The sequence below is a fragment of the Neomonachus schauinslandi genome, chromosome 13, assembly GCF_002201575.2.
Source record: "Neomonachus schauinslandi chromosome 13, ASM220157v2, whole genome shotgun sequence".
Taxonomy (NCBI): domain Eukaryota; kingdom Metazoa; phylum Chordata; class Mammalia; order Carnivora; family Phocidae; genus Neomonachus; species Neomonachus schauinslandi.
The window spans coordinates 39,744,032-39,816,120 of NC_058415.1; positions in this window are offsets into that span (position 1 = coordinate 39,744,032).

The following is a 72,089-nucleotide window of genomic DNA, read 5'->3' on the forward strand; positions in this document are numbered from 1 at the left end:
TGACAACTATTTGTGAGGCGACTTCTAAGTAAACTAGAAATACAGGGAAATTCCCTGGATTTGATAATGAATAGCCACTACAAAAAAACCCTACAGCTAACATTACACTTAATGATGGGAAACTCAAAGCTTTCCTAGTAAGATCGGGAGCAAGGCAAGGATGTTTCCTTTCATGAATGTTTTTCAACATTGTACTGGAAGTCCTAGATAATGCAATAAGACAAGAAAATATAATAAAACATATGTAGATTGGGAAGGAAGAAATAAAACTATCTTTATTCACAGATGTCATGATCATCTTTGTAGAAAATCTGAAAGAATCAACAACAAAAAAATTCCTGGAACTGATAAATAATTACAGCAATGTTATAAGATACAAGGTGGAAAATTCAGCTTTCCTACATACCAATAATGAGCAAGTAGAATTTGAACTTTGAAAACAAATTGTTATTTACATTCACACCAAAAATAAATATATACTTAGATAAAAATCTAATAAAATATTTATGATAGCTATAGGAAGAAAACTGTAAAACATTAATCAAAACTTTGATAAAAATTCTTAACTAAATCAAAGAACTAAATAAATAGATATTCCATGTTTATAGATAGGAAGACTCAATATTGTCAACATGTCAGTTCTTCCCAACTTGATCTATAGATTCAGTGAAGTCCATTTAAAAATCCCAACAAGTATTTTGTGTATATTAACAGGCTGAGTCCAAAGGTAATATGAAGAGACAAAAGACCCAAAATAACCAACACAATATTAAAAAAGAACAAAGTTGGAAGCCTGATCTTACCCAACTTTAAGATTTACTATAAAGCTACAGTAACCAAGACAGTGTAGTATTGGTGAAAGAACAACAAATTGATCAATAAAACAGAACAGAAAGCCCAGAAATAAATATAAATAAGTCATAAGCATACTCACTGATCTTTGGCAAAGGATGAAAGGAAATACAATAGAGAAAAGATAGTCTTTTCAACAGCTGGTGCTGAAACAACTGGACATCCACATGCAAAAAAAATGAATCAAAACACCGATCTTAAGCCCTTCACAAAACTCAAAATGGATAACAGATCTAAATATAAAATACTAAATTATGAAAGCCTCAGAAGATAACACAGGAGAAAATCTAGATGACCCTGAGTTTGGTAATGATTTTTTAAAAAGGCATGGTCCATCACAATCCCAGATTTCAAGATATACTACAAAGCTGTAATAATCAAAACAGTATGAAATTAGGACAAAAATAGACACATAGGTCAATGAAGCAGAATAGAGACCTCAGAAATAAACCCATGCTTTTATGGCCAATTAATCTATGACAAAGGACACAAGAACATACAATGGGGAAAAGACAGTCTCTTCAATAAATGGTCCTGGGGAAACTGTATAGCTACTACAAAGAATAATACTGGACCACTTTCTTACACTATACACAAAAATAAACTCAAGTGGATTAAAGACCAAAATATAGGACCTGAAACCATAAAACTTCTAGAAGAAAATATAAGCAGTAATGCCTTTGTAACGTTTTTCTAGATATCTCTCCTCAAGCAAGGGAAATAAAATCAAAAATAAACTATTGGGATTACACTAAAATAAAAAGACTTTGGATAGCAAATGAAACTATCAACAAAATGAAGAGGCAACCTACTGAATGGGAGAAGACATTTGCAAATGATATATTCAATAAGGGGTTAATATCCAAAACGTATAAAGAACTTACATGACTCAACATCAAAAAAAACCAAAAACAAATAATCCTATTTAAAAATGGACAGAGGAGTTGAATAGACATTTTTCCAAAAAAGACATACAGATGGCCAAGAGACATGTGAAACGATGCTCAAGATTACTAATCATCAGGGAAATGCAAATCAAAACCACAATATCACCTCACACCTGACAGAATGGTAAAATCAAAAACATAAGAAATAACAGGTATTAGCAAGTATGTGGAGAAAACCCTTATGCACTGTTGGAGGGAATGCAAGCTGGTGCAGCCACAGTAGAAAACAGTACAGAGGTTCCACAAAAGCTTAAAAATAGAATTGCCATATGATCCAGTAATTCCACTACTGGGTATTTACCCAAAGAAAACAAAAACACTAATTTGAAAAAAGATATGCACTCCTATGTTTATCGCAGCATCATTTACAATAGCCAAGATATGGGATCAACCCAAGTGTCCATCAGCAGATGAATGGATAAAGATGTAGAGGTGTGTGTGTGTGTGTGTGTGTGTGCAACAGAATATTATTCAGCCATGAAAAAAGGATGAGATCTTGCCATTCGCAACAACATAGATGGACCTAGAAGGTATTATGCTAAGTGAAATAAGTCAGAGAAGAGTAAATACCATATGACCTCACTTATATGTGGAATCTGAACAACAACAACAAAAAAGTGAATAAACAAATGACAAAAAGCAGAAAGAGACTCATAAATACAGAGAACAAACTGATGGTTGCCCAGAGGAGAGGGGATGGGAGGAGAATAGGCAGAATGGGTGAAGGGGAGTGGGAGATATAGGCTTCCAGTTACAGAATGAATAAGTCACGGAGAATATAGTCAATGGTACAGTAATAGCATTGTATGGTGACAGATCAGAGCTATGCTTGTGAATAGAGCATAGTGTATAGACTTGTTGAATCACTATGTTATACACCTGAAACTAATGTAACATGGTACATCAATTATACTTCAATTAAAAAAATAAAATAAAATGGCACAATCCATGAAACAAACAATTGATAAGCTGGACTTCATTTAAAATTAAAAATTTCTCCTCTGGGAAAGACACTGTCAAGAGAATGAGAATTCAAGTCACAGACTGGGAAAAAATGTTTGCAAAAGACACACTGGATAAAGGATTGTTATACAAAATAAAAAGAACTCTTAAAATTCAACAACCAGATTAAAAAATGCTACAAAGGCCTTAACAGACACTACAGCAAAGAAAAAATATAGATGACAAAAATAAGCACATGAAAAGATGTTCCAAGGGCAGTCGGTTAAGCGTCTGCCTTCAGCTCAGGTCATGATCCCAGGGTCCTGGGATCGAGCCCCAAATCGGGCTCCTTGTTCACGGGGAGCATGCTTCTCCCTCTCCTGCTCCCCCTGCTTGTGCGTGCTCCCTCTCTCTATCAAATAAATAAATAAAATCTTAACAAAAATGATGCTCCACATCATATTCATCAGGAAAATGCAAATTAAAACAATGATGAGATATCATTATATACCTATAGAATGGCCAAAATCCAGAACACTGACAATTCCAACTGCTGATGAAGGGAAGGAGCTACAAGAACTCTAATTCATGGCTGGTGAAAATGCAAAATAGCTCAGTCACTTTGGAAGACAGTTTGGCGGTTTCTTACAAAACTAAGTATATGCAATTATATTCCTTGGTATTTACCCAAAGGGGTTGAAACTTATATCCACACAAAAACCGGCACACAAATACTTGTAGCAGCTTTATTCACAATTGCCAAGACTTGGAAGCAACCAAGATGTCACTCGGTGGGTGAGTGGATATAAACTGTGATACATGCAGATAATGGAATATTATTCAGCACTAAAAAGACATGATCTACCAAGTCCTGAAAAAAAACATGGAGTAACCTTAAATGCATGTGAAAGAAGCCAGTCTGAAAAGACTACATACTATACATACAATTCCAACAATATGACATTCTATAAAAGGCAGAACTATGGATACAGTAAAAAGATCAGTGATTCCCAGGGATGAATTGGCAGAGCACAGAGGATTTTTAGGGCAATAAAACTACTCTGAATGATTCTATACTGGTGGCTACATGTCATGAGAAATTTATCAAAACCCACAGAGTGTACAACATTCTACAGACTCTAATGGAAACTATGAATTCCAGGGGCGCCTGGGTGGCTCAGTTGGTTAAGCGACTGCCTTCGGCTCAGGTCATGATCCTGGAGTCCCGGGATCGAGTCCCGCGTCGGGCTCCCTGCTCGGCGGGAGGTCTGCTTCTCCCTCTGACCCTCCCCCCTCTCATGCACTCTCTATCTCATTCTCTTTCTCAAATAAATAAATAAAATCTAAAAAAAAAAGAAACTATGAATTCTGGTTGATAATGATGTATCAGTGTAGATTCATCAGTTGTAACAAATGTACCACTCTTGGGGAAGGATGTTAATAACCGGGAGACGGGGTATATGGGAAATGTCTGTACCTTCTAAATTTTTCTGTGAACCTAAAACTGTTCTAAAACATAAAGTTTATTTTCAAAAACGAGAGACAAAGAAAAACTAAAGATAACACCTAGATTTTTTTACCTGAACAATTGGCAGAATGTTCATAGAATGTTGTACACAATTCTGTTGGGACCAATGGAGGAGAGGCAAGTATTTTGGGGCTGGGGCAAGAACGCAGGTCATAAACATGTGATGGCCAATTTAACTTTATTTATGGTCTAGACTGAGATAACATTTCTCCTTCTATCTTTGTGCGTATACTTGAATTGCTCTAGATTCTTCTGCATATCTACACATACAAAGAAGGACACTCTATTAGAGATTGCTTAACTGTCCAAGGTGGCTTGCTCACAGTAAGAAAGAAACTCAGTCTAGGGAAGGAAGAGGAATGTCAGAGGTGAGGTTGCAATTTCCATGCTGGTATGGGTACCTACAATCCCTGTGGCAAACCCCAAACTAAATCTTGGAAGAGGATAGGTACATAGAAGTCCCCAGAGAGGTTTAAGGGCCTGAGAGCAGAGACATTTGTCCTCCTGTTTGAGACCCAGATTGCCGAAACCCCCAGGTGTCCACAGCACCAAGGGCAGGTGGAACCAGGAAGGTAAGCTACAAATAATCTAGCAGAAGAGCCTTGGAATGTCCCCACACATCCATCATTATGGTGAAGTAGTTAGTTCAACAAAATGCTTCCCATGTGTCAGAGAAAGACACAACCACAGGACAGAAGAGGGAGGGGGGAAGGGAAAGGGAGGAGGCAGAGAAGACTCAGGAGCTGAGCCTCGAGTGGCCATATGGCTGGAACTGAACTGGAAGTGAATGACCTGGGTGAGCAAGCAACCACCGGTTGGGAAAACCAGCGGGAATCGTTGATGATAGGGAACCAGATGTTCTTCTCCCCACCCTGCCTGGGCACTTTTTAAGCCTTCAAGAGATACAGACACAATTCCATGGAAGGAGAGAAGACCTTGCGTTACCTGAAATTTGCATCGAGCCACCTGGAGTAATAGGAGGTTTGAAATACAAAAATAAGCCCCATTAGAGAAAAACAAAATTACATATTTTGCACCCCTGATTATATGGAAACCTCATATATGTTCTGTATAAATGGTGTTAGTGTTTCCCAAAAAGTCAGGGGTCTGTTTGGATTGACAAGGAATGTGAGCGGGTCCCCTGCTCCAATAATTCACTATTCACCTTCAAAACAAAACTTTCCTATTGCTCTTCTTTCAGGCTTGTAACTCAGAATATTTGAAACATATCTTGAGAATTGCAAGGTAAGGTGTTTGTTTGGTTTTTTTTAAGTTATAATCTGCAACCACTTACAGGTGTGAATCAAGATTTCCTTCATACATTACAACCAAAATAAAATGTAGGTGTAAGCAGGATATCAAAACAAGTATGGGACAGACACTGTTATTTAACTTCTGGTTAATTTATGTCCATCAAAACAAGTGCATGCTGTTCGTCAATTGACTTTTTAATAATTGATGTGTATTTAAACTTACCAAATGCTTCTAACTTTAAAGGCATTTTGAATATTATCTATTTATTTTATAAATACAGGGTTTTGGCAAACATCACCTTTATTATATAAACTGTTTATATATGTCATTTTGTGCATATTAGCTTAATACTACAGACAGTAATTATTTTCTTTTTGTCTTGTGGTAAGAACACTAAACATGAGATCTACCCTCTTAACAAAAATTAAGTGTACAGGACAGTGTTGTTGACTCTCACACTGTACAGCAGAACTCTAGACTTTACTTATCTTCCTTAAATGAAACTTTGTGCCTATTGATTCCTAACTCCCTAATTCTCCTTCTCCTTAGCCCTTGGTGACCACCATTCCACTCTTTACTTCTATGAATTTGACTATTTTGGTACCTCATATACGTGGAATTATGTCATCCTTGTCTTCTAAGTCTTGCTAATTTCACTTAGCAACCTGTCCTCAAGGTCCATTCATGTTGCCACACATTAAGGAATTTCCTTCTTTTTTTAAAGCTGAATTGTATTTCATTGTACATATATACCACACCAACCTTATCCATTTATTCATCACGGACATTTGGTTTGTTTCCACATCTTAGCTATTGTCAAGGGTGCTGCAAGGAACATGGGTGTGCCAGTATCTCTTCGAGATCCTGATTTTAATTCTTTGAATAAATACCCAGAAGTGGCACTGCTGGCTCATATGGTATTTCTATTTTTAATTTTTTGAGGGGCTTCCACAGTGAATAACTCTTTCTTGGTTGGTGTTCTGTGCAAGGAGAAGTGCTAAGAATTTGCTTCTATTCTCTCTGAATCTTCCTCTCAACTCTTTGAGGCCGATCCTCCTGTGACCTCCATTTTAACATTTGAGAAAACAGACTTAACTAACTTGTCCCAAGTCAGAGAGGTGAGAATATGGGAGCTATGTGACTTGAAAGCCTGAACCTTTACCCACTACAGAGGTTTTTTTTCCTCCAAAATCTGTTAAAGCCTAATTTAAGAAAGATAAATGAAAAAGCCAGTAAGAGAGCTCTAAACACCAAATTAAGGGATGCATGGGTGGCTCAGTCATTAAGCATCTGCCTTTGGCTCAGGTCATGATCCAGGGTCCTGGGATCGAGTCCCATGTCGGGCTCCTTGCCCAGCAGGGAGCCTGCATCTCCCTTTCCCTCTGCCTGCCGCTCCCCCTGCTTGTGCTTGCTCTCTCTCTCTCTATCTGATTAATAAATAAAATCTTAAAAATAAATAAATAAACACCAAATTAAGTCGACAAGGTATGATCTTGAGTCACTTTAGAAAACAATGGAACTTTATCCATAACCATGTGTCATTTTTTAGGCCACGGTTCCTTTCTCACGCAGGTCTCCTGGGTTGCAATGGTCTGACAGAAGTGGTTCTAAAACAAAATCTCCCACACCTGGAGGTCAGGGGGATCTTAGTTTCTCAATGGAATAACCAATAATGTAACCACTGACTTGAGAAATGATTTTCGGATACCAAAATAAACTGAGAATTGCCCCATTCTGACATGAGTGAGGCTCAAAGTTGGAGAAGAAAAACTAGATATTACCCAAAATAGGCTAGCGCCAGGGAAACTGGTCCTGCCTCAAAATTTGCCTTCTACACGTGGGACCATCTCAGTGGGACCCACAAACCTTGGGGCCTGGTCTCCACAGCGCACGCTCTGTCAGTGTTCTCACCAGCAGCTATGTGCCTCAAAGTAGAACCAAGTTATACCAAGGTAGAACCAAGCAAGTTCAGATAATCAGGGTAAGTTCCTGGGAGTTTTTTCTCCCCATCTGTAAACTGAATAGCTCATTGTCTGTCACCCTATCGATGGATGGAAACTCCTGTAGAAAATCTACAAGAATATTTCATGTAGAAATTCCAAGATTTTAGTTCTTACTTCTTCTTTTACTCTGACAGCTGGTGTCCCAACCTCTCATAAAGCCCCTGTCTGCTTTATGAGCCCACCACAACAGCCTCCTCTTCCTCGGTCTATTTCAACACACGATTCAGAGTCACGCTTTTGAAAACAGAGACCACATCACATGCTCAAAACCTTGCCATGCTATCCCCATTTCACTCAGAGGGAATGACTGACAAGGCTCCGTATCGCCTGCATGGCCCTCCCGCATCACCTGCCGAGATCCAGCCACACTGGAAGTCCCCAGTCACACTCGCACCTTAGGCCCTGGCTCTACTCATAGACTGTGGTCAGAAAGGTCTTCCCTCAATAATACTGGGCTAACTTCCTAACACTTGTAAGTCTTCGTCAAGCATCACCTTATCTATTAGGCCCTCCCTGACGGCCCTATCTATTCTATCAAACTTCTCTGCCCCCGGCACTTTTAATCTGCATTACCTTGTTCTACCCCCTTTTCACTTAGGCATTTATCAAATTTTTCTTATGCTCCTATTCCCCTGCCAAAAAGTAAGCTCTCAGAGGTCAAGAGTCTAGGTCTGCATTGTTTCTAATGAATCTCAAGCACACCAAGGACAGAGCACAGAGTAGGTATTCAATAAATATTAGCTGAATGAATAAAACAAATTGGATGACACAGTTTAACACACGATAAATGTTAACTTCCTCTCCTTTTATTGTCTCATGAACGTTGGGCCATTTGCCATAGAGAGCACTGAGAAATTCTTAAATATCTCTGAGTAGCTAAAAGAGCAGAATCTAGAAGCCTCCTAATTCCTGAGGAAGACCCTGGGACAAATCAGATAACGTCCATATCTTTAAAAAACATCTGACATTTTAATAAAATAAAAAGTTTGATAATATGGTTGGGGGAAACAAGCATCCTCATGCACTTCTTTTTTTCTTTTTTTTTTTTTTTAAGATTTTATTTATTTGACAGAGAGAGACACAGCAAGAGAGGGAACAGAAGCAGGGGGAGTGGGAGAGAGAGAAGCAAGCATCCCACAGAGCAGGGAGCCCAATGCAGGGCTCAATCCCAGGACCCTGGGATCATGACCTGAGCCAAAGGCAGACGCTTAACGACTGAGCCACCCAGGGGCCCCTCTCATGCATTTCTTGAGAGAGTAATAATTAGTTCATCTTTATAAGGCTACTTCTAATACCCCTCAAAATTATAAATACATAAATACTCTTTGACTCACCAATTACACATCTAGGAATTTCTCGTACACATACACTCACCTATGTATCAAGCAGAATATACGAGAATATATGTTCCTTTTGACACTGTTTTAACAGCCAAAGACTGGAAACAATCTAAATATCCATTGGTAGGAGACTGGTTCAGTAACTTTGGGGACACTTACAGTGGAATATTCTGCAGCCGTTAAAGAGAACAAGGCAGGGAGGAGCAAGATGGCAGAGGTGTAGGAGACCTGGACTTCATCTGGTCCCAGGAATTCAGCTGGATAGGGAGCAAACCATTCTGGACACCTACGAACTCAACAGGAGATCGAAGAAAAGAATAGCAACAACTCCCTGAACAGAAAAACAACCACTTTCTGGAAGGTAGGACGTGTGGAGAAGTGAATCCGAGGCGATATTCAGGAGGATAGACGGCGGGGGACGGGCCTCCATCGGCCACTTCTGGCAAGTGATAGAGCCGCGGAGCACAAAATCGGAACTTTTTTAGAAGTCGGCTCCGCTGAGGGACGTTGCTCCAGTGGCTAAGCGGGGGGTAGAACCCTCGCTGGGACAGTGTGATCTCAGGACCCTCAGGGTCACAGAAAGACCGGGCGTGCCTGAGTGCAGCAGAGCTCCCAGGGATCGGAGTGGGGAAGCCGGCTGCAGAGGCGGAGCCCAGGCACGGGCTCTCAGCTCGGGGTTGCCATAAACCATGATCCGTGCACAGTCGGGCCACTGCTCCTCCAGCAGGGACCCAACAAGCGGCAGATCCGGGGAGACTCTCCCTCCTCCCCCCGGAGGAGCGGCGCGAGAGTGCACCACAGGGATCTGCTGGGTTTGGAGACTCCACCCGGGGTCGGATGCCAGAGATAGAAACGCTCGGTCACAGGCCAGGTGAGCACAGAGTGCGGCCGGAGACCGGGGAGACGGGAGTGACTGACGGCTTTTCTCTGGGGGTGCACTGAGGAGCAGGGCCCTGAGTTCTCGGCTCCTCCAGGGCGGAGATTGGGAGGCCGCCATTTTCACTCTCATCCTCCAAAGCTGTACGGAAAGCTTGCAGGGAACAAAAGCTCCTGAGAGCAAACCGGAGCAGATTACTTAGCCGGGAGGGGGCAAGGGCAGAGCAACTCCGCCTCCGGCAAAGACATTTGGGAACCACGGCAACAGGCCCCTCCCGCAGAAGATCAGCGAGAACAGCCAGCCAAGACCAAGTTTACCGATCAATGAGAACGGCAGAACTCCAGCGCTAGGGGAATAATGCACATAGAATTCATGGCTTTTTTCCCATGATTCTTTAGTCTTTCAAAGTTAATTTTTTTTAACTGTCTTTTTTTTTAAATTTTTTCCCTTTTTCAATCAACATCTTATCAATCCCTTTTTAAAAAAATCTTATTTATTTTTCATTTTTAGAGTCATATTCTATCCCTTCATAGTAGTTACCCTTATTTTTGGTATATATATATATATATAAGTTATTTTCTCTTTAAAATTTTGGGATACAGTTTCTTCTAACAGATCAAAATATACCCTAAATCTCTAGTGTATGGCTTTGTTCTAGTCTGCTGCCTGGTCACATTCTGCCCCCCCCCCCTTTTTTTTAATCCTCTTCTTTCTTTTTTCAACCAACTTCTTATCAATTCCTTTTATAAAATCTTCTATAATTTTCATCTTTACAGTCATATTCCATCCCTTCATCCTATTAACCCTTATTTTTGTACATATATAAGTTTTTCTTTCTTTAAAATTTTGGGAGTCACTTTCTTCTAACAGACCAAAATATGCCCAAAATCTAGTGTATGGCACTGATCTATGCACCAGCCTGATCATATTTGACCATATGCTGTTTTTTTCTTTTGTTTTGTTCTGTTTTTGTTTGTTTTTATCTTTTTCTTTTTTTTTTTTTCTTTTTTCTTTCTTTCCCTTTCTTTCTCCCCGGTTTCAGGTCTTTTCTGATTTGTTTAGTGCATATTATCTGGGGACATTGTTACCCTGTTAGCATTTTGTTCTCTCATTCATCTCTTCTCCTCTAGACAAAATAACAAGATGGAAAAAGTCACCTCAACAAAATGAACAAGAGGCAATACCGACTGCTAGGGACCTAATAAATACGGACATTAGTAAGATGTCAGAACTAGAGTTCAGAATGATTATTTTAAAGATACTAGCTGAGCTTGAAAAAAGCATGGAAGTTATTAGGGAAACCCTTTCTGGAGAAATAACTAAAATCTAACCAAGTTGAAATCAAAAAGGCTATTAATGAGGTGCTATCAAAAATGGAGGCTCTAACTGCTAGGATAAATGAGGCAGAAGAGAGAATTAGTGATATAGAAGACCAAATGATGGAAAATAAAGAAGCTGAGAAAAAGAGAGATAAACAACTACTGGATCACGAGGGCAGAATTCGAGAGATAAGCAATACCATAAGATGAAACAACATTAGAATAATTGGGATCCCAGAAGAAGAAGAAAGAGAGAGAGGGGCAGAAGGTATATTGGAGCAAATTATAGCAGAGAACTTCCCTAATTTGGGGAAGGAAACAAGTATCAAAATCCAGGAGGCACGGAGAACCCCTCTAAAAATCAATAAATATAGGTCAACACCCCAAAATTTATGGTAAAACTTACAAGTCTCAGAGACAAAGAGAAAATCCTGAAAGCAGCTCGGGAGAAGAGATCTGTAACCTACAGTGGTAGAAACATTAGGTTGGCAACAGACTTATCCACAGAGACCTGGCAGGCCAGAAAGGACTGGCATGATATATTCAGAGCACTAAATGAGAAAAATAGGCAGCCAAGAATACTATAGCCAGCTAGGCTGTCATTGAAAATAGAAGGAGAGATAAAAAGCTTCCAGGACAAACAAAAACTAAAGGAATTTGCAAACACAAAACCAGCCCTACAAGAAATATTGAAAGGGGTCCTCTAAGCAAAGAGAGAGCCTAAAAGCAACATAGACCAGGAAGGAACATAGACAATATACAGTAACAGTCATCTTACAGGAAATACAATGGCACTAAATTCATATCTTTCAATAGTTACCCTGAATGTAAATGGGCTAAATGCCCAAATTAAAAGACACAGACTATCAGATTGGATAAAAAAAACAAGACCCATCAATATGCTGTCTGCAAGAGACTCATTTTAGACCCAAAGACACCCCCAGATTGAAAGTGCGGGGGTGGACAACCATTTACCATGCTAATGGACACCAAAAGAAAGCTGGGGTGGCAATCCTTATATCAGACAAATTAGATTTTAAACCAAAGACTGTAATAAGAGATGAGGAAGGACACTATATCCTACTTAAAGGGTCTATCCAACAAGAAGATCTAACAATTGTAAATATCTATGCCCCTAACATGGGAGCAGCCAACTATATAAGGCAATTAATAGCAAAAGCAAAGAAACACATCGACAACAATACAATAATAGTGGGGGACTTTAACACCCCCCTCACTGAAATGGACAGATCATCTAAGCAAAAGATCAACAAGGAAATAAAGATTTTAAATGACACACTGGACCAAATGGACCTCACAGATGTATTCAGAATATTCCATCCCAAAGCAACAGAATACACATTCTTCTCTAGTGCCCATGGAACATTCTCCAGAATAGATCACATCCTAGGTCACAAATCAGGTCTCAATCAGTACCAAAAGATTGGGATCATTCCCTGCCTATTTTCAGACCACAATGCTTTGAAACTAGAACGCAATCACAAGAGGAAACTTGGAAAGAACTCAAGTACATGGAGGCTAAAGAGCATCCTACTGAAGAATGAATGGGTCAACCAGGAAATTAAAGAAGAATTTAAAAAATTCATGGAAACTGATGAAAATGAAAACACAACTGTGTGAAAGAACATCAAATAAGGCCTAAACCCAGCAGGAGAAGAGAAATAATAAAGATCAGAGCAGAAATCAATGAAGTAGAAACCAAAAGAACAGTAGAACAGATCAATGAAACTAGGAGCTGGTTCTTTGAAAGAATTAACAAGACTGATAAACCCCTGGCCAGACTTATCAAAAAGAAAAGAGAAATGACCCAAATAAATAAAATCATGAAGGAAAGAGGTGAGATCACAACCATCACCAAAGAAATAGAAACAATTTTAAGAACATATTATGAGAACTATATGTCAGCAAATTAGATAATCTGGAAGAAATGGATGCATTCCTAGAGATGTATCAACTACCAAAACTGAACCAGGAAGAAATAGAAAACCTGAACAGACCTATAACCACTAAGGAAATTGAAGCAGTCATCAAAAATCTCCCAAAAAACAAGAGCCCAGGGCCAGATGGCTTCCCAGGGGAATTCTACCAAACATTTCAAGAAGAATTAATACCTATTCTTCCGAAACTCTTCCAAAAAATAGAAATGGAAGGAAAACTTCCAAACTTGTTTTATGAGGCCACCATTACCTTGATCCCCAAACCAGACAAAGACCCCATCAAAAAGGAGAATTACAGACCAATATCCCTGATGAACATGGATGCCAAAATTATCACCAAAATACTAGCCAATAGGATCCAACAGTACATTAAAAGGATTATTCACCACGACCAAGTGGGATTTATCCCTGGGCTGCAAGTTTGGTTCAACATCCACAAATCAATCAATGTGATACAATACATTAATAAAAGAAAGAACAAGAACCATATGATCCTCTCAATAGATGCAGAAAAAGCATTTGACAAAGTACAGCATCCTTTTTTGATCAAAACTCTTCAGAGTATAGGCATAGAGGGTACATACCTCAATATCAGAAAAGCCATCTATGAAAAACCCACAGCAAATATCATTCTCAATGGGGAAAAACTGAGAGCTTTCCCCCTAAGGTCAGGAACACAACATCAGACAACAAAAAGAAATAAAAGGCATCCAGATTGGCAAAGAAGTCAAACTCTCACTCTTTGCAGATGATATGATACATTATGTGGAAAACCCAAAAGACTCCACCACAAAACTGCTAGAACTCATACAGAAATTCAGTAAAGTGGCAGGATATAAAATCAATGCACAGAAATCAGTGGCATAAGATGTCCATCGACAGATGAATGGATAAAGAAGATGTGGTATACATATACAATGGAATATTATGCAGCCATCAAAAGGAATGAGATCTTGCCATTTGCAATGACGTGGTTGGAACTGGAGGGTGGTATGCTGAGCAAAATAAGTCAATCAGAGAAAGACATGTATCATATGACCTCACTGATATGAGGAATTCTTAATCTCAGGAAACAAACTGAGGGTTGCTGGAGTATGGGGTGGGGTGGGAGGGATGTGGTGGCTGGGTGATAGACACTGGGAGGGTATGTGCTATGGTGAGCACTGTGAATTTTGCAAGACTGTTGAATCACAGACCTGTACCTCTGAAACAAATAATGCAATATATGTTAAAAAAAAAAAAAAAAAGAAAAGAAGAAGATAGCAGGAGGGGAAGAATGAAGGGGGGGAAATCAGAGGGGGAGATGAACCATGAGAGACAATGGACTCTGAGAAACAAACTGAGGGTTCTAGAGAGGAGGGGGGTGGGAGGATGGGTTAGCCTGGTGATGGGTATTAAAGAGGGCACATTCTGCATGGAGCACTGGGTGTTATGCACAAACAATGAATCATGGAACACTACATCAAAAGCTAATGATGTAATGTATGGTGAATAACATAACAATAAAAAATTTTTAAAAAAAAGAAATCAGTGGCATTCTTATACACCAACAACAAGACAGAAGAAAGAGAAATTAAGGAGTCAATCCCATTTACAAATGCACCCAAAACCATAAGATACCTAGGAATAAATATAACCAAGGAAGCAATGAATCTGTACCCAGAAAACTATAAAATACTCATGAAAGAAATTGAGGAAGACACAAAGAAATGGGAGAATGTTCCATGCCCATGGATTGGAAGAACAAATATTGTGAAGATGTCAATGCTACCTAGAGTCATCTACACATTTAATGCAATCCCTATCAAAATACCATCCACTTTTTTCAAAGAAATGGAACAAATAATCCTAAAATGTGTATGGAACAAGAAAAGACCCCGCATAGCCAGAAGAATGTTGAAAAAGAAAAGCAAAGCTGGCGGCATCACAATTCCGGACTTCCAGCTCTATTACAAAGCTGTCATCATCAAGACAGTATGGTCCTGGCACAAAAACAGACACATAGATCCATGGAACAGAATAGAGAGCCCAGAAATGGACCCTCAACTCTATGGTCAACTCATCTTTGACAAAGCAAGAAAGAACGTAATAATGGAAAAAGGACAGTCTCTTCAACAAATGGTGTTGGGAAAATTGGACAGCCACATGCAGAAGAATGAAACTGGACCATTTCCTTACACCACACACAAAAATAGACTCCAAATGGTTGAAAGACCTCAATGTGAGACACGAGTCTCACATCAAAATCCTAAAGGAGAACACAGGCAGCAACCTCTTCCACCTCAGCTGCAGCAACTTCTTCCTAGAAACATCGCCAAAGGCAAGGGAAGCAAGGGCAAAAATGAACTATTGGGACTTCATCAAGATAAAAAGCTTTTGCACAGTGAAAGAAACAGTCAACAAAACCAAAAGACAACTGACAGAATGGGAGAAGATACTTGCAAATGACATATCAGATAAAGGGCTAGTATCCAAAATCTATAAAGAACTTATCAAACTCAACACCCAAAGAACAAATGATCCAATCAAGAAATGGGCAGAAGACATGAACAGACATTTTTCCAAAGAAGACATCCAAATGGCCAACAGACACATGAAAAAGTGCTCAACATCGCTCGGCATCAGGGAAATCCAACTCAAAACTTCAATGAGATACCACCTCACACCAGTCAGAATGGCTAAAATTAACAAGTCAGGAAAGAACAGATGTTGGCGGGGATGTGGAGAAAGGGGAACCGTCCTACACTGTTGGTGGGAATGCAAGCTGGGGCAACCACTCTGGAAAACGGTATGGAGGTTCCTCAAAAAGTTGAAAATAGAGCTACCCTATAACCCAGCAATTGCACTACTGGGTATTTACCCCAAAGATACAAATGTAGGGATCCGAAGGGGTACGTGCACCCCGATGTTTATAGCAGCAATGTCCACAATAGCCAAACTGTGGAAAAAGCCAAGATGTCCATCGACAGATGAATGGATAAAGAAGAGGTGGTATATATATACAATGGAATATTATGCAGCCAGCAAAAGGAATGAGATCTTGCCATTTGCAACAACATGGATGGAACTGGAGGGTATTATGCTGAGCGAAATAAGTCAACAGAAAAAGATATGTATCATATGACCTTACTGATATGAGGAATTCTTAATCTCAGGAAACAAACTGAGGGTTGCTGGAGTGGTGGGGGGTGGGAGGGATGGGGTGCCTGGGTGATGGACACTGGGGAGGGTATGTGCTATGGTGAGCGCTGTGAATTGTGCAAGACTGTTGAATCACAGACCTGTACCTCTGAAACAAATAATACATTGTATGTTAAAAAAAAAAAAAGAAGAAGAAGATTACAGTAGGGGAGGAATGGAATGGGGGAAATCGGAGGGGGAGACGAACCATGAGAGACGATGGACTCTGAGAAACAAACTGAGGGTTCTAGAGGGGAGGGGGTGGGGGGATGGGTTAGCCTGGTAATGGGTATTAAGGAGGGCACGTTCTGCATGGAGCACTGGGTGTTATACGCAAACAATGAATCATGGAACACTACATCAAAAACTAATGATGTAATGTATGGTGATTAACATAACATAATAATAAACAAAACAGAGAACTAGGCAGATAGTGAAAAAAACACAATCACAAAGCACTAGGTGTCACAAGCTTCGATTTGTATAAAAAAGGTAGATACACATAGAATATCTCTGGAGAAGTAAATAAAAATCCTGGTAATGATTGTTGCATTGGAGGAGGGGAATTGGGCTCTGGGGAGCAGTGCTGTAATGGAGGCTTTGCACCATGTACCCTCTGCACTGTTTGGAATCTTTTGCCAAATGGGAATGCCATTTAAAGTTAATCACTTTTGGGCGCCTGGGTGGCTCAGTCAGTTAAGCGACTGCCTTCGGCTCAGGTCATGATCCTGGAGTCCCGGGATCAAGTCCCGCATCGGGCTCCCTACTCCACGGGGGGTCTGCTTCCCCTTCTGCCCTCTTCCCTCTCGTGCTCTCTGTCTCTCATTCTCTCTCTCAAATAAATAAATAAAATCTTTAAAAAAAAAAAATAAAGTTAATCACTTTTAAAACTTCTCCCTTGCATACAATGATTTTGGAGAATCACTATTCCTCAAAGTTTCTTTAAGTCATATTCACTTTTTTAAATTTATCTTTTCAATTGCTCTAAAACTAGTCCTATTGTGGTTTATTGCTATTACCACGAACTACATGTTATTGGAACGGAAGAAGTTTATTATTTTCTCCTTCACTCTTTTTAGTGCACAAATGTGATGATTGACACTGATGATTCAGGGACTAATAATAACCTTGACAATCGGGTTCTCGTCTTGAGCACACAGGACAGGTCAAGAGTCCTTTTGGGACAGCAACACCAGCCCCTTTTCTAGTCACTCTTCCTGGTCTTGTGAAGTATACATATATATACATATATATATAAAAACACAGCATGTCAAGACAGCATACTTCAGAGGCATGGAAATTGCTTTGGGAGTTGAGATGTGGTGGATTCTAATCTTTATTTCTGGGCCTCTGGTGATCTCACTCAAAACTCTCCTTACCCTGCCTGGGCCTCTGTTTTCCTGTTTGCAAAGTAAAAAGTTTATACCTCCTAAGTTCACACAAACACTGTAAGGTAATGAGCATAATTGCCAAATATAATACACACTACTGTTTCTCAATCCAACAACAAATGTGCCAAAACAGTGGCAGGAAACCACGTCTTAGAAAACAAAGCTGAAAAAAAAAACCCTTAAAGGTCAAGGATTACAGCATTGACTCCCACTCACTCTAGCCTTTGCTTTCTCAAAGGATGATGTCACTGAAAAACTGTGGACTTGGAATCTAGCAAATCAAAGTATAGACCCCTCAACTGAGAGTCCCTTTAAACCAGGGGCTGGGTATCATTGTTGTGGGGCCTTCAGGGCCCCCAACAGAAGCTGAAATCTGGGATCACTCAGAAGGCTCCCTGGACCACCTTCTCCATTCTCATGGCTTTCATAACTACCCCTTTGTAGATTCTCATGGTTTTCTATCTCAGACCTCTCATTTATTTAAACCCCAGATAGGGGCTCCTGGGTGGCTCAGTCTGTTGAGCGTCTGACTCTTGGTTTCGGCTCAGGTCATGATCTCAGGGTCCTGAGATTGAGCCCCGACTCCAACTCTGTGCTCAGCATGGAGTCTGCTTGTCCCTCTCCCTCTGCCCCCCCCCTCCCAGCTCTCTCTCTCTCTCTAATAAATAAATAAAATCTTTGAATAAATAAATAAACAAACCCCAGGCATTTTTATGCAAATTAACATCTCATCTTAGATATCTAAATGATATCTTACAATATATACAAATCCATTGCTATAAATGTCCACCTCAAACCTGATCATCTTCATAGTTCCCTGAAGAAAGAATGGCCCTATCATCCAGCAAGCTTTGTAGGCAGAAATTTTAGAACTGTCTGTGTCACCTTCCTCTTCCTCATCCCCATGTCTCATCCATCAGCAAGTCCTCTCTGTTAGAGCACCTAACTAGCTCTCTAACCTGTCTCTGTTTTCCATTGACCTCCTGGCACCAACCCTGCATTTGACCAACTGTTTTCTCCACCACCAGACCTATTACAGTAGTTTCCTGCCTGGTTTATGTTCAACCACTCTTGTCCTTCTGCCTGCTCTCTGCGTTGCAACCAGAGTAATCATGTCATGCCCATGCCCGAAAGTCCTGAATGCCTTCACTGTTTACAGGAGCAAGACAAAGACAAGCAGAAAGACTTGTATTTCTAGCTTCACACCTCATCTCTCTCTTCTCTCTCTCTCTCTCCCCCCCCTTCCTCTACCCTACCCCCCCCACACACACACACATTCCAGTCACACTAGAATCTTCCAGTCTTTCTTACCTGACATGCCTCTCTCTGCCACAAGGCCTTTACACCTGTGGGTGTCTCTCTGGATATGTTCTTCCTTCCCTCTCCATTTGGTTGACTCTTACTCACCCTACACATTCAGCCCAAGTATTATTTCAACAAGAAAATCTTTCCCTCCTTCTCTGAGCTGGTTCAACAGTCTATCATTCATTTTCCCTATAGCAGGGATCTCTCTATCCTAGAATTTCACAAAATTGCACTTTTACATTTATTTAAGTCATTGTGTGGTTTGTGTGTATTTTTCCACTCACTGAAGTACCATGAAAACGGAAGCTGGGTAGATTTTTGCTCTTCATTACATCTCTACTGCCTGACTCATGGAGGCACTCCATGAACATTTGTTTTCATGAATGTTTCAGTGAACGCAGGGTTGTGGAGGAAGAAAGATAAGCAAGCTCTGACATACACTCTGTGTGATCCCAAGCAAAAAGTTCAAAACTTCTAAGTGAAATATCTTTATCTGTAAAACTAATATCAAACATAATGGATTTAACAGATTTGAGGAAGGGTTAAATCAGGGTGTGTCATGAAACTTTTATCCCTGTGCCTTATAAATAGTATCTTAATAGATATCAGCTTGCTTCTCTATAACCTCTCATCTGGTAGACTGAATAATGAAAATGATCTTTTCAATAAATAAATAAGTAATTTATTAAAGACATATGATTTGCTTAGATAATGCAGTGTTTCAAACAGCTGGGGTAACTAAAATATAGAAGACAAGTTTTTTCAGGCTCTTTTGGAGGTTATGAGGCAGTAGAAAATACAAAGTAGAAAAATGAAATGATAATGTGAGTTACACAACAATATCATCCAACAAAACAAGCTTTTTCACAAACCCACGCATGATCAATTGCCAAATAAGCTAAAAGTGCTATGAGTTCAGGGAAGAGGGAGATCATTCAAGGTGGAAGTGGGTAGGACTTGGGTGGGGTGCTCTAGGAGGTAGACTAGAAGTGGGTGAACAACTGGAAGTGCGTATAAGTAGGGGGCGTTGGTCAGCTCTGGTAAGATGCAGGAACCAAGAACAAAGGCAGCAAGATTGTTCCAAGAACAATAGGGAGACCATGTTGCCTGGGGCAGGGGAGTCAGAGTAGATAAGGTTGGGAGTGTAGTTAAGAACCAGGTGTATAGAGTTTCCAATGCCAAGGTATAGAATTTTGACTTTCTTCTCTGAACGGAAATAGGGAAATATAAACTTTTACAAATCTAGATGTATCACAACCATTTTGAATTTAAATACAATATAGCTTCAATTTCATCCCTAAGTTTCTCCAAAATTGCACTTCAAAGGAAGAAAGGGAGGGGTGGAAGGAAGGGAGGAAGGGAGGGAGGGAGGAAGGGAGGAAAGAAGGAAAGAAGGTAGGGAGAGAGAGAGAGAGAGGAAGAGGGAGGGAGGGAGGAGAAGGAAAGACAATAGACATCTGGCAAACAGCCTATGCCTCATAAAGGTTTCACGTTGCGTATAAATGTGTGGTTGAATCGTATCTCCGTGACTCCCTAAAGTATGCAGATAAAGAGCATGTTGGCTTTTAGTGTCTTGGGGGACGTCATCTGTGCTCCAGTGTCTGCCTCTGGCACTCTATTCACTGGCTCTCTCCAAATCACAAGTGACTTGTAAGGCCCACACACACAGCGAAGGGACACAGGGCCCCAGATGGGATGTTCATGTGTAGGACAACAGTCCATGAAATCTTTTGTGAATTACCCCTAAGCATTCTGATTCATGGGATGAGTCTGGGTGACCTATTCTGCCTATTTCACTGCCTCCTCTACCATGCCCATCACTGCCCATTTACCCTTGTTTCTCAGCAATCCCAGGAACACCTAAAACAAAGAGTAACTAGTCTTTCTGTTGAATCACAGATCTGTACCTCTGAAACAAATAATGCAATATATGTTAAGAAAAAAAAAAAAAAGAAGAGGAAGATAGCAGGAGGGGAAGAATGAAGGGGGGAAATTGGAGGGGGAGACAAACCATGAGAGACGGTGGACTCTGAAAAACAAACTGAGGGTTCTAGAGGGGAGGGGGGTGGGAGGATGGGTTAGCCTGGTGATGGGTATTAAAGAGGGCATGTTCTGCATGGAGCACTGGGTGTTATGCACAAACAATGAATCATGGAACACTACATCAAGAACAAATGATGTAATGTGGGGCGCCTGGGTGGCTCAGTTGGTTAAGCGACTGCCTTCGGCTCAGGTCATGATCCTGGAGTCCCGGGATCGAGTCCCGCATCGGGCTCCCTGCTCAGCGGGGAGTCTGCTTCTCCCTCTGATCCTCTTCCCTCTCATGCTCTCTGTCTCTCATTCTCTCTCTCAAATAAATAAATAAAATCTTTAAAAAAAAAAAATGATGTAATGTATGGTGATTAACATAACAATAAAAATTTTTTTAAAAAGAGTAACTAGTCTTCTACAAAGTTCAGTGCAAAGAAAATGGTGTGGTGTGTGTGTGTGCGTGTGTATAGACACAGGGAATTTCCAGGTAAATGCAACTTGAAAAAACTCTATACATTTCATCACCAGCCTTCAATGCTCTACTGTTTTTCTGACCAAGTATATAAGAATTTGAGCTGTGCACCCTTCTATGTTTGATCACTTGGCTTTTGTGAGATTCTACCACATGAGCAAAGTCAACAAAATCAAGCACAGTTATGAGACTTCCATTCCTCTACTCCCTGGTTGGAAGAGGAATTCCCGTCACCCCTTGCCTCCCATGAACAACAGCCATAGATCTTCCCTTAAGGGGCCCCATGGCCAACTCAGGAACTCTTTCAGATTGATTTAACTCCTTTCTCTAACAGTGCACTTTTGACTGCCAACCACTACCCATCAGCTCCCCTGACCAGCTCAGGTCCACCAGAATTATGTTTACATAGCCCCCTAGACTTCTTTCCACAGTGTTTATCACCATTCAAGATTGTATGTTCTGTATGTTGTATTTGTAATGTTTATCTTCCCCAATGGACCGCAGCTCCATAGGGGCACTGTATCCTCAGTGTCTATCCCAGTAACCAAACACTTAAGTGATACTCAATAAATCCTTACGGAGGGAAAAGAGAGAGGGAGGGAGGGAAGAAGGGAGGGAGGAAGGAAGGAAGGAAGGAAGGAAGGAAGGAAGGAAGGAAGGAAGGAAGGAAGGAAGGAAAGAAGTAAGGAAAGAAAGAACTGGCTCCTTCAATGCTTCTGCCTATTATTTTTTCTTACATCAATTCAAGTAATCCCATAAGAGCAACTACTGAGGAAAAACAGACAACTATTCTTAGTGATTCTCAAAAATAGACAGATCTAAAAAGGAGGATTAAAGTCTAATATTTACCTAAATGGGCCATCATCAAGCTATCAAAAGACAGGACGAAATTTAAATTTATTGTGTGTGTTACACATGGATTAGTAAGAACAAGGGTTCTTCAGCTTTGAAATGACATGCGCTGATTGTAACAGAGGTAGACACAAGTTGCTGTGAGACTAGGGTGTTGGGAAGGTGGGATCCCACCTGGGGAGTGAGGGAGGCTGGGATACGTGAGCTCTTTGAAGACGCCGGCATTTGGACTGGGCTTCAAAGAGTGGGCAGTGGGTTGTGTTCGTGTGAAGGGAGAGAAAGTCAGGGTGGCAGAAGCAACAACAGGGAAAGACCCAGAGATACGAAAGGGCTGATGAGCCAGACAGCCACGAAAGGTTTGGGAAGACTGGGAAGGGAGGTATAAACTGGAAACTGTAGGAGACTGAGCTAAAGAGAGAAATTCTTTTTGTATTCCCCACAGGGAAGAAGCAGAGAAAGAAGAGGGCAGGACCCAGGCTGGTTTAGGGAGGAAGCATGAGGGAGGACACAGAAAGAGTTGGGGGAGAGGGGGGGAGTCCAAAGGGCAGACGCTTTAATACCAGTTGTTCCACGGTCTAACTTTGTCATGTCGAACAAAGTTATTTAACCTCTCGGAGCCTCAGTTTCATCATGGGAAACAATTCATCTAATACCAGCCTCCATATAAAAGCCCGCAATAAGACCAAAAGCAAAACAATATGCAAAATCCCAGCCCGTAGCTGGGCTTTAAAACACATCCATTTTCTCTTCCTTGTGAATTCCATTTCACTTCCTTGAACTTCCCCCTGGTCTCTCTGTCAGCACCGCCTGCCTCACGCCCGGTCCCCGGGAGGGACCACTGTTAGCTTTGGTCATAATGGCTGTGGATGACTCTTTTTTGCCACTGTCTGATTCAAGCCACCCTCCCCGATCTCTGCGTATCTCCTTGTTCCTGTTGCTCAAATGGGAGCATTATCAAAAGGTTTCAATTCTTTGTAATTGCTGGGTTGAGTACTAGGTTCTCTTCACCTCCTGCCCAGCCCATATCCTCCCTAACTACCACCACAATCGACATTCAAACTTCCACGCCGGTAGATGGAAAAGGGAATGTGTGATGTTCCCTGGGATCCTGGCTATTGTTCGGGGGAACTGGAAGCCACCGTGCTCAGAGTGTCCATCCTCCGTCCTCACTGCACACCCTGCTTCCTGTCAATCATCCTGGAACACGGAGTGCCGGCTCGACAATTTTGTCCACAGGATGTTTGTTTGCAGGCACTGCCTTCCAAGTCTCAAAGCTCAAGACTTCCACTGCCAATGCAAACACCAAAATGGAAAAGGGGGGAAAACCCTTGGGTAGTTCTTTTAATACCTAATACAGTCTATTTATATTCAAAAATAGCAACAGGTTATCTCAGCTTGCAGAAACTGAAGAGGCTAGGAAGCCTGGTCCTTAAAATCCTGAGCCCCTGGGAAGTTGAACTATAGGTTTCCGAGTGTGGACACACTAAAAGCATGTCCTTGAAGCACCTTTAGTATATTCCATGGTCAGCTTCCATAAATGATCAACCCCTGTTTTTATGGGCACTGCTTAGAGGGTAAATGCCTTGCTACTAAGCCACAAAGCAAAAGAATTTGCAAGACACATGTGCACAGAAATTCAAGGTGTTCAATCAAAGCTGTGGGATAAATTCAATAGCCTGAGGTCACTGTGTAAATTTCGGCAATCCTTCCAGAGTTTGTAGACTTTCTAAGAAATGTTATGTTTGAGACTTTAATGATTACATATGAAGCAATTATGTTTGAAAAATGACTTCAAAACACTGTGATATATGTTCTTCAGGGAGCAGGGAAGAGTTTCCCTGCATGTTAATAATGAAAAGATCACCCAATTGTCTTCCTGAGTCACTCAGTAGTTTACTCAAGAGCCTTGGCATGTCTATTCCTACAGCTTCTATATAATTACTAAACAGGCATTTGAACCTCTGTGCATTTACTAGCTACCACTTATAATCTTTTTTTATCTGTGGGGAGGTGACCTAATCTATCTGAGGTTATTTTTGCCTGTAAAAATGGATCATTATACAAAACTCCATTGGATGGTAGTGAAGCTGAAGCGAGACCAAGTGTGAAAGGTATGCAATAGGTGCTCAATAAATGGTAACCTAGAAGATAGAAAAGCAGGGGGGAATTTGAGAAGCATTCCCAGGAATGGCTTTAAAATGTCTCCAACTACCACTTTCAGCCTCTCAACCAAGTAGTAAGGATGACCTGGCAATAATCTTGTACATTAAAGAAAATCCCAGAGGTCTTCAGTTTTGACGTAAGACAGGTAAAGTTGAGGGGCGCCTGGGTAGCTCAGTTGGTTAAGTGTCTGCCTTGGGCTCAGGTCATGATCCCAGGGTCCTGGGATCAAGTCCCACATCTCATCAGGCTCCCTGCTCAGTGGGGATTCTGTTTCTCCCTCTCCCTCTGTCCCTCCCCCTCCTCTCTCTCTCTCTCACTCTCAAATAAATAAAATCTTTAAGAAAAAAAAAAAAAAGGCAGGTAAAGATGATCCAAAAATGCATTATCTAAAGCATCCTAAGTTTAAGAATTGTTTGTCAAATGGGTTACAAGTTCATAAGCAGAATCAAAAACAAAAAGCAGTCTGCCCCAGTCTCTCCGGACCATTAACACACACCTGTGAAGGAATGCTACCACAAAAGAAAGACTTTCACAGTCCTTACGAGAGACTGGCTTGCACTGGGTAGACGGGGTAGGTCCTGAGTTAGACTGACTTGGGAGGCTTAAGATACCCTATGTGTTGGTACCACTTGTTCAAGTTCTGGCTAGATTTCCATACAGTACTCAGCGGCTCTAAAAGAAAGTTAATTCCCAGGTTGTCAGAGGGACATGTGTAGTCTGAGAGGTTTCAAAAGAAATGTCTAATATACCAAATGTGGGTTTGGGGAAAGCTTCCTAAACCAAGTCACTAAAAGCTCAAAATTCATGCACTGCGCACAAGAGAAAAAGATACATTGGTTTAATGATTAAAATAATGCTGATTCAAATTAATTTTATCATTTTATATATATTGAACTGCCAAAGATTTAAAAAATAACCACCAACCACCAGAGTACTGAAGAATATAAGGATGAGCTTGTCACAAACTCGACCGAGAGCGGTGGTAGTAAAATGCCGTGTAGACTTTCTAAACCCAGGTGCAAATACATAGCAAGATGGTTAAAATAGGTTCACAATTTTTTACCTAGTCATGCCAATTAATGGCATATCTGTCCTAACAAAGCAAACAGAAATACGGCCGAAACTCCATAGCCAGTTATTTATCACATTGTTATTTATAATGACACTTCCATTAAAAATGGAAATGCCCCGAATGTTCTATAATAAGGAAACAGTTACATATATCATGATGTTGTCATAAATTATGGAGCTGTTAGAAATCATGTTTTCAAAGAACATGTGGACCTCGAAAAATAATTATGATGGAAGAGAACCTGGAAACCCAAGTATGTATTTAAAAAACAAGCAGTGCACATCAACATCAACAAAAATCTCAGCCTTCACTAAGAGGCGTTCTCAATAACCTGTAGCAATATCCCCACTCACAGTAATTTTGAGAGCAAACTACACTATGCTTTAAATTGCAGTTCATTAAAATATCAAGTCAGAGGCCAAAAGGATCTTGGTAGGAAGGAAAAAAATGACTGCCTTTTTAATTTTTTTTTTAGGTCCATATTGCTTTATCTAAGCAAACTGAAAAGTGCCCCGAGAGCCATATGGAAGATGTACTTCTTCACAGCTGCAAAGGAAACATTTGCAGAACAGAAAACACCCAAAATCACAATATAGTCTTAGTCATAGTAGACTGGAAAGCGCATGAAACATTTAAAACATGGAGTTGAGGTTTCATTTTTAAATATTTTAATTGCCAGCACAGCACTGTTCTATTTTCTTTAAGAGCTCCTCAGATGAGCAGCCACGAAGCTGGGGGGGTGGTGATTGGAGGACAAAACAGCCGTCATTAGAAGTAAAAATGACCCCCTAACACAGGGCAAAGAAAAATGAAGGTTTTCTTTAGCCGGATTGTGTTTTGTTTCTTGCCTCAGTTTTGGTGCTATAAAATGCGGCACGTTTTAGACTGCGTGCGCTCTCAGAAAAGCCTAACAGAAACCAGTCATGATGGTTGAGAGAGAGAGAGAGAGCAAGGCCTCCCCTTTCTCATGTTTCAACGACACAGTCTCCACTTGGGCTGGGGAGCGTATCATATATCATAAATCACTCTCTGATAGATATTTGGCAGGCACTCAGCCCCCCCAGGCTAGGCAACAACATACAGTATGGAAAATTTTTAAGGTGGAATCTTGATTTTGTAACTTAAAGACTTAATAGCACCTCAAAACATTTTACTACTTCCTGGTACACACGCACAAAAAGCCAAGAAAGCAGAATTCTCCATATGGTTTTTGGTTTTATAGGATATACACACAATAAGCCACACAACCGTAAACCTGGAGGCGTTCGCTCTCTTGCCGTGGTTAATTCCACTCCGGTGAAAATGAAAAAAATAAAATAAAATGAGAGAGTTTGAGCCTAATGCAGCCCCCTGAAAGAGCCAAGTCCCCGGGCACTTCTAGAATCTGCTTTGTAACTCTCCATGCCCCCCAACGGTTCACCATTCGACACCTTTTTGGAAACTGGGCGAGCAGCAGGACCAGGGGGTTGGGGACAGATTTTATTGTAAGATAATAACAGGCTGTCAAGGGCACTGTCAGGGATTTCAACAGGAAGGCTTAGAAGTTGATGGGGATCGGAGAAACCCCAATAGAGTCTTTCTCCTGATTCCGGGCCCAAATCCGAGCTTTCGAGGGCCCTGGGCGTGCACTCCCACCTTCTCAGATGTTGCACACCATTTCAGACTCGCATGTTCTTCCTCGGGAGCCTCTTTTGACAAATCAAGCTTTTTTTTTTTTTTTTTTTGGAAATTGCAAACTGCGTTTAACCCCTAAGCCACACCATCAAGGCAGATACCAGGGGCCCCGTGGGAGCATAGCATCCCCGGGTCCAGCCTCTGCTGCCAAGCCCGGAGAGCCCCCTCTGTGCATGGAGGGGTTAACGCCACGGTGCTGGGGCTGGGACCTGCCCCAATGTTCTCAGTGTTCTTGGGTTGAGCAATTCTTAGAAGGGCTAAGGAGAATGGGGGGGGGGGGGGGATGCAGACTGCACAGTGTGGCCTGGAGCTCTCTCGGAGGCAGGAAAACAATGCATGGAAAAACAAAAGAAAGAAACTGAATAAACCCTTTCTCGAGTTTAAAATAAACGCTGCTTTTGTTGGTGGTGGTGTTCACAAATTAGCCAGAGTTCAGAGAGGCTAAATATAAAACTTCCAATGCAGTTTATTTAGATTTTTTCTGTCCAATCCCAATCCATCTGAGGAAGAAAATTAAAGCAAAATGTAGACGAAATGGGGGGTGGGGGGAGAGGTACGTGTGTGCTAATTCAAAAACAGCTTATACTTTGCTTAAGTTGTTCATTTCCATCCCCTCCCTCCCCCCCCCCCCCCCGCCCCCTGCTGTCACCAGTCAGTTCATTCTTGAGATTCTGCTGCTTCCCAGCAGCAATGTCTCAAGCCTGGTGCTGATGAACTCGGAGGCTCCCTGCTCCCCCACAGTCACTTGAGAACCAGCCATCAGGTTCAAGACTTGACCTCCTAACCACTTCTAGAAGGAAAAAAAAAAAAACACTTTGTAAGGAAGCCCTGGGGAATGGTCCTGCCCAAGCCTGACACATCTAACGTCCCTCAGCCACCTCCACTTCCCCACCTCTTAAATTAGTGGTTCTCTGCCTGGGCTGCAAATTAGAATCCCCTGGGAAGCATTTAAAAATTTCCAAAGCCCAGGCTACCTCCCAGACCAATTATATCAGAGTCTCTGTGGGTGGAACAGAGGCAACAGTATTTTTTAAAGCTCCCCAGGAGATTCCAGGTGCAGCCAGAGTGAAAACCACCATTCTGACTGTTGTGTCCAGTCTTGCTCTCCTCTGAGCAACGATCCCATTGAAGTTAGGAGCTAGGTTTCTAAAGTTACACATCCGGTCAGGTTTTCTCCCTGTTTAAGAGGGCTTAAGGGTTCCTTAATGCCTACAGGAAAATATCCAAATACCTTAGCAGGACCATTAAGTCTTCCTGGCCTCTGTTTCCTTCTCTAGCTGCACTTCCGGCCAATCCCTGCCTCCACATTCACCAACCCCACCAAACAGAACCACCTGAAGGCTCATGTGCACGCATCCTAGCCTTGCAACGTGCTGCTCTGTTAGGCTGGAAGATTCTCTTGCCCCCGGCCCAGGACCTTCTCAAATCTAACTTCTCATTCGCCTTTGGATTCAAGTCTGGCCTTTCTCCTTAGGAAGGCCCACACTGGGATAGCTGTTCACCACCACTAGGTATGTCCCCCAAACCCTAGATTTATCTGGAATATAGGTAAAGAACATGCCTATTGCCACTCGTGTTCTCTCCAAATCCTGTGTTTAACTCTAGTCCAGGTAGAAAGACAGCCCATTTACGTGCTTGCTCTTCCATTGGCTTGTAAACCATCGGGAGCAAAGTCGATGCCTTGTCCATCATCGTGTCCTTGACACCCAGTTCGGCACCTTGCCCATGCTGAAAGCACAGAATGAACAAGGGCTGAGTGGTCCCAGCCATCTCGGCCCCTTCACTTTCCAATTCAGTGTTATACCACTCCCAGCTGAGCGTATCTCCCGGAACACTTGAATAGTTTCAGTAAAATCCAACCTACTTTCCCTGTGGTGCATACAAATGGCCAACGTTCTGCAGTTCCACTGAACTCATACTAAGGCAGCCTCGAGGGGTCAGCAGTTAGCTTTGGTGTCAGGAGTCAAAGGGTCTGGCAGGTCTCCTCCTAAGAAGGTAAAGACCTCTGCTGCATCAGTCAAGACAAGATGTAATGGAGCATGGGAAGAGATTTAGACCATCAAATCCTTCTCTGCCTTTGTGACGACCTGGGGTTCAGCATCAATGTTATGAGCATCCAGATAAATGAGGGCCTGTCGTGAATGCTGAAAGCCCTGCGCTCTCGAAAGCCACGCTGCTTGCCTCAGGAGTGGAGGAGGGGTGGACAGCTCCTAAAACATGATGCTCCAAGGTGACTTCTGAAAGCATAAAGCTAAGTGGGTGGGAGAGAGCCCTGCACATCAGGAAGACAGGGAGAGACAGAAAGGAGGAAGAAAAAAAGGAAAGGCAAACAAGAGGGAAAAATGAAAAGACTCACCTACCTTCTCTCCAGGAGCCGCCCGGTGCCCTCCGGGCTCTATCCCAGCCAAGCCTGCTGACCAAAAATGAGAGCGTTTAAAGATAAGAGGCAGAGAGGACAGGGTCAGGGAGGGGAGGGAGCCAAGACATATGAAATCTGCACCCAGCCTCTAGTGAGTATCTTATTCTGGTTTTGCGGATAAGGAAAATGCAACCGAAAGCAGTTGGCACAGTTGCATCAATGTGTGCATCCACTAAGTAACGGGAATAAAAAGAGGAAAGAAAAGGAGATCCCGAAGAGTGAAGTGTAAGGATGAGGGGAGAAAGGAATGTACCGGAGGAGGGAAGGCAGGCCAAGAATGTCATTGAAGAGAAAGAGGGCAGCAGGGCCGTTCCGCATAAACCCCGTGCGGCCCTGGGACCACACAAGCCTGGCCCTTCCCTGAGCGTGTGGACCTTTCTTGGGCCCGAGCCCAGGAGCACATCTGCTACCTGGCCAGGTTGTATTCTTACTGTATGGGATTTCAGAACCAGCTTCGGGGGTCGAATTCTGCATCAGGTGTTGAATTTTGCATCAGGTGTTGAATTCTGCATCAGGTGTTGAATTCTGCATCAGGTGTCTCTGGCTAACCCTCCGGGAGATTGCGGAGAGTATAAGAGGTCAGAACCCATTCTCTTAATTTCTGCCCCAGGCCCCCGACCTCCTCTCGAGAAGGGGAGGCCAGGCCCCCCGTCTCCAGGCCCGGCTACCTGAGACGGGAGGTCTTTCTAAGCCACGCCCACACCCCAAACATAAACTGCATCGAAGATCCGGTGACCTATGCTTTGCCATCATCATGGCTTTGGCTCTTTGGGTGTATATTTGTGGGTTTTGAATACTGATCTGAGTCTGAAGAACCCTCTCTCTTGTCTTCTTTTCTGACATGTTGACTCAGAAGGGTCAGAGCTTTAAGAGAGAATCTGGCCCGCTGGGCGGGAAGGATAAATTCAGGCTGGAGGTGAGCAGCCCACAAATTTCTCACATTCCTCTTTTCGGTTATCAGCCATCACTTTTCAACGGGTTCCCATAATGTGCCAGCCTGACAGCACAGAGCTCCCAAACTATGGCTCTTTGCTAAGGGAATGTTACTAAAACAACGAAAACAAGTTGGAACCAAGTACCCAGTTATATCAGGCATTGTGAGGCTAATAATATCAACTGTAACAATAATAACAAATTTTATATGGCACTCAACATTTCACAGATGGCTTTCACAAGTGTTATTTAATTTCATTGTCATTAGCAATCTTAAGTGGTAGGTGAGGCAAATATTTTTCCCCATGCCTAGATAAACAACCTGAGGTCCAGACAGGTTAAAGCATTTGCCCAAGTTCACATGTTTATTCAGGGGAGGGCATGAAATTGAGACATCTAGACTTCAGTTTCCTGCTCTTTCCATCGTATTACAGATTTTGATACATCTCTGTCAAATAAATTTAAAAATCTTAAAAAAAAAATTCTCACTGTAATTCCCCCTGGGTGGGATTATTTCCGATTCCTAGAGTTTAATAGGGAAAAAAAGGAACAGTTTCATGTGTGTTTTTGTTTTGCTTCTTGAATAGAACTTGAAGAGGCTATTGTCTTGCTTACAAGGCATGTCTTCTTCCAGCTAAATAACACTATTTCCTTCAAGCGGAAAGATCTGAAGAGGTGAACAAACAGATATTGAGGAAAGACCCTAAGACATCCCCATCCCAGGAACCCTAACATACTAACTTCTTAAAATGTACTGATCCTTTTAAAACAATCCAAAGGCTACTGATCAGCCCCCGTTCCTTTTCAGCCTTGGAGGGAGGGAAGTAAATTGTTCTTTTTCTTTTTTTTTTACTGTTTATTTTTTGTTGTTTTTATTCTCATCATTGAGTATTTGGTGACCGCATGTGATTGGCTAATTTTTAAAACTGTGTTTGTAATTCTTGAAAAAGCCTATCCCCCAGGAATGCATCATCTGCTACAGCAGGTGGGTTTTGTCAGCACGCATTTTGTTGATGCATAACGTATTTTCGTTGTAATAGTTTCAGTGTAAGTTCTGCTTAAAATAGCATTTCTTTGTTGTAGAGAACTACCTGGGTTTCCTCCTCAAAACTAGAAAGGAGTAAATAGACAAGGCACAGAAGTGTGCATGCCAGTGAATCATGGTGAGGACACAACTTCCTTAGTATCCCACCATTGAGTGAATAACCTAGGGGCAGGGACCGTGTTTCTCCACATCAAGGCTGTGTGATGAAGCCAAGCAGTCCTGAGTTCCAGCCCAACTCTACTCACTCACTAGGTTTGATCTTGGTTAAGTCACAGAACCTCTCTGGAACTCAGTTTCCTCATCTGGAGCAGCAACTTTGCAGAGGTGTCCTGAAGACTGTGTAAAACAATGAATATACAAAATTGGGCACAGAGGAAGCACTCAATAAATATTAGCTCCCTGACCCATTTTTATTCTTAGCAACCCCACAAGGCAAACATTCAATTACTTGTTTGCTAATGCTCTGGGTATGTCAAACCCCTGCTTTGAATTTTGTTTACCTCTTAATTTATAAAAAGAAAAAATGAGGGGCACCTGGGTGGCTCAATCGGTTAAGCGTCTGCCTTCAGCTCAGGTCATGATCCAGGAATCCCTGGTTCAATCCCCGCTTGGGGCTCCCTGCTCAGCATGGAGTCTGCCCTTCACCCCGTCTCATGTTCTCTCTGTCTCTCCCTCTCTCTCAAATAAATAAATAATAAAAATCAATAAAAAAGCAAAAATTTAAAAAAAGAAAAAATGATATAAAAATAAGGCCAGATGGTATTAAATACAATAAAAGAATGTAGGATGTGGAATTGGGGGCAGAGAGCAGTTCTGGACACGTTTGCCCAACTTTAATCTCATCTTAAGGTTCTAGATACAGGGAGTGGATTGTTATCATCTAGGATTTTTTTGTTGTTGTTGTTGTCTTATAAAATGGCAGTTATAAAGCGTAAAGTAAAACGGATGACATCAGCTGACTTCAGGACTCAGAGTTCTTCATACCCTGAGTATCTCCTTTCACACAGACCCACTATATAATTAGCACCAAATATTTAAGACAGAATGTTTCAAATTATTTTTGTCACAGCATGTTTAAAGGAGTGAAAAATTAGAAACAACGTAAATGTCCAAACATAAGAGTAAGACTATATAAATTGTAATGACTCATACAATGGAATAGTGGGTGGCCGTTAGGAGGCAGGTCTGTATTTACTGACCTGGAAAAATGTTCATAATGGTAAATGAAAAGTGTAGGTTACAAACACACTCGTACACCTAAAATGAACACTTGTTAAATGTATTTATGGGTTTAACTTGCACAAAAGTTCTGGCAGATTGTACAGTAAATGATTTTCCTCTGAGTGATGGATTTAGGGTGAATTAACTCATTTTTTTCTTTGTTATTTCTTACTATGCTCTACTTTATTAATAATATTCATTGCTTCTGTGATTTAAAAAAGAGGGATGAGGCACACAATTATCTTTAATTAATTAAATATTTATCTGCAGCTTCTCATTCCTGATGGTCATGCTTTGAGATAAGGCAGCCTGAATCATCTGAAGGACTCTATTTTGGTCACCAGCATTTCATCCTTCTCCTAAATATACATTTGAAATTTTATATTAGATTTGTAAGAGGAAAAAAAAATAAATGATTCCTGCCAAACATGAAACATGATCAAGATTTTGAGTTTTTAGTTGTTATTTGCAGTGAATCTGCTTTTTGTGATGTAATTGATACGGAAGTGCTAAGGTCATAGTGTGCTCTTCACAGAGATCCAGTAGCTAGTGAATCGGCAAGCCTTAACAACATTTACATATAAAACATTAAAAAAAAAATTCACAACCAAGCAAATATGTTTAAATATAGTGGCTAGGGGCGCCTAGTGGCTCAGTCATTGAACGTCTGCCTTGGGCTCAGGTCATGATCCCAGCATTCTGGGATGCTCGGCAGGGAGCCTGCTTTTCCCTCTCCAGCACCCCCCTCTTGTGTTCCCTCTCTCGCTGTCTCTCTCCGTCAAATAAATGAATAAAGTCTTAAATAAATAAATAAATAAAGTGGCTAAAAATGTAATCATAATCACAATAGAAATAAAATCTATCTGTAAAATTCGAGTTAGCCCAAGCAAAGTAATGGGTAAGGTCTACCTAGCTTTCAAAGGACAGATAATTCCTATATTGTATAAATGCCTCCAGAGTATATAAAAAGTTGGGAAGCTTCTCAGCTCACTACAAAAATCTAGCATAATCCTTATATCAAAATGTGTAAGGACATTTATGGAAATGTATAGAGGAAGACTTGGAAGGGTATACTTCAACTAGGTCAATCTCATTTATGTGCATAGAGGAAAAAACCTTAAAGTATAAGAAAATCCAATCCAGCTTTGTATGATAGTGATCACAATGAAATAAGATTTTTCTCCGAAATATAAGGATAGTTCAACATCAGGAAATCTATAATTCCATGAAATGGAGAGACTGAAGGAGAAATTTTTAAATTACCTAAAGAAATAGATAAAAATTATTTAATTTAGGAAAAGGGTTTTTTTTTAAATCTCAAGAAGAAAAGATACATAATTAAAACTGTATTATAGAAACTGACATCACCAAGACGGCTACATGGGTCATTCCTGACTTTGCTACTCCTCACAAGAAGAACTACTCACATCTATTCAAGAACAAGGCACTGTTGAAAGAATCCTAGCACCTGGGGTGAGGCTGAAGCAACCCCCTGCACCCCAGAGACCAAGGCAAACTGCATTAGAAGGGTAAGGGTACACATTGACCACATTGCCCTCCCCTAGGACAACACAACACCACACAGAGAGGTCTCTCCCAAGATGCCAATTCTTCCAGGAGGGGAAAAAAATCCAAGAGGACAATCAGCCTCTCCCAGCATTGTGGGTTGCTTTGTGGGAGCCCCTACTCTGATCTCACAATAAAGGGATTACAGGGGAATCTGTAAGGCATAGCCACTGGGAATTGACTGTGACAGAGAAGGGAGGAGTTTGCAACAATCACCACGTGGATTTTGGCAGACCGAGTTCATACTTGCAGTGCCCAAGTAGTAATATCAACCTGTGGCTTTACTCATCTGCAGAATCAAATCCAGGGAACCTAACCAGGGCACGGGGGGAAGCTGAATAGCCCATCCAACTGCCCTACGTACAGTGGTACTGGAACAGAGAACACAGCCATGGCTTCCCCCATCTGCAGAGCAAAACCCAGGGGCCTCACCTCACCAGGGAACTCAGAGCACACTCAAGCCTAATTCAGGCTCTCAAACAATGAACTGTATAGGCTCTGGGCCTTGACTTGATGCCCTGCAAAGTCAGAGAAGCTAATTATTATACCCATCTACTACTAAAACACTACCCCATCCTGGCCATCCAGTAAGACTAACCAGAGAATTCAGACAACTGTAGAGCCTTTCCTACAACCTCACTTGGGTAAGGAACAAAGCCAGTAGTCCTATTCAACTCTTCTCAGCCAACAGTACATACCCCCATTCCCATTCTCAGAGTTCAAACAGGTGCCCCACCCAAAAATAGACCATAATAGCAGACGCCATATGCCCAAAGACGTTATCAGCACACACACCCAGAAACCCAAAGTGAGCGGACTGGTGAAAAACTGTCTCTGCCAAAGTAACACTGCAAAGTCTGGAAGAAGAGCCCCATTACTCAAATGTGCAGATACCAATATAAGGAATCATGGATCATAAAAAATCAGATAAGCATGACACCACCAACAGAAACTAATAAAACTCCAACAACTAATCCTAAAGAAAATGAATTGTATAAACTGTCAGATAAAGAATTCAGAATAATCCCTCTAAAGAAGTCTAGGGAACTAGAAGAAAAGAAAGACAAGTTTGACAAGGAAATAGCAATCATCAAAAAATAAGTAAATCAATCAATCATAGGGTTGAAAACTACAATTACTGAGCTAAAGAATCCAATAGAGAGTTTCAAAAGTAGACTCAACCATGCCCAAGAAAAAAATCAGCAACTTGGAGAATGAGGCATTAGAAATTACACAGAGGAACAAAAAGAAAAAAAAGGAAGGAAAAAGAGTGAAGAAAGCCTAAGAGAATTATAGAACACAATGAAAAGAAAGAATATTTGCATTGTAAGAATTCCAAAAGAAGAAGAGAACAAGAAAGGGACAGAAAATATTTTTGAAGCAATAATAGCTGAAAACTTCCACACCTGGAAATAGAAATGAACATCCAGATCCATGAGACCCAAAGGATTCCAAAGAAGTTGAACGTGAATAAGGTTACATCAAGACACATTATAATTAAATTGTCAAAAGTCAAAGACAAAGAATTTTAAGAGCAGCAAGACAAAAGAGAGACGTTACGTATAAGGGAACTCTCATAAAACCAAGAGGATTTCTCAACAGAAATTTTCAGGCCAGGAGAGAATGGGATTGCTGCGCACATAAAACTCAAAATACTAAAAGAAAATAACTCTCAACCAAGAATTCTATACCTGACTAAGCTGTCCTTCAGAAACAAAGAAGGGATAAAAACTTTCCCAAATAAACAAAAGCTGAAGGAGACCTGCCTTATAAGAAATGAATGGAAGTAAAAGAACACCAATTAACATCACAAAAACATACAAAAGAAATATAAATATTACAGATAAAGTAAATATATGTTCATAGATCGGCAATATGGTAATAGTGGTGCAACTCACAACTCTAGCTTAAAACAAAACAAAAACCTACACAGCAAAAGTAACTATAAATGCAGTAATCTGTTATTAGTTACACAATATTAAAAAAAAAACTTGTAAATTGTAACAGCAATAATCTAAAATGTGAGAGGGAGAAGAAGTAAAGTGTAAAGTATACAAATTCTATTCAAGTTAACCAGTTATCAGATTAAAACAGAGTGTTATAAGTTTCAGATTTCTTATATAAGCACCATGGTAACCACAAAGGAAACTCTTACAGCAATTACACTAGAGACACAACAAAGATATCAAAGAATACTAGTACCAAAAGACATCAAAAACAAACAAACAAACAAAAAAAAGATCTCAGGATAAGAAATAAGAAACAATGGATCAACAATACCACCAGAAAACAATTAACAAAATGGCAATAAGCACATACCTATCAATAATTACTTTAAACATAAATGGACCAAATACTCTAAGCAAGAAACATAGAATGGCTGAATGGATAGAATAAAAGATCCAACAATATTCTGCCTACAAGAGACTTTAGCCTGAAAGATACATAGACCAAGAGTGAAAGTATGGGAAAAGACATTTCAAACAAATGCTAACCAAAAAAAAAAAAAAAATTAGGGGTTAGTATACTTATATCAGACAAAATGGACTTTAAGTTAAAGGTGGTAAAAAGAGGAACACCTCAGTGGATCAGTTGGTTGAGTGTCTGACTCTTGGTTTTGGTTCAGGTCATGACTTCAGGGTAGTGAGATCAAGCCCTACGTGGGGCTCCACACTCAACAGGGAGTCTGCTTGAGATTCTCTCCCTTTCCCTCTGCCCCTCCCCCCACTCTGTCTCTCGCTCTCTAAAATAAATAAATAAATCTTAAAAATAATAAAAGTGGGAAAAAGAGACAAAGAGGTCTTTATGTAATGATAAAGAGGTCAATATTTCAAAAAGATATAACAATTATAAGTATCTATGTGTCCAACATCAGAGCATCTAATTATATAAAGCAAAAACTAAAAGAGCTAAAAGAGGAAATAAACACTTATACAATAATAAATGGGGACTTTAATATCCACTCTCAACAATGGATAGATCATTCAGACAGAGAATCAATATGGAAACATCAATTTGAGCAACACTACAGAACAAATGAAGCTAACAAACATGTATAGAACATTCTGTCCAATAATAACAGAATACACATACTTCTCAAGCACACATGGAACATCTCCCAGGATAGATCATATGTTGGGTCACAAAACAAATTTTAGCAAATTCAGAAAGATTGAAATCATACCAAGTATCTTCTCTGACCACAATGGCATGAAACTAGAAAACAAAAACAAGAGGAAAACGAAAATTCACAAACACATGGAAATTAAACAACACTGACTTGAACTATCAATGGATGAAAGAAGAAATTGAAGGGAAAATAAAAATGTCATAAGACAAATGAAGATGAAAACACAACATACCAGAACTTAATGAAAATGCAGCAAAGGCGTACTAAGAGGGAAATTTGTAAAAAGAAACACCCACTTTAGGAAGCAAGAAAGATCCCAAATAAACAACTTAATTTGACATCTTAAGGTGCTAGAAAAAGAAGAACAAACTGAGCCCAAAGTTAGCATAAGGGAGGAAATAATAGATTAGAGCAAAAATAAATGAAATAGAGACCAGAAAAATAAAAAAGAATAACAAAGCTGAGCTGGTTCTTTGAAAAGATAAACAAAATTGACAAACCCTTTGTTAGACTAATCAAGAAAAACAGAGAAAGGACCCAAATCAACAAAATTATAAATGAAAAAGGACATATTACAACTAATACCACAGAAATTCAAAGGATCATAAGAGGCTACTATGAACAAGTATACACTAACAAACTGGATGACCCAGGAGTAATGGAAAAATTCTAGAAACATACAACATACTAAGACTGAGAAGGAGAAATGGAAAATTTGAATAGACCAATTACCAGTAAAGAAATTGCAACAGAATGAAATATCTCCCAATGTAGAAAAGCCCAGGACCAGATGGCTTCACTGGTGAATTTTACTAAACGTTTAAAGAATTAACACCGGGGCGCCTGGGTGGCTCAGTCGTTAAGCGTCTGCCTTCGGCTCAGGTCATGATCCCAGGGTCCTGGGATCGAGCCCCGCATCGGGCTCCCTGCTCCGCGGGAAGCCTGCTTCTCCCTCTCCCACTCCCCCTGCTTGTGTTCCCTCTCTCACTGTGTCTCTCTCTGTCAAATAAATAAATAAAATCTTTAAAAAAAAAAAAGAATTAACACCAATCCTTCTCAAATTATCCCAAAAAATTGAAGAGGAGGGACCACTCCAAACTCATTTTACAAGGCCAGCATTATCCAGATACCAAAACCAGAAAATGACACTAGAAAAGAAAACTACAGGCCAATATCTCTGATGAATATGGATGTGGAAGTTCTCAATAAAACACGAGCAAACACTAGCAAACTGAAACAGCAGCATATTAAAAGCATCATTCACCATAATCAAGTAGGATTTATCCCTGGGATACAATGATGTTTCAACATACACAAATTAAATAATGTGAAACATGACATTGATAGAATGAAAGAAAAGAAACAATCATCTCAATAGATGCAGAAAAAGCATTTGACAAAATTGAACATTCATTCATGACAAAATCTCTCAACAGAGTAGGTACAGTGGGAACATACCTCAACGTAACAAAGGCCATATGTGACAAGCACACATCTGACATCATATCAAATGATGAAAAACTGAAAGCTTTTCTTCTAAGATCAGGAAAAAGACAAGGGTGCCCATTCTCACCATTCCTATGCAACATACTACTGGAAGTCTTAGCTAGAGCTATCAGGCAAGATAAAAGAGATATCAGAATTGAAAAGGAAGAAGTAAAATTGTGTCTATTTCCAGACAGCATGATTTTATACACTGAAAATCCTAGACTCAAGCAAAAACTGTTATATCAATGGATGAATTCAGTAAAGTTGCAGGGTACAAAATTAACATACAAAAATCAGCAGCATTTCTATACACTACCAATAAAATTTCTGAAAAAGAAATAAATCTATCTCATTTACAATAGCATTAAAAACAATAAAAACAGGAATAAATTTAACTAAAAAGGTGAAAGATCTCTACACTGAAAACTAGAAGACACTGAGGAAAGAAATCAAAGAAGACAGAAATGGAAAGGTATCTCATATTCATGGATTGGAAGAATTAATATTGATAAAATGTCAATGCTACCAAAAGCCATCTATAGATTCAATGCATTCCCTATCGAGATTCCAATGACTTTTTTACAGAAGTAGGAAAAACACTTCTATAATTTATATGGAAACACAAAGACCCTGAATAGCTAAAGAAATCCCTGAGAAAGAAGAATAAAGCAGGATATATCACACTTCCTGATTTCAAGCTATACTGTACAGTTCTGTCATCAAAACAATATGGTACTGCATAAAAACAGACAAATAGACAAATGGAACAGAATCAAAAGCTCAGAAATAAACCCAAGCATAGTCAACTAATCTTTGATGAGGGAGCCAAGAATACTCAATGGAGAAAAAACAGTATCTTCAATAAATGGTGCTGTAATAATTGGATATTCACAAGTAAGAGAGTGAAACTGGACCCATCTCTTATACCACTCATAAAAATGAATCGAAAATGGGTTAAAGTCTTAAATGTAAGACCTGAAACCATGACTCCTAGAAGAAAACATGGGAAAAGGCTCTTTGAATGGGGTCTTGGTAATGAATTTTGGATATGACACCTAAAGCACAAGCAACAAAATAAAAAATAAACAAGTGGGACTACATCAAGCTAAAATGCTTCGACATAGCAAAAGAAACCACCAACAAAGTGAAAAGACATATGGAATGGGAAAAAATATTTGCAAACCATATGCCTGATAAGGGGTTAATATCCAAACATATAAAGAATTATACCACTCATTAGCAAAAGAAAAAAGAATTAGTAATAATAATAACCCAATTTAAAAATGAGCAAAGAACCTGAATAGACATTTCTCCAAAAAAAAAAAAATATATAGCAGGCGCCTGGGTGGTTCAGTCGTTAAGTGGCTGCCTTCGGCTCAGGTCATGATCCCAGAGTCCTGGGATCGAGTCCCACATCAGGCTCCCTGCTCAGCAGGAAGCCTGCTTCTCCCTCTCCCACTCCCCCTGCTTGTGTTCCTGCTCTCGCTGTCTCTGTCATATAAATAAATAAAATCTTTAAAAAATATATATATATATATATATAAAAGGGCAGCAGCTACATGAAAAGAGATTCAACATTACTAGTCATTAGGGAAATGCACATTATAACTACAATAAGATATCATCTCACACCTGTTAGAATTGCCATCATCAAAACCGCAAGAGATAACAAAACCTGGCATGGATGTGGAGAAAGGAGAACACTTGTGCACTATTGGTGGGGTTGTAAATTGGTGTAGCTACTATGGAAAACAGTATGGAGGATCCTCAAAACACTAAATATGGGACTACCAGCATCGTTTACAATTGCCAAGACATGGAAACAACCTAGTTGTCCATCAACAGATGAATGGATAAAAAAAAAAGTTGTGATATATATATATATATATATATATATATATATATATATGAATATTATTCAGCCATAAAAAAACACAAGGACATCCTATCATTTGCAACAACATGGATGGACCTTGAAGGCATATGTTAAGTGAAATAAGTCAGACAGAGAAAAGCATACTGTATGATCTCGCTTACGTGTGGAATCTAAAAAACAAACAAACAAAACAAAACAAAACAAAAAACACGAACTCATAGAAAAAGACACCAAGCTTGTAGTTACGAGAGGCCAGGGAAGGGGGTGGGGAGTGTAGGGAGTGGGGTAATTGGAGGAAAGTGATCAAAAGATACAAACTTTCAGTTATAAGAGAAATATGTAGGAGGCATGTAATGTACACCAGGATGACCATACTAGCATTGATGTATGGGGTATAGGAAAGTTGTAAATAGAGTAAATCCTAAGAGTTCTCATCACAGGGAGAAAAAATGTTTTCCTTTATTCTATTCTTCTCTCTTTTCTTTTTATTGTATCTGTAGGAAAAGATAGATGTTAACTGAACCTACTCTGGCAATCATTTCACAATGTATGTGAATCAAACCATCATGCTGTACGCCTTAAACTTATACGGTGATGTATGTCAATTATTTCTCAATAAAACTGGAGAAAATGCATTATAATGCAAGATTGCACAATTAGATTAATGAAATAGAATAGAGAGTTCTATAGATAGACTCATGTCAATGGAAATTTAATATACAAAATGCTATATTCCACAACAATAGAAAGAGCTAAATTATTAAAGAAAATCATGTTGAAATAATTTGCTATTTACTGGCCACCTATTTAGGGAAAAAATCGAGTTATACTCTTAATTCCTATTATACACAAAAATAAATTCCAGATGACTTAAAAAAAAAAAGCACACACAAAAACTAAAAAATGAAAACTCTAACAAAACAATAAAAGTATTAGAAAAGCGCATTGGAAAACATTTTATGGACATCACAAAGAAAAAAATAATGAAAAATTAAAACTTGTAATGAAACGATGATATTAATAAATTAAAATGTGTGTAATAGCCTGGAAAAATATTTACAACATATTTAAAGGACAAGGGATAGCGATCTATAAAATATAGGAATGTTACAAATCAGTAAGAGACAAATTAACCAAAAAATGGATGAAGTATATAAAGAAGCCATTCACAGAAAAAGAAATGAAAGCATATATATAAAGCATATATAAAAATATGTCCCACTTCCCTGTTAACCAATGAATTATTTTCTCACCCAATAGATAAGCCAAAATGTACATATTGATAATGTGCAGCGTTGAAGAGGGTGTGGGGGGAACGTCATTTCATGATTTGTTGATGGGAGTGCAATTTGGAGAACCTGAACTCTACCTTTGGAAGGTAATTTGGCAATATGTACCTAATTACATGTAATAACTATTTGCTTGATCAGCTACATTCTTAGAAATCTCTTTTATAAAAATATTCCCACATAATTACACAAAATCTAAAACAAACTTAACTGTCAATAAGTTTAAGTATCTTTAATAACATTAATGGCATTTCTATTCTATGGAATATTATGCAACAATAAAAAGAATAAAATAGGTTTTCATTTACTGCTTTTTAATGATCTGCCAGGCATGTTGTTACGTTTAAAAAAAAAAAGCAAATTTCAGAGCACAAAGTATAGAATAATTATTTTGTTTTAAATCCCCAAATATTTGTGTAAACGTATGGAGAAAAATGAAAAATATGCTCCAACCTCTTATGCAGTGAGGGGGAAGATGGGGGTGGAAGGGTGAAGGTCACTTCAGCCAGCCAACTTGACCCTGTCACATATCTCATTGGCAGAGTCAAGATGTGGAGACAGTGCTTGATTAACAGAAATCATCATTCTTGTCTCCAGTTCCCTGTTATTGGCTCAGATCACATTGGTAGACTTCTTTAGAGTTTACTTACAAAAGACATCAATAATAACACTTCATGACTGTGAAATACTATACAGTTTACAACGTACTTTCTTCCTCATGATTGCCTTTGGTCAGGAAAACTGAGCAAATGCTAATACCCTCATTTTCCAGGTGAGGCAGGATTAAATGGATTATCTAAGATCTCACAACTGGAAGAGTACTGACCCTATCTTCACTGCCTATCATACAGCAGAGTGAAGCTCAATGAACGGAAATACTGTGGTTAATAAACTTTATATACTATGAGTCCATCTTAGACCCAACTGAAGGAATACAGTTATTGAAGAACACAAAGTTCCCACTGGGCACCATGTGTAACATGGTCCCAAATTATGAAGATAGCAATAGTGTGTTTACCAAAGAGCCCAAGAATTTAAGTGACTTGCTCAGTACCCCGTGGCTAATTAATAGCAGAGTCAGGACTAGACCCCAGCTCTCCTGAGCCTCATTCAGATCCTTCTACCACTTGGCTTTCACCTTTCTACTGCATTCCTGCTGCACAGTTCATCTTTACGCTTTGTACCTGAGTCATTGCAGGTGTAGAATATATGATCAGGGATGGATGCTAGACAAAATTTCAGTTGCCTTTTCTTCCCAAGAACCTCAGTCCCATGGTGTAGGGACAGAGCTAGTTAAAAGAAACCTGGGGCAGAAAAAGGCAGGAGAAAATGGATTCCAATAGGTTTAATTTTGTTTTTAAGATTTTATTGATTTATTAGAGAAAGAACATGAGCGAGTGAGCATGAGTGGGGGGAGGGGCAGAGGGCAAGGATGAAGCAGACCCCCCACTGAGTAGGGAGCCTGTAACAGGGTTCAATCCCAGCACCTGAGATCATGACCTGAGCCAAAAGCAGACGCTTAACCCACTGAGCCACCCAGGCTCGCTTAGATTTAGTTTTCAGATGAAGGAATGAATGGAAACCTACAGAGGTGAAGTGATTTTTTTCCATGCTCAATCTGGAAGTGTCATAGACAGCTGCAGAGTGCTGTTCTCCTCCCATTTCCCCATCCTGTCTCACAGATTAGAAGATTGCGCCAAGCATAGGAAATTCCAGAAAGAGCTGAGAGATGAGAGGATGTTCTCTTGAAAATTAGGAAGAAAGGAGAATCCAGGTTTAGAAAGCTATAATAAAAGGATGAAGAAGCGGAACTAAAGAGATGAAATTGATGTTTTAAATGCAATCTCACATCTTTTCTTTTATCACTGGAGTTCGGTCCACTTATTTAGGGTTTGAATCCATCATCTAACTCTTTTTCTTTTTTTCTGCCTATTCTGTATTTCTTTTCCACCCCTTCTTGCCTTCTTTTGGACTAAACAGTTTCTTGGCCATTTTTTCCTTTATTAGCTTTTTGGTTCTGTATTCTTCTACTCTTTTTAAAGTACTTATCTTACAGATTATGCTATGTGCCCTGCATTTATAGCATCTAGACTAAATTCATATTTTTGTGCTTTTCCAAGCAATGGGTCTTTAAACACTTTAATCAAATTTACCCTCTTCACAGCTTTTTTGTTCTTGTGCTCATGTGTTTTCATCCTTCACAAATTTTAAGTCCAAAAGACATTCCTAGGTATTTTATAAAATTTACATTTTTTGAAAAAGTTTACTCAAGTATTTACCCTTTATGTTGCTCTTCTTTACTTCTTATATTTCCACTTTTCCATGTGGGAATATATGTCGTCTCACTGAAAACTTCTTCTAGTATTTCTTACAGTATGGGACTACTAACAAGTTTTTGAAAGTTTTTGTTTGCCAGGAAATTTCTTTATTTTGCCTTCACTCTTGAAAAAATTCCTTGCTAGGTGTATAGCTTTCTAGGTAGAAAGTTATTTTCTTCCAGCACTTTAAAGATGTATTGTCTTTTGGCTTCCATTTTTACTGTTAAGATGTCAGACTTGTTGCTCCTTTGCAGATAATGTGCCTTTTTATTGGCTGCCTTCAAGACTTTTCCCTTTGTCTTTGTGTCTCATTAGTTTCACTAGGATGTGCCTAGATGGATTTTTCTTGGCATTTATCTGCTTGGGGTATAAAATGCTTTTTAAATTTTGAGTTTAGTATCTTTCATCAGTTTTGGAAAATTCTCAGACATTATCACTTCAAATGTCTTCATGTCTCTGGGGTTTTTTCTATACTAGTCATTATTTTTCTTAAGTCTGGATACCTTTTAATAAAAATGGGCTATAACCAATCTGCTGTTAAATCTGTCTTTCAAGTTCATTTCAGTTACTGTGCTTTCACTTCCAGAACTTCTATTTGATCTTTTATAGATTTCACTGTTGAAATTATTCATAATTTCATCTCATTTTTTTAATATGTTAATTGAAGTTACTTTAAAGCCTGCAACAGTGGGTCCATTTTTACTGGCCGTTTTTGTGTGTGTGTGTGTGTGTGTTTGGTTTTGTTTTGTGTTGGTTTTATTGTTTGTTTGGGTTTGTTTTGTTTTTGTTTTTGTTTTGAGACAGAGAGAGAGTGAGAGCAAGAGTGAGCAGGGGTGAGCAAGGGTGGAAGAGGCAGAGGGAGAGGGAGAGAGAGATTCTTGAGCAGGCTCCATGCTCAGCCCTGACTCAGGGCTTGATCTCACGACCCTGAGATCAAGACCTGAGCTGAAATCAAGAGTCAGATACTCAACCAGCTGAGCCACCCAGGTGCCCCTTTACTGGCTGTTTTTATTCCTGGCTTCATTTGGTCTTGTTTTATGACATATCTGGTGTTGTTTGAACATCAAACATCACATATTAAAAATTGTACAGGACCTAGATGCATCTTTAAATTTTGTCAAGCAGATAGAACAGCGCATATCACCATTGTCCAATCAAACATGAGTTATTTCATGACTAAATTTCCTTATTTTTGAGGCTTGGCTTGTTTCAAGTTTGACCTTACTGCGAGGGCGTAGACCTTCAGATGTCCCACCTGAAAGCCTTGGGTATTCACTGGTGACCTCTCTTCCTTGGCAGAACCTGAACTTGAATTTTTATTTCTGCCTCACCTTAAGACAACCGAGAGCTCTGTTTGGTTCCTTGGCACTTCTGTGTTCTGAGGGGCTTGGCACTTCAATTCCTGGCTATATCTCCATAGCCTTGGATTTCAATTTTTGTCTTCCAAGCTCTGAGAGGAATGAAGCTCTTATCAACATCTCTCACCCTTAACAGATGCTCTATGTTTGGCTTCCTTGCCTATCAACCCACACCCCTTATAAATCAAGGGGGAAAAGTTGCCTAAAATACCAACCTTACCGCAATATGTTTCTCTTCTTTACAGGATCTTGGACTCTCAAATCCTGGCTGCCTTGGTAGTTCTTTGATGCCTTAAAACAGATTTGTTTTTAATTTCACAGAGCTTCTCTAGTTGTTCTCACTTGAAAGTTTGATCTGCTATGAGATATTATTATTAGAAGCAGAACTCCTATAGGAGAAATTGATTTGAGAGAAATACTATATTAAGTTTTGTGTAATTCCTAAATACAAATTTGGTTAATCTTTTTATTTTTGGAATACATTTTCATACAATTATACATATGATATAATTACCTTGAACACACACACAAATAAACACATGAATAGTGAAATCTGAGTAAGGTCTGTGCCTTGGACCAATATCAATCTCCTGGTTTTGACATTGTACTAGAATACAATGTCAACTTCGGGGGGAGGCATGCTGAAGAGCCATTTACCCAAGTTCTAAAGCTAATAAAGTGGAAAAATTCTTCATTAAATGCTCTTTTGCTCTGATAACAAGAATATTATTTGCTCTCTTTAATAAAATTAGAATATTGTAGAAACACATAACATAGGAAGTTAGACTCACTTAAGTACCATCATCCAAAGGAAACCACTGTTAACAATTTGCTGCATATTTATCTGACTTTATGTGACTAGTCATTGTGGTTTGCTGGATAATTTCTAAAGTAACAGCTCTTAATTCTTTTTCTTATGACTTTTTAATAATGTTTTCGTTTGTTTCTCTTTTTAGTTTCTTTATAATAGACTCAAGATGTATTTTAAATTTAGAATTCTCAGGGCACATAACTGTTTTATATTATTTCCCTTCCAACATCTTTTTAATCCTTCAATACTCAAGTCCTTCCTTATTTATTAGTTAACTTTCATCAATCATTTATTCTTAAAATGGTCTTCAACTACTATGTACAGAGATTTAATGTTATGACTTCTATTTTTATGTAACACAATGAAGTGTATATTGTATGTTACATTTTTAGGCTCCTTGCTCTTAAATGTATTTATACCCACCTTTTTGTTGTATCTATTATAAATATGCTAGACATGTCGTCTATGGGAAACCCATGTGAAAAATTTGTGTCTCCCTGGACATTTCTTGGCAACTTTCTGTGGATATATAATTAGTTCAAAATTAAAAATTAAAAAATACATTTTCCAAAAATTATCAAAAGAAACTTCATCTTTGAGAATTGCCCCAATCTTGGTCAAAAAGCACCCTTCTTCACATTATAGGATGAAGTTTTAAACAATTTGCCCAGAAGACATTCACTTTATGACATTTAAGGTGTTCTCCATCGAGACTGAAGGAAGAAGCAATTTTCCTTTGCCACATAAACAAGTGAAATTGTGCTAAGGAGGCTATGGGCTCTTTAAGATATATTTTTTAAGGAAAATAGACTGTGTGAAGTCCACTGCTTTCACAGATCAGTCATTTGCAAGCATGCCAATTCAGCTGGAGTAATTTCCTTTAGCCCGTTAGAGAAAAGTTATAGAGAAGCCCGGTGTAATCTTCTGAATTTATGGTATCATCTGAGAAGGGATATTCTGTGACTATGAAAAGTTATAGTAGTTTGAGGCTAAAGGGAGTGGGGGCAAATGGTATGATTACGCCTTCCTTCATGAATCAATTCCAGATGTTGCCATTAGATTCTTTGAGTGTTGAAGGAAAAAAATATATAGATTGGTGCCACAGACACCATAGAGTTAATCCAGTTGAAGCTCCTCCTTTTACAGAGGAGGAAACTGAGGTCTGGAAAGACTAATTGTATGTGCAGGTCCTACAGTCAGGTGGGAATGGGTCTAGAACCCAGATTTCTCTGTCTAACCCAATAATATTCCAATTATTAGGTTCTCATAGACCAGAGCCATCAGGAAGTAGAACACAGACAGCTTTGAGACCAAAGTTCTTTTTATCCCTTCACAACCAGCACATAATATGAATTCTACTTTATGACACTTCAAAGCCTGTGTTATACAGATGCCTGAATAAGAGCAAATGATGAAATGAGAGTTTGGGAGGCACATTAGTGGAATAACTGAATAAGATCTAGGGTCTTTTGTGAGAATACAACCAGAAATATACTAATTAATTATATTGTACTTTCTCTCTTTTTAGATGGGATATCCTCTAAAATTTTATTCTTCATAACTTTCTCTAATAGAAGAAAAGGTATCAGGTATGCCTACCTAGATCTGTTACTCACTTAAATGGTTTCAAAAAACAAACTATCACTTGAACCATTGTGTCGTTCTTCGTATGTCTAATTAAATTATTTTGCCTCATGGCTCCTAGAATATTAATATCGTGATATAGTGATTCAATGTTTGTTTATTTGGAGACATTTGGAATGGCTCTTCAATCAGACTCTTTTATAATGACCACTTTACAAATGGTCAACCGCCATTCTTCTCTCCCAGAACTAGAGTCCAACCAGAAGCCCTCACACAGCTTGGAAGGCACAATTTGCATGTCATGAAAAACAATGCTGAAGTTCGGCATTGTAGCAGAGTGGGCAAGTATGAGGGCTTGGATCACGGAGGAGAAAGATGAGGAAGTGAAATTTCAATACGCAGGATTTTGGTTCATTCCAATTGGGTTACAAATTGCCAACTGATCTTAACCCAAGTTCTAACCTGTGGATTAGATCTGGAAATCTCTGTTATCATCTTATTGCTTGTTTCTGAAGAAGTTACTTATTAAAGTATTAATACGAAAAGCAAATATAGGAACGACTCCATCTAAAGGCACATTTTATAATTCTACTTTGCTAAAAGCAAATGACTTCTGAACTCCAGGCTTCAATTTTCTCATCTGTTAAATGGTCATGGTAATAACCCAGGTATTTTTAGTTTAAGTTCAGTCAAAATAATGCATGAAAAAGAGCTACTGGAAAATGAGTGGACTGTTGTGAGTTTGTTGTATTGTTGTTGTTAACAGTAGTCCTTCATCTTGTAACCACAAAGTACCTGTTTTGAAACCATGGTGCTTATTAACATTTTCTCATTCATGTTAATAGATAGAATCTTTAGTTCTGAACAATAACAGAGCACAGAGAGAGAACAACATAAGGCAATAGCCACAACCATTTCGCACAACCAGTGATGTGCATATATATAAAACTTAAAGCATTCAGAATGCCCAAGGAGAAAGGAATATCTGGGTATTACGCTTTAAAAAGGTGCAGGAGGGGTGCCTGGTTGGCTCGGTTGGTTGAGGGTCTGCCTTCGGGTCAGGTGGTGATCCCGGGGTCCTGGGATCAAGCCTCGGGTCGGGCTCCCTGCTCCATGGGGAGTCTGCTTCTCCCTCTCCTTCTGCCCCTTCCCCCTGCTTGTGCGTGCTCTCTCTCTCTCTCTTTCTCAAATAAATAAATAAAATCTTTAAAAAATAAAAATAAAAAGGTGCAGGAGACTGATAATTCATAAATTAGTATTAATCTAGAATGATCCTACTACACTCCAAAGAGACCATATTTTCGTAGCTTTTATGACAATCAAGCATGAGGGGTTTAATACAACTTTTTAGTAAAGGCCACAGTATGAGTACACATTCCAACACAGACAATATGGAGAGAGGACATCAAGGGATGCGCAGAAAAGGTAATCATTTGGGCTACAGAAGACACTGGATATTATTAGAATCTGGTGTATAGTGGATTCATTTTGTGGTACTTGCCTATTGTTCAATAAATTCTACCTAAGGGACAATGCAGAGTATAAGTTCTGTCTTCTCTAAACATCCTTTCATTGGCTTCATACAATCCAAATTTAAAAGTCTATCTAGATGGTGATAAGAAACTAGATAGTCAGGCTGGTATTACAACCAAAATGTTATTACCGAGAAACAGCAACACAAAATACACAGAATGGTCCCTATTTCGTGCCAATCAAACCCAGTTCTTAAAATTTCAACATGAATCATACTCTAGTAGGAAATGTGTCAGTAGACATTTTAAGCACTGGCCAAAAAAAGCTTCATCTCGTAAGTGTTCCTTCCTTCAGGACTTACTCAGAAATAGGTGGCAATGACATTTGCATTCTGAATCCTCTTAGAAACTTTCTCTTAATGTTTCTGTCCAGGGGGCCACTCTCCAGCAAAGGCTCAAGGCAGGTTCAAGCCTATGATCTGCCTGCCCTTGAGTGAATGAACAGAAGACTAAGGAATTCTTACCTGTCAGGAAGCATGGTGATAGAAGGCACCCAAACCCCATGGTCACCTCGATCTCATTTCCATTTGCAGTCATTTTAAGACTTAGCAATGCCACAGTCACTGACTCTTACTGCTCTTCCTGATAATCCAAGAAGCTTTTACCCAAACTAAGTTCATCAGGACCCAAAGAGTGTAGTTTTGGAAACATGCCATCAAGATCTTTAATCTAGGAAAAAAGATTCCCCAAGCTCCATTGAATAAAAGGCCTCCAAGAGAGCTCACTGGGAAAACATATCTTTCTTTTAATTTTTTTTTTCATAGTGCAAACTGATGAGAACACCCAAAATCAGACTCTGGCAAATTAAATCAAGGGGGAATGTATGTTTTGAGGGGCAGGAAAGTGTGCTTTTTGGAAAAGATTTTAGAAGGAAAAAGCAGACCCAGCATATTTTTTTTTAGATTGCCTTCATTGCCCAAAGCTGAAAATTTCTCAAGCAGTGTAGAACAAAATATTGATCCAAACATGTGTCCTTTCATACTCAGCTTTGTTACCACTTAGAAAAATGTAACATAAACATCATTTTTGAAAAAGCTCTAAGAGTTTGTTAGAGCAGTCTCACAAATAGCCAGTGGATTTTGCTCAAAGACTTAAGTGTCAAAGGATCAGCCCCAAAATGTATAGATTAAATTCCCCTCGTTTATATCTTGTGACTAAACTGGACTTCATCAGACATCAGTTAAGGAATTGTAGAGAAAGGCAGCAGGCGGGATATAGTTGAGCCTTCATGCTTCTTCTTGTAACTAAATGTGTGTTTGAGGTAGTTAGCTGATGTGAACCGGAGATGGATTCATCTCTGACCTAAATATTCTTCTCAGCGGACAGGGGTCTGGAGTATGGTGTAACGTTCTCGTAGTTTCCCATAGGAGGGGGATTGGAGCATCCGTTAACGTAATTCCTTGTATTGATAGTGAAATAAAATCAACTGCAGACCCTCAGTGAAATACATCTTTACCACGAGAGATGTAATTGCTAATAGAATCCTCTAAGGTAAACAGAGGAGATGTTTGAAACGATTAAGAAGTTGGGACCCTTTTTACAACTGTTTCCATTTTAGAAAATGTCCATCAACTCTGCTTTGAAACCTAACGCGGCTTTTCTTACTTTATACTTCCTCTCCCCTCCTCTACTTCTATCGTTCGATGTTTGCTGCATCTGTTCTTGTACGAGGTCAGCGTGTATAACTTCCATACTCCTTTCTGCAATTGTTGTTCTCTGGTCTGTCTCATCTTAATTTCACATTTAAATGAATGCAGTGTTTCTTGCCATTTTTCACCACAACTTGTTTCACCCCAAATTCTTGATTTTGACTCATCTTGTTTGGAGTCATTTTCTAGCAAGTGCTTTTTCTCAAGGACTTATGGGCACTACGTCTGTGACCTTTGTTCATATTTGAGGATGTCTGGAGTAATTTTTGTATCTGAACGACAGCATCTGGCTTAATAAGATTCTCCCCGCACCTCACCCCGCCTCAGAGGTTGATAGATACTTACCCATTGTTTTCATATTGACTACTACACATCACACCAAATTTCTCTTGACAAACAGGATGCCCTTTAGAAGAAACTTTCTTTTTATTTTATTTTATTTTATTTTATTATGTTATGTTAATCACCATACATCATTAGTTTTTTTGTTTGTTTGTTTGTTTGTTTTTTAAGATTTTATTTATTTATTTGACAGAAAGCACAAGTAGGCAGAGAAGCAGGCAGAGAGAGAGGGAGAAGCAGACTCCCCACTGAGCAAGGAGCCCGATGCGGGGCTCGATCCCAGGACCCCCAGGGATCATGACCTGAGCTGAAGGCAGCCGCTTAACCGACTGAGCCACCCAGGCGCCCCTTCATTAGTTTTTTTTTTTAATTTTTTTATTCTTATGTTAATCCCATACATTACATCATTAGTTTTTGATGTAGTGTTCCATGATTCATTATTTGCGTATAACACCCAGTGCTCCATTCAGTATGTGCCCTCTTTAATACTCATCACCAGGATAACACATCCCCCCACCCCCCTACCCTCTAGAACCCTCAGTTTGTTTTTCAGAGTCCATCATCTCTCATGGTTCGTCTACCCCTCTGGTTTCCCCCCTTTCATTTTTCCCTTCCTACTATCTTCTTTTTTTTTTTTTTTAACATATAATGTATTATTTGTTTCAGAGGTACAGGTCTGTGATTCAGCAGTCTTGCACAATTCACAGCGCTCACCATAGTACATACCCTCCCCAATGTCCATCACCCAGCTACCCCATCCCTCCAAACCCCCACCACTCCAGCAACCCTCAGTTTGTTTCCTGAGATTAAGAATTCCTCATATCAGTGAGGTCATATGATACATGTCTTTCTCTGATTGACTTATTTTGCTTAGCATAATACCCTCTAGTTCCATCCACGTCATTGCAAAAGGCAAGGTTGCATTTTTTTGATGGCTGCATAATATTCCATTATATATATATACCACATCTTCTTTATCCATTCATCTGTCGATGGACATCTTGGCTCTTTCCATAGTTTGGCCATTGTGGACATTACTGCTATAAACATCGAGGTGCACGTACCCCTTCGGATCACTACATTTGTATCTTTGGGGTAAATACCCAGTAGTGCAATTGCTGGGTTGTAGGGTAGCTCTATTTTCAACTTTTTGAGGAACCTCCATACTGTTTTCCAGAGTGGTTGCCCCAGCTTGCATTCCCACCAACAGTGTAGGACGGTTCCCCTTTCTCCACATCCCCGCCAACATCTGTCGTTTCCTGACTTGTTAATTTTAGCCATTCTGACTGGTGTGAGGTGGTATCTCATTGAGGTTTTGAGTTGGATTTCCCTGATGCCGAGCGATGTTGAGCACTTTTTCGTGTGTCTGTTGGCCATCTGGATGTGTTCTTTGGAAAAATGTCTGTTCATGTCTTCTGCCCATTTCTTGATTGGATTATTTGTTCTTTGGGTGTTGAGTTTGATAAGTTCTTTATAGATTTTGGATACTAGCCCTTTATCTGATATGTCATTTGCAATGGAAAAACGTTCCATGCTCATGGATTGGAAGAACAAATATTGTGAAGATGTCAATGCTACCTAGAGCAATCTACACATTCAATGCAATCCCTATCAAAATACCATCCACTTTTTTCAAAGAAATGGAACAAATAATCCTAAAATTTGTATGGAACCAGAAAAGACCCCGAATAGCCAGAGGAATGTTGAAAAAGAAAAGCAAAGCTGGCGGCATCACAATTCCAGACTTCAAGCTCTATTACAAAGCTGTAATCATCAAGACAGTATGGTACTGGCACAAAAACAGACACATAGATCAGTGGAACAGAACAGAGAGCCCAGAAATGGACCCTCAACTCTACGGTCAACTAATCTTCGACAAAGCAGCAAAGAATGTCCAATGGGAAAAAGACAGTCTCTTCAACAAATGGTGTTGGGAAAATTGGACAGCCACATGCAGAAGAATGAAACCATTTCCTTACACCACACAGAAAAATAAATTCAAAGTGGATGAAAGATCTAAATGTGAGACAGGAGTCCATCAAAATCCTAGAGGAGAACATAGAAGAAATTTTCTTTTATTACACTTACAAATACTTTTCCATTTGCTGGGCTCTCCACCTTAGAAACCTAGAGGGCCTTTTGCTGAATCATCTTCTCTGTCTTCTATATTTTTCACCTCTACTTTAATTATTTTAATCTCTTTCTCTGAATGCCCTGGAAATGACTCAAGGCCCTTCTTAAGAACACATGAAAGAATTATTTTGATTTATGACTTCATAAAAGCAGTAGAAAGGACCAGTTGATAAGAACAGATGCCACACTAAAGAAGGAAACATATCCAGCTAAAGTATATATGAATGTCTCATTATGTGAGGATAATTTGTAGTGGAAAATTCACTTAAATACAATGAAGTAAACTAGGACATGACTGAAATTTAAAATTATGATGATAAGTTTGTCTCAGTTTAGTTTATGATCTGTTAATTCTTTTTTTTAAAGATTTATTTATTTATTTTAGAGAAAGAGAGCATGGGAGGGAGGGCCAGAGAGAGAGAGGGAGAGAGAAATGTCAAGCAGACTCCCCGCTGAGCACGGAACCCCACGGGGGTCTTGATCCCATGACCCTGAGATCACCACGACCTGAGCCGAAATCAAGAGTCGGATGCCTAACCAACTGAGCTACCAGGCACCCCTGATCTGTTCATTCTTAAAGGATTGATTCTTGGAGTTTAAGAGCATCACTTCTTGACAAAATTGTGTGGTTGCTTGTTATAACATCCTCTCCTTCACATTTGACTTTAGTGAAATGATCATAAGAAGAGTCATTTATAGAACAACATGAAGGAGCCTGACCAATTCTTCTAGGAGCCTCTCTTATCCCTTTGACATTTAAGTCATCGTTTCCAACATACCTACTATGTCACCTCTTTGCTGATTTTCCATTTTCTTCAAATGTTAACTGATCTAAAGCTGTGTGATGCTCATATGTTGTGATTAGAGTGATTCTTCAAAATTATGTTCATGAAATCCCACACCATTTGCAGAGTTTTTTATTTAACTCTGCAATCAATTCCTATTGAATTTTGCATGTTACTGCTGGATGCTGTAAGGGGCAGACCAGTCCTCACATTGATGTGAAATATACTAGTGTTAATGTGTGGGTGCAAGAAAATTTTACACAAGTTGGGTTTTGTGAATGCCTTTTACTTTCCATTTCCCTATGCAACTTACAATTCTAAGGAACTAATTAATAAATTCATTATTCAGACACTTATTAAAGACCGTAAGGAAGACTTTTAAGAAAGATTTTCAAAAGAAAGATATCAAGAGAAACTACTTTGGTGGGGGTTTGGCAGGAGGGGAGAGAGATGACCCGCAACATACAAGAAGGACAAGTGGAGATTGATAGCCAAGGGGCAGGGTGGGAGCAGTAGATAGAAAATTATCAAGAGGAAACACTGAAGCTAGGGGGGATTCTTGCAAGACCAATTCAGCAGGACTCTTGCTAAAGGCAGGCAGGGTGATAAGATACCCAGGATGGGAGATGAGGAATTTCATCAGATATTGGGGGTGACCACATATCAAGGGTAGGAGATTTTCCTTAACAGATTCAGCAGGATTCTTCCTAAAACTGGACTAAACAGGATAAGGACAGAGTCCATTGTCAAGGCCTAGTCAAAAAAAGAGGACTCAGGTTGATGAAAGAGAGTCTCTGTCCGTGGGCAGAAGGTCTTTGTCCCAGTACTGGCCAAGGCTTTCTCCTTTTTTTTCATGTTGATAGTTGTACATTGCCCTTTGACCAACTTTGTCTGTAGCAAAGTCTCATATTGGACACATCCTTTCTTGAAATAAGGGCTATTAGCCAATTTCAGAGTTCTGAATTTCCCCTCCCCCCCCCCCCCCCCCCCGCCCAACTACAATTACGGCGGCTTCCTCTATTTGCTAGTTTATGAATCCACATCAGGCTAGATCCTCCAAAGGCGTCACTTCATCCAGGGTAAAAGTGTTCGTTTGCTTATCTCCACAAATGTCCCTTTCTCCGTGCTGCCGTGGAGTGTGGAGTTTTATAAACCTCTCTGGATGTAGGTAGGAAAAGACTACTTTCAGGCTGATGGCTAACAGGAAGACACCCTCATTTTTCAAAATTCCCTTTCCTGTGGCTCTTTCCTGACTGACTCCCTCTATCAGATATCCCCCTGAAGCAGCTGGAATCAACACTGCTCTACCTACTGGCTTGCTGAGGATTTCCTTTTTAACTCTTTCATGTCTAAGGATGTGTGGTTAGCTTTGGGCCAGTTGTAATGGGCTAAAATTGCGAGATACCACGAGCCTAACTTATAATCAGTCTACTGTCAGCAAAGGGAAATGCAATAGCTCTATTACAAATGACTTCTTCATGCGGAAAATGTATAAATCATGGCCTGGATGGCGTAACATGACCTCTTCTTTGGTTTATTATTTCCATTTTCAGAGCATATTTAGTTATGCTGTATGCAAAGTCAAGATTCCCAAGGCATAACAAGACAATGGATCGATGAAGTCTTTGTAGACATTTATATGTAGATTCAAATTTAGGTTCTGTCACTTACCAGCTTTGGGAATATGACAAGTTATTTAGCCGATGTGCACCTCAATGACCCTATCTCTAAAGTGGAGGAACAGGGGACGCCTGGGTGGCTCAGCCTGTTAAGCAGCTGCCTTGGGCTCAGGTCATGATCCTGGAGACCCAGGATCGAGTCCCGCATCGGGCTCCCTGCTCGGCGGGGAGTCTGCTTCTCCCTCTGACCCTCCCCCCTCTTGTGTTCTCTCATTCTCTCTCTCTCGAACAAATAAATAAAATCTTTAAAAAAATAAATAAATAAAGTGGAGGAACAGTGCCTCCTTCACAAGACCTCTGGGAGGATCAGGAGTTTATATGCAAAGGACTTACTTAGCACCACCTCGGCCTTTAGCAGACTCTTGATAATTGGTAACTGTTCTGAATTCCAACTTGTATGTTACAGGTAAAAAGCATTTTTTCTATAAAGATAAAAACTTTAAAATTGTAACCAGGATTTTCATAATCCAAGAGCTCAAAAGAGTTGCTCAGCCCCTGCCCTGGGTCCAGTTGTTTTGAGGACACGCTGGAGAGCACTTACTTTGTAATACCTCACCCGCCTTCTTTCCAATGGGGATGCAAGCCACGGACCGACCTGAAGCAACAGCAGTTCCTTGAACTTAGACCTCTCGGGACCTCAGGCTTCCCATCCAATGGATTCCCTCATTTAAACCTCCGGATGCATACTTTAAAGAGATTAACATCTCACCTTAAGGGGCCTATGACAACCAGCTAACAAATAACCCAATGAATCTTCAATCAGCACCCAGCACACCCTCCCACTTGACAAAACGTGAAAACAGAAAACAGAAAAAGGATTTTCCCCACAAGGATTCCTGCTAGATATACTACCTTGACCTGCACCTTAACAGTTCAAATCATGAAACTTAGAATCCTTTATGGTTACTGGGAAAATTCATCGTTTATCATATTTTTGTCAGCTGGAGAGGAAGAAAAGAATTGGCCAGGTTCCTGGGGGAAAGATAGCCTGTCATATCTGCCGAGATTTATTTATGAAAAAGCACTCAGGATGATACTTTTGTGCAACACGCTCCCTTCCTGCTCAAAGCACGGTTAAGTGCAAAGAGAACAGGAGAGGCTCCCAGACTGTAGGGACTGAAGGTAAAGGAGGGGACTAAAATAAAGGGGAGGGGGACACTCTCAACTGGCATCACTTAAACCTCTTGATTATTTAAACTTCTGCAGAATAATGATTGCATATTTGAAAGTAATACATCTGTTCCTTTCCCTCCCCACCCGCATGTGGTTTTCTAATCCCGAGGTAATTACGTTTTGACAAAAATTTATTGGGACATCTGTTTTTTCCCTTAGATCTGCAGGTCACCGTGTGACTCTAACAGGCGCTCAGCGAGAGCCGCACTGGGGAAACCGAGCACAATGGCTGGCGAGATCCAGGGCGCTCAGGGCGGTGGGTTTCAGTTAGAGACAGAAAGGACAGTCCCCTGGTGCCACCAGCCCGCACCTCATGTGCCGCCTGGCTTGGTGCTCAGCATGAGATTCTGGGCTCCAAGAGTAAGGGGATCATTGACACGGCGGGGGAGGGGAAGGAGGAAGGCTGGCTGGTAGCAGGCTGGCAGTGTGCATCAAGATTCATGCATTTTCTAGGTTGGCATCCAATATAAAAATAATTCATGGAGGGAAGAAGATGGGGATGCAATGCACAGGCCATATGTTTGGAACCCCTGCCCATAATGGCTGGCGGTGGTTACCAGCGTCTGGTGCCACCAGCTAGATTAAATGATGGTACCCTACCGAGGCACCGAAATCAGGAAGAGTCCTCTAACTTCCAGTATTTGATAAGACAAAATAACCCAGGAACTTTACCGATACCTAAAACCTCTCTTTTAATTTTTTTAAAGCACAACTTTATGGCCATCTGCTCTTTTTGGTGGACAAACGGCCAAAACTTTGCTAACTTCTATTTTTTTCCACAAATCTCGGCTCCCATAGGAAATGCCTATATCAGAATTTCACAGGGAGTGCCTTTTCTCCCGGTTTTTCCACCTTTGAGCTCTCATAAGGAAGTTTGTTTTCCCGAGGTGTCCAACCCAATATCTTGACCTAATGTTTAAAAAAGAGTCCGAGTTACTTGCCTCTGTGCCAAGTGAAACTTTGGAACATCGTGGGGTGTTTCTGCCATTAAGAACTTAATTAAGAATTTTAATCACTATATAAAGTTCCATTTCCCTTTCCTCTAGTTTATTGATTAAAAAAATAAAAGGAATCATAACCAAGATATTTCATATAGACGCAAGACAACACTCAACCACTTTCTTTTTTCCTGAAGAGGCTTAAAAATATCATTACAGTGATTACATATAAATACCCAGTCCCCGAACCAAATTTAAGAAAGTAAGATGGCTTTGGATAGAATAGCACCTCTCTTCCATGAATGGGTAAAAGGCATGCTATTTCCTAAATTTCTTTATGAAGTACTGAACAGGAACGAGTTCCCAGTTTTCAGAAGGAAACACTGAGACAGAGAGGGAAGGAACTAAAGGTCATTAAGAATAATGTTCTTGTGCTATGCTGGGCATGGAGCTCAGGCTCTGGATCTCAGTTCTAGACTCCATTCTTTTGATTATCAAAGTGTCCAATGATAAATAACCATCCAGTGGATTCTACAGAATCCTGGTTTCCCATGAGATAACTGGTAGTCTGTGGGGAGAAAAAAAAAAGTTCTTCTTTAGAATGAGTTTGGAAATACTGAGTTTAAAAAGCTTAAACAGGGGCGCCTGGTGGGCTCAGTCAGTGGAGCATGCGACTCTTGAACTCAGGGTTGTGAGTTTGAGCCCCACATAGGGTGTAGTGATGACTTAAAAATAAAATCTTAAGGAGTGCCTGGGTAACTCAGTCGGTTGAGCATCCGACTCAATTTCACCTCGGGTCGTGATCTTTAGGGTCGTGAGATTGAGCCCCGCGTTCAGCTCCATGCTCAGCGGGGAGTCTGCTTGTCCTCTCTTCCTCTGTTCCTCCCCCGCTTGCTCTCTCTCTCTAAAATACATAAATAAAAAATATTCAGAAAATAAAATTTTTTAAAAAAAGCTTAAACAGTTTCTTTAAGGCTGGGAGTCTTTCATTTTTTGTGAATTTTGGAGCTCAAAGACAGGAAAAGATGACAGGAGGTATCTTAGCTCAGGTTGCCATAGCAGGATACCATAGGGTAGGCGGGGGCTTAAACAACAGAAATTCATTTCTCATAGTCCTGGAGCCTAGAAGTCCAAGATCAGGGTTCCAGCACGTTTGGATTTTGGTGAGCGCTCTCTTCCTAGCTTGCAACTGGCTACCTTCTTACTGTGTCCTCACATCAGGAAGAGAGGCTCTGGTGTCTCTTTCTCTTCTCAGGGCACTAATACCCTATGGGCTCCCCAGCCTCATGCTTTCATAAAACCCCATTACCTCGCAAAGGCCTCACCTCCTTATACCATCCCATTGGGGGTTAGGTCTTCAGCATGAATTTCTGGGGGGACACATTCATCCCACAACGGGGTGTTGCCCAAACTTTTTGACTGCAGAATAATGAGGTTTAAGAAATGCTAAACTAGACTCCCTCTCATTTGATGATACAAAATGAATATCCTCATTGTATCATGGAATGGGCACATAGAAAGTACTCAATTATTTTTGGAATGAACTCATTCACTCTTCATGATATTTATTTATTTATTTTTTAAAGTTTATTTATTTGTCAGAGAGAGAGAGAGCACAAGCAGGGGGAGTGGGAGAGGGAGAAGAAGGCTCCCTGCTGAGCAAGGAGCCTAACGCGGGATTCAATCCCAGGACCCCAGGATCATGACCTGAGCCGAAGGCAGATGCTTAACCAACTGAGCCACTCAGGCGTCCCTTCATGATATTCACTTTCATGCCAGAATGTAGAAAATGAATCACGGCAGCAGTATTAACCACGGTCAAGAAACCACAGAGCACAGGTGTTGTGCTCATGGAGGCATAGAAGTGACCATGAGGGTGTCCAATGTAGTTAGGGGGAAGGCAAGGCACACACTTAGGGCTGCAACACTGGAAAAACAACACCTAAAGCTCATCACGGAGTGCATATTCTAATCTAGGAACCAAGGTGTTGCATGAAGCTTCCCCAGGTACCTGTGTGTGTTGGGCTGCGAATTAGGCTGAGGGAGGAGGCTCCAGTCCTCTCTCCTCTGTTGCTCTTTTTTTGGAGGCGGGGAGAAAGAGAGAGAGAGAGTGCATGGTGTGGGGAGGTGAGGGAGGGGCAGAAGGAGAGGGAGAGAGAGAATTTCAAGCAGACTCCACCCCCAGCACGGAGCTGGAGTCAGGGCTCGATTTCATAACGCTGAGATCATGACCTGAGCCGAAATCAAGAGTCAGATGCTTAACTGACTGAATCCCCCAGGTGCCCCTTCTCTGTTGCTTTTCTAAATGAGGCTTCATTTGAACAAAAATTATTAGGATTTTTGAATTAAAATTCCTAAAAACCATTGTTCTACTCCTCTTTCACCTAATTTTTTTATTCTTTCTTTTCCTCATCCTAATTTTCTCACTTGTTTTTTATTGTTTTCTTGTGTTATTGTATTTGAATTGCCTAGTTTATTCATAAATATAGACACAAAACCTATTTTACTATAGTGAGTTTTTTTGTTTTGTTTTGTTTTGTTTGCTTCACTTCTCCAAAGCGGAGAAATCAAGTTCAATATATAGAACAAGAAGAAACTTCCAGGATAATAAATTTTAATTTCTTTGGGTTAGATCTTATAGAAATACTTGGAAAGAAAATAGACTCAGGCTTTTCACTTTAAAAAAAAAAAAAACAAAACCTAATCTTTATTAACATGAGCTTCCAGAATCTATGATATTCCCCATGCTATTTCTTAACATGAAATTCTCTTCCCTTTCAGCTCTTCCCATCAAATCCCACCCATTCTCTAAGAGGCAACTTAAACACCTCTCCGTCCCCAGGAGAACCCACCTCTCCCTCTCTGGTGTTCACATAGCCCCTCTACCTTCCACTCTGTGCCTCACTTTAATCATCCACAAAATGGGAATAATAATATTGCCGTGCATCGCGGTAAATCTTGTACGTTACAATCTCCCAGGCTACATCAGCACTTGCCTGCTCCTTAAGACACAGAACGGTACCAGGAAAGTGCTAGGTATCTAATGAACGATTGTTTGCGGAGACCAGCAGAGCACCGAGCTGGCAATTAGCAAAGCGGGATCCGAGCCCTGCCGCAGCCTCCAACTCGCGGCTTGACACTGGGAAGCTCACTCCACCTCTCTGGCCCTCGCGGGCTCGTCCTGGAGAGACGAAGCAGTTGGGTTGGGTGATCTCCACCTCCAGCTGTACCCAGACATGGCCGAGCTTTCTGTGACTAAAACGCACGTTTCCTTTCCAGATGGCCCCATCCGAGAACAGCCAGTAGCCCAGAGAGAACACTCGGTGCGCAGGTCCCACGCTGACATTTAAGTAAGATACAGATGAAAATAATTTGGTCTTCCGCGAAACCTATTTTCCCGTCACCCACATATTCGCCATCACTGTTTCAGTTTTCCCCTTTTAGACGTCATGGAGGCATCTTTCAAGGAGAACAGTATGCGCCCAAACCTAGCAGCCGGCTTGGAAGCGCTTGGCTGTGCTCATTAGAGCATGGGGGCTGTGCGGGTCTGCGCGCCCTCCGCGCACAAAGAGCAGCTGGATGGACCGCCTGCCGACGGTGAGCCGAGGGCCCTCTGCCAAACGCCGTTCCTTTAATTCACCTAAACGCTGACCTTGAAAAATTGCCCTTTATGGGATGTGATGAGGTGTGAATTCAATCTCCATCCTCACTTGGGTCTTGTCATTTTCTGCGCCGTGATTGCCAGTTGTCCCAGACAACATCAACGGGGCGGGCAGAGGGTCGGGAAATTGACAGTGTCCTCTGGGGAAGGCTGACATCAAAAGACCCTGCAAACTCATTTCAGGCATGGGCCTCTCTCTTGCCATTATGTTGTTGTTGTTTTTTTTCCTGGCTGCAATCACACCAGGTTGGTACCCGTTCAGTGACATCACCCGCGCGGCTTAACTATATACACCCTCTTTGATGGGCGAGCCAAAGGGGTGCCCCTCTGAGAGGAGGCTTGGGAAGGCTCGCGTGTGTTCCCTTTCCTCCTTAAACTCTCCAGCTCCTGACCCAAACCAACTCACAGCACACTTATTCTGAATGTTCCAAAAGGGTGAGGGAGGGGAGCAGGCATTCTGCGATTTTTCTTGCGCTCAAAGAATCAAATGCAGTCAATTTAACTTCATCAAATCACTGACAACAGACGCTGATACAGAGGATGGAAAATATGCAAGGCCAGAGAACAGCCAAAATCCTAGTTTCTATCAGTATTAAAGCCAGATGTTCCACGGGCTGTTCAAATTTGATAAAACCCACTGACGATAAAGGCTTCTCCCTGGATCGGTGGGTCCCGGGGCCCATTCATCAGTACGTGGGTCACGTGACAGTACCCCAGGCTAACAGGTAACTTTTAATGCAACACCGGGGTTTCTGGGGAGGCGAGCGGGTCCTCCTTTGTCTGTGGGCTTCTATAGGTTGTGGCTCCAGTGGATCTGTTTACCCTACACTTGCTATGGCAACGTTTATCTGATATGGACAAAAAGCATTTTGATTCTTGAATTAATAACACTTGAGTCAAGCCTATGATTCAACAAGAGGTATTCAAACAGTTTGAGTGAAGGCAATGTTTTCTTTGAGGCCAATGAGTACAGCAACAAACCTTTGGCTGAAGTGCTCCAAATGCGCAGCAAGCAAGGGTTACCGTGCTCGGAAAACCGTCAAGCCATCCTTAGAGTGACTGAACAGAAGGGGAAAAAATAAGTAACTGCCCATCCTGTCTGCGTGGACCTCGAATCAGAGCCCAGGCAAAGTCACATTTGCAGGACGGCTCGCAGAGTTGGCTTTTGCTCAGTCTGCCAGCCTGTCTGACCACATTGGAAAGTACGAGACGGCCCTGCACACAGCAGGGACTGCAAATTCACCTTCTAGCCCTTCTTCCTTGTCCCCGTGATGACTGCAAGCTGCATTTGGCCCCATCCTCCTTGTATCTGCCCCCAAACTGTAGCTCCCACAAGGGTCAGGTGACTCGATTTCATGGCAAAGCTTTTCTGGGAAGCAGATGGAGCCCCAGGGGCTCAGGTAAATGGCTTTCCCTCCTTCCTCCCCACAGTTCCCAAACAGAGGTTTCCTTTTCTTTCCTCCATTGAAAAATTGCCAAAACCACTCCATACTGTACAGCTAACCCCAAAACAGGCAACGGAGAATGATGTTAATTTAAACTTCTGCCTTATTAAGTAACAAAACCCAGAAATAATGTGATCAAAGCCAAAAGACACAAACTTCTGCCATCTTTCTTGAGATAAAAGGAGCAAAACACCCATGAACTGAAGGAGGCTTGGACACTTAATAAAAATAGCTAATTAAGTGTTGGAGTAACTTAGCATTTTGCCTCCTGAGCCCTGCAGTACTCAAGACTAGCCTGTATCCCCTCCAATCTCACTCCTTCCTGCTGTGACTCAGGCCGTCACATAATTCTTTTCTCATTCCCTTCATTGTGTGCCAAGGACTGTTGTATGCGCTGGGAGCACAGAAGCCAACAGTAGACCCGATCCTCACTCCCGAGTAACTTATGCTAGGGTGAGTAGCAGGGGGTGAGTAGGACAGGTCAGGCAGGTGTTAAGTGCTTGGATGAAAATAAATGAGCGTAAGAGGAGAGCAGGGCAGTGGGACAAGATAGAGGCTGCTTGTGGGCCATCTCATCTGAATCCTGAAACGCTCACAAGAATTTCTCCCTCGGAACAGAACCTTCCCCTCTTGGGTGTGCCGATACAAACTCGGTTTTTCAATGGTGTGAGTGAATTCCCTGCTTCAACTCAGCACGAGTTCTACTTGCTTTTTATATTTTAATCTGCAAACAGTTTTGAACACCCATCCTATACCAAATATACAAAAACGAAAGAGGGCCGGTGTCCATTCCACCAGAGCCCGTCGTCTGGTTAGGGAGGCAGACGTGCACATCGGTAACTCCAATAGATGTAAAGCTGTGGTCCGTTAGCATGGGGGGGGCCACAGAGTCATCTGGGCGGGGAGTTTAAAATGCAGATGCCTGGAATCCAGCCCACATCTGCCAAACGAAGATCTCTGGAGCAAGAAGGGAGCTACAGCATTTGCGTTTCAATCAACTGCCTCCTTCCCTGAGATTAATTCTAATGCATCACAAAGATTGAGAACTACTGGTGTTGAGAAAAGAACCTGAGACTTGGCGTCAGTCACTAGAGCTCTTTAGGGCAGGTCCCAGGCCCTGTCTGGTTTGCCATTCTGGGTTTTTAATACAGTACCTTGTTCCTAGTGCAACTCTATCAATGCAAACATTAATGAGAGAAGATACAAGTTCAAATCGAGGACACACTTGATTTAGGTTCCTGGATAAGGGAGGAAGGAATGTCTACCCCAATGAGTGTTGTGTAATTGAAATAAACTAAGGAAGAGCAAGGATCATGCTTTGCAGGTAATAGATGCTCTGAGATGATGAGTTTTCACTAGCCGTGACTACCCTCTGCAGAACCCATCGTGATAAGTGCCGTTACACAGCGAAACGTCCTCAGGATGATTTCATTTGAGGAAACAATTCTATTATTAAAGATCATTGAAAAGCACTGCTCTACAATGTTCTGGACTTTTCCTCCCAGGTCGTCATATCTGTTTCTTTTCCACCGCTGAACTTACTGTGATCAGTATCGGCAAACAATAGAACGAATGTAGACATTGTGCTCAGAGCCTAGCGCTTGCATAATATCTTCCCATCCAAATGTCTTTCTTCCTCATAAGAAGATAAAAACATGATCAGACTTCCACTGAAAAACTGTAAGAGAACAAATGAATCCAATGAGACCTCACGGGCTCAGGATTACAAGTGCTCAGGGGAGGGCGGAATCCAAAGAAAGGCCAATACATGTCTTCTCCAACGTATTGTTGTAGATTGAAGTACGGTTAATTACCTCTTTATTATTACAAAATATTTCAAATCTGTTTACAATTAGAAGATTAATTAACTTTTCTGTTTTCCCCTTATGACTTTTTAACCAAAGAATTAGTGAAAATTCTAGCTAACATGGTTGATATGTCGGAGACTGCTACTCGCCTACCAAATAGCCATTCTCTCCTTATGAACAAACACTACTTTTATTAAGGAAGGAAATGGGCCCATTCAAATATGTATCCAACCTCCCTTACAACTAAAGGATATCGTGTGAAAGCATTATGATTGATGGGAAGTGAGTACAAATGGCAGAGAGGAACTTCAGAAAATCTCTTAAAACCAGGCTTCCCACACATATGTTGCCCTTACGCACCTAGTTTTCTCAGTCTGAACATGGACATGATGGCTGGCATTCCACCAGTCATCTTGAGAGCATGAGGTCAACCATTATACCCTACAGATGGTAGAGCACAAAGCCAGAGGGACCCTAAGACTTTGATACCAGGCTGAGTACCCATCTCCAAATGTATTTTAACAGGAGAGAAAAACTCCTAATGTCTTCAAGTCACTTCTGTGTTTCACTTTTTCATTTCATTTCTGTTACCAAACAGAATTCATAACTAAGACAGTAGGAAAGCCAAAGTACTATAAATGAAGCTAAGCTTAAGAGTATTTCCTATATAACAGGAAGCATTATCTGCCAGAAGTCTGCCCACGAAAGCATGTTCAGGTGAGATTTCCTGACTTTTTTATGTGTTTCCAGATCCGAAAGTTTTGGGAAGTACATATGAACAGTAAAGTACACAGGCTGTTATCCAGAGAGCATCATGTTGTGTTTGCCCGGCACTGCACAACGAACAGTGTTAGATATGAGTTGTCAACGATTCTAGAAAGTTATGTTTTAAACCATCTTCAAGAGGAGTGTATTGTATATGAAAAGGCCATTTAGGGTCATTAACTTTGAAATCATTTTCAGACTTGCCGTATGATTGGAACATGAAATGTCACCCCTACCTACCACCTCTTTGCTTAGCTTTTGTATCAGTTCTCTTAAGCAATATGGACTAAAAAGCATGAAAGCAGTGGGTCCCCATTAGCTCACCCCCCCCCCAAAGCCATGCCAAAGCATAGAAAGTATGCATTGAACACATTTATATATGTGTCAGGTATAGAAAACAGCAAACTTAAACAGAGCATGGCCTTTGAAGTGCTGAAGTTGACTAATGAGCTGGGTGGGGAATGGCTCTGAGGCAAGCAGCCAGGCTCAGGAAATCCACTCAGCAAGGCACTGGGCAAAAAAGGGAGATCAACTGGGATCTTAGAGGCACTCAGACAAAGCCATCAGCAGACACAGTGGCAAGCTGGAGTGCCCAGAACGTGGCCATTAAGTGCTAGAAGCAGCCGACCTCAGAGACCCTCAGCAGACACCCCAGATAGCAGCAATCTTGTCCTGCGCCTTCCACACCAGTAGGGACCAATGATGCTGATGGACGCGTCAAAGATGGTGATTTACCTGGCCGCATTCCTAATTTCCCTAGGCAGGACACACTCTGTACGTACGTATAGACAGACAAGATGTCCAAAGAAAGTGATGCTTAAGGAGATTAAATCAGTTGGCCAACATGGCTTATAAGCAGCAAAGCAAATGCTCTTAATGTTTTTAAGAACATTATCTGTTCTTAAAAAAAAAAAAAATTTATTTATTGGAGAGAGAGAAGGAGGAGGGGTAGAGGCAGAGGGAGAGGAAGAATCTCAAGCAGACTCCCCGCCCTGAGTGCAGAACCCCATGTGGGGCTCCATTCCACGACCCCAAGACCATGACCCAAGCGAAAATCAAGAGTCAGACGCCCAACCGACTGAGCCACCCAGGTGCCCCAAAACATTATCTGTTAAAGCCCCACTCAAATGCCAACTCCTTCTGAAAGCTTCCCTCAAGCCAGATGTCTTTACTTTACCCCTTTATTGCCCAAACGGAATTGGCCCAAGAGAATTTATCGCCCTCTGCACTTTGTTTAGGTCTCTGTTTGATAACACTGTAATGTTGTTCATTCATTTTGCTTAAGTGTGTCTGTGAGGAACTTATTCGTATATCAGTCTCCAGAATCTGACAAGTACCTGATACCCATTGAACAGTCAAGGCTGAATGCAGGAATAAATTGTAGTGATGACTTCAATAGAAATCATGAAAAAAAAAATCAGATTGTAGCATATTGTGATTCAGATGTTTTCTTGGGTTTGTTAGACCGATTATAAAATATTTTACAAAAGTCTAATGGTAGAATTCTATTATAAATCAAAAGGGAATTAATTCTACATACCCAAAAGATGTCACATTCATTTTCTTGCTCACTCTTTTTCCAGGAGTTTCCTCTAAAAGTCTGCAATTCCTGTGAAGTTTAGGGTCTTGGTTTATGAGAAACCTTCACGAGCCACCATGGTAGGCTTTTGAATGTCTAAATCACTGATTCATTACATCTAATATGGGAACATACCTGAGCAAGAATTTTGGACACATTTTCAGATTCCTGTCACACTAACATCTCTAATAACCAATATTTATTGAGTGCTCATGTGTGCTGATGCTTTTCTAAGCACTTTCCGTGTATTGACTCGCCTACACATCTGGAGGCTGAGGCAAGGTCCAACTCTAACTCAGGGCATTACAGAGCGCGAAGAGAAAGGAGAGAGATTATAAAGGAATTTCAGCTCAAGACCCCTAACGTTTCACCGGTCCTAGTAAGATTGTCCAAATCATTTACTTAATGTGTCACTCTAGGTCACTGGCTGAGAAGTAGCAGGGCCAGGATTTGAAAATGACCTGCATCTACTCAGCATGACTAAGAAGGCAGGCATCTACTGCCCACCAGTACGCCGGCATGCCTGGTTGGTGCGAGGACTATTTTTGCTCACAACCCAACAAAATGCCAATGTGAAAGCAGAGCTGGTGTATTCAAATAAGACATAGGTTGGTCTATCTATTACTGAGTCTATTATTTAAGGAACTCACATGGAAAATACATCTCCTGGGCGGCCCTCCCTGGTAAACCAGGTCTGCTCGCTAGCATCTGAAAAATCCGCCTGATACGCAGACCAAATATTAGCTGCAGCACTGCCCACAATACACACTGAACACAGAATTGACTTCATTCTGAAGAGTTTTTGAAGCTACAGTAGAATTGCTTTGCAAAGAAACAAATACCAATATTTTTATTTTTAAAAAAATACTTTATTTATTTGCCAGAGAGAGAGAGAGAGAGAGCACAAGCAGGGTGAGCGGCAGGCAGAGGGAGAAGCAGGCTCCCCGATGAGCAAGGAGTCTGATAATGCAGGACTTGATCCCAGGACCTGAGCCAAAGGCAGATGCTTAACCAGCTGAGCTACCCAGGCATCCTGACAAATACCAATATTTAAAACAAACAAACAAACAAACAAAACCAAGCAGAACAGAACCCCTGAGACCAGAATGGATAACAAAGTGAGGTCAGGGAGACTTCACTTTAAACTCTTGCTTCTGCCGATCGATAAACACGAGGAGAAAGTGACTTAACCTCATGGAGCCTCCGTCTCCTGAGCCCTCCTGCTACAGATAAAGTAGCTTAACCATCTTCCAGTGAAAGCTCCTTCTAAAATTCTTGTGACTGTGGAAGATACTTTCAGCTGTGCCCCTGACCAGGCTGGTTTTAGCACACAGGGCACTGTCTCTGGGTCTTCGGTGTAACCAGCAATCCAGCTGCCCCCCTTTGAACACTCACCCTCCGACCTTCAGGGGAGAACGGACTGGCCAAGAGATGCTCTCGTGTGCCGCTCATTTGTCCCATCTTCCATGGATGAAGCGTCTCCCTCAGACTTGCTAGAAATGCATCATCTCCTTGTAATTTCTAATCCTTAGTCCTAGCTGTGCTCATGTGAACCTAACAAAACTAGTCATGCCACTGTCCCATGCGATAGAATTTCAATATTTGATGGTGGTGGGTGGTGGGTGACCCAATCCTTCCCGATAATACTTCCAGGTCAAATATCAAGTGTCATCAGTTTTCCTTGATACTTACTGTGCCTACGCTGAGTTTCACAGTAGCTCTTTAGAGTAGAATACAGTTTTCTAAAAATATGAGGATGTCACAGCTACATCTTTGCAACGAGAATGGAGACTCGGTCAGCCATTAGCGTGCAGGCTTCACATGCGTGTGGAATTTCACGAAGAGCACCTTAGAGGACAAAGGCCTCACGGGAGACAAAATGTCTATCATTTCGTGTGAGGCTTTCTGTTGGAGCTAATTGACCAGTTCAAAGAAATGGAAAAATCACCCTGGAAGGTTTCTTCCACCTCCTGAAAAGATTATTTTTAATATCCCCTAAATCATTCTCTGATATTGCTCCAGAAAGGAACCTAAGTAATGATTCCTTCTTCCCTCCTTCTCCTTCCTCCTCTTCTTCTCCTTCTTCTTCTTCCTCTTCTCCTCCTCCTCCCCTCTTCCTCCTCATCCTTCTCCTTCTTTTATTTTTTTTAAAGACTTTATTTATTTATTTGAGAGAGAAAGAGTGCATGAGTGGGGGGAGGGGCGGGGGAGAAGCAGGACTTCTCATGAACAGGGAGCCCGACATGGGGCTCGATCCTAGGACCCTAAGATCATGACCTGAGCCGAAACCAAGGATCGTATGCTTAACTAACTGAGCCCCCCCAGATGCCCCCTTCTCCTTCTTTTAAATTAGAAGGCTAGGAATATACTGCTTGAGCAAGATGACCAGACCACACTAGATTATGCTTGTTGGAATAAAGAATATATAAAATTTAAAGTAAGCAAAAATGCACGATTTGACGCATGACTCAGATTAAACATCATCTTTAATTATCATCGAGCTTCCATGACCATTTGGGATCCATCTAGGGGGAATGGTAACCGGCTGAGTCTCCAACGGTGATTCTTAACTGGTTGCACAGTAGATTCACCTGAGGGGCTTTTGAAACTGGCCAGGTGCATTCCCCCATGAGATTCGAATGTGTAGAGAATCACTGGAATAGAAAGAACTTGGTGACCTGTGGAAGCTGGGGTCATTAGGGGACTTGGGAACCCCTCAGAGATGGAGTCCCCAGCCTCAGCAGAGAGCAGCTAATTCTGCCCATTACCAAAGAGGCGTGCTCTACTGAGCCTCTTGTCTCCTCACCAGAATGAAACCCTTGTGGCCACAGGTGACCACAGGTGACACATGCTGCTATTGACCCCAAGCAGGACAGCATCCTCGCCTCTCCTTGTATCTTCTTCATCCTTCTTTGGCTTCTCTATTTCCCCTGGGGTGGCCTTTGGCCACAGCACTAAGCAGATGAGGCCAGCTGTGGCTCCCACCATTGTAGGCCTCCTTAACACTCATCCCTCTCTAGGAATCGTCTTAGGTCGAGATGGAACAGCCCAATAATAGTGTTCACACTGACGATATATAAAGTATCTTTCCTGCAGCACCAAGCTAGAAGCTTTACATCATTTCTAAAATAGTTATCATCTCCACTCTGGAGATGGGGATATCGAAGCTCAAAAGGATTATGCAACTTGACTCTGCACATGTGGCTGGGACCCAACTCTCTCTGGTTCTGGAAGCCCATGTCTTTCTAGACCATACTGTTGGTCTCTAAATCTTGCCCCTTACAGAGTTTCTTTCCCCGGATCATGAAATTAAATGAAGTCCAATCCAAGAGAAAACAGCTCTGGGGAAGTGGGGAGGAAAGGCAGAGAGAACAGTGACCAGCCAATCATTCCTACTTTAGTGTGTGCGAGTTCAGTAACCCCCATGTTACTGCTGGTGACAAGGAGGAAGGAAGAGGAGCCAGACAGAGGAAGGGATCAGCTGGGACACTTGTGAGACCCAGAAACTGCATGGCACCAGCCATCGAAGAGGGAAGTAGAGCAGGAAGAGGGGCGGGGGTGTCCCAAGCGGTCAGATAAGGCCAAGGTGAGTTAACATGTAGAAACTTTACTTTGTTTTCTCCCCCTTAGGACCTGCTCCTTCTTTTGCTCCTGCCAAGCAAAACTCATTTAACTCTTCTCAGATTTCACCAAAATCATAGGGAAGGCCAGGAACTAAAAGGCACTGAACTGATTTCTGATTTCATAGTAACGACATCAGAAACCCGGTCAGAATGTTGGTGAGGAAGAGTCGGTAGGGAGGAGTAGGGGAGTGTTTGGGAGCCAGAGGTGTTTTAAGTAAGGGAAAAAAAAAAAAAATAGAAGTTAAGTTTTGCTCTGGGCTGCCCTAGGTGCCACTCTTCGAGAGCTTGGCTGGCCGGAGAAAAGGCAGCTAGGGGGAGGGCCAGCCCCTGTGGGCCAAGTTAAGCCCCAAAGCGAAAAGCCTAACTTTTGGTTTGAGCATGCAGAGGGTTTGTTCCTGAGATTGGGTCAGGTCCTTCCCTGTTCTCCTCTTCTTCTTCAGGCAAGGGGAGGCTGGTGCTCGTGCTGACAGAGACCCTCCCTGGAGACCAGATCTGCCACGGGTTCTCAGGCTCCTCCTTCGGCATCATCAGAAGCCAGCCGCAGGAAGCCAGCGGTCAGACGGACTTTCCCACAATACCCAGTTAGCACAATGTCAGGTCAGAAGGGTTCTCTGGAAGCCAATACAAACAGAGCCAGGCACATTTTCCCGGGAGACCTGACATCCAGCTCCGTTTCTCAGCCTGGCTGGTGCCCACACATCCATGCTTGTAAGCCAAACCCTGGCGTTGGTTTTCAAATCTTTTTCAAGGTAATGACAAGCCTGTTCCTCAACAGGGTC